Source organism: Balaenoptera musculus, chromosome 7 (genome assembly GCF_009873245.2).
Source record: "Balaenoptera musculus isolate JJ_BM4_2016_0621 chromosome 7, mBalMus1.pri.v3, whole genome shotgun sequence".
NCBI classification, from domain to species: domain Eukaryota; kingdom Metazoa; phylum Chordata; class Mammalia; order Artiodactyla; family Balaenopteridae; genus Balaenoptera; species Balaenoptera musculus.
In genome coordinates this window covers 102,326,212-102,395,204 of record NC_045791.1, presented here as the reverse complement: position 1 = coordinate 102,395,204, position 68,993 = coordinate 102,326,212, and the positions used below count along the sequence as shown (strand labels likewise).

General features: G+C 40.3%; 1 protein-coding gene across 1 annotated transcript; it reads right to left on the bottom strand.

Annotated features, from left to right (window-relative positions):
- Positions 1 to 13,403: 13,403 nt before the first annotated feature.
- On the bottom strand, positions 13,404 to 53,530 carry DAW1 (dynein assembly factor with WD repeats 1). Its single transcript, XM_036858134.1, has 13 exons — positions 53,448 to 53,530; positions 42,544 to 42,616; positions 40,625 to 40,769; positions 39,185 to 39,243; positions 36,741 to 36,863; positions 35,383 to 35,482; positions 31,217 to 31,324; positions 29,588 to 29,694; positions 28,576 to 28,678; positions 27,356 to 27,470; positions 18,011 to 18,087; positions 15,982 to 16,144; positions 13,404 to 13,796 (listed from the first exon to the last, which is right to left on the bottom strand). The coding sequence occupies exons 1-13, from the start codon at positions 53,527 to 53,529 to the stop codon at positions 13,762 to 13,764; spliced, it is 1,290 nt and encodes a 429-aa protein (XP_036714029.1). The 5' UTR covers position 53,530; the 3' UTR covers positions 13,404 to 13,761.
- Between the last annotated feature and the right edge of the window lie 15,463 nt (positions 53,531 to 68,993).

The window sequence follows — 68,993 nt, the reverse complement described above, 5'->3', positions numbered from 1 at the left end:
TCGACTAGATCTTATTAATGAGCCATCCAAAGGGAACAGCTGCCCTGGAGAGTCACTTAGACCCATAGCAGACTTTGCATAAGTGAGAAATAAATCTCTGTTTTATTAACTTCCTGAGAAGTGAGGGTTTTTATTTCACTGTAGCACACTGGTATCAATTCTAATTAATGATTAACGCATAATACTTGCCCTCAGTAGGCTTGCAGTCCAGGAAGGTGATGTCAAGTATTTCAGTGGCTTTAATAAGAACCCATTTTTTAACTAAAATAATTATTTCTTTCTAATTTATTATTTTTATTCCCAAAGGTGATGAAAAGATCACTTCAATATCAAAACACATATAAAACAGGACAGCTAAAAAATTCAAATCTATTTAGAGCAGTTTTTCTCAACTCTGGCTACATAGTAGAACCGCCTGGCAGGACATTTTCAAAACATCAGTTCCAGGGCCCTAATCTCCAGAAATTCTGATTTAATTGGTCCATAGAAGGGCCAAGTCATTGGTATTTTTCAAAGATCCTGAGTGTGACACTCAAGAATTTGATAGTTGCATCAAGCTCCTGGGATAGGTTGTCTTTTAAGTTCAGCCTTAAAATTAAATATTAAATTGAACTCTAAGCTTCCAGCTAGACAAAGGAATATAGAAATATTTTTTCTCCTTCCTGAATCTTATCATGATGCTTTTCAGTGATTTGTTTCCTGTTCTTTCCTGGGATGGTCAGTCAGTTTTATGTGTCAGCTTGGCTTGGCAACAGTCCCCAGCTATTTAATCAAACACTATGTAGCAGTTGCTGTGAAGGTGCTTTGTAGAAGTGATTAAAGACATAATCCGCTGACTTTGAGTATGGACTATTATCCTAAATAATCTGAATGGGCCTGATTCAATCAGTTAGAAGACCCTAAGAGCAGAACCGATACTTCTCCAAAGAAGGAGAAATTCTGCCTGTGAACAGCAGCTTCAGTTTGCGCCTGAGAGTTTCACCCTGATCATCCTATGCCCTGCCCTGAGGACGTCAGCCTTACCACAATCATATAAGCCAATTCCTTGTAATAAGTCTCTTAATATATATCTCCTACTGGTTGAACTTTGACTAATACACTCCCCAAGTCCCATTAAATTGTATATCCTACAGACAGAGGTATCTGTGTTATTCGTTATGAATCCCAGTACCTAGCATCATGCTTGGTGCATAACAGGCACCAATGAACACTTGTTGAATGAATGAACAATACAGTTGGAGAAATAAAGCAGGCAACATAAAGAGTGGACCATGAAGGATAATCAAGACTGTGGAATTCTGCCCAAGGAGGAAGAACATCCCGCCATGGAGATCAGGGAAGATGTGCAATGAGCTGATTTTGAAGGTTGGAGATTGGGGCAGCAAAAGTATAAAGACTGCAAATGGCACACTGAGACACATTAGATGAGCTGGACTAGACAAAGAATTCATGTAAGCAACAGATGAACATGAGTTTTGAAGAATAGATCATGCCCAGATATCCATGATTAAATGCAGAACTTTTTATTCTTTCAGCTGATGATCTCTCTTAAAGATTAGAAAACCTTTCTCCAAATACACTTTACCTGTAGGCTAAAATCAGGAGGAAGAAAAGTGGTTTTTAAATTTATTTTCCATTATGGTTTATTACAGGATATTAAATATAGTTCCCTGGGCTGTACAGTAGGACCTCGTTGTTTAGCCATCCTATATATAATAGTTTGCATCTGCTAATCCCAAACTCCGTGTCCGTCCCTCCCCCACCCACCTCCCCCTTGGCAACCACAAGTCTATTCTCTATGTGAGTCTGTTTTTTAATGAAAAAACAGACTGGTTAAAGAAAGATGTGGAAGAGAGGGTTTTGTGTGCCCAGCTCCTTGCTCACTGGCATGGATGCCTTTAAGGAACCTCTAAAGAACAACTAATGTTCCAGAAACATCATTTGAAAATCAGTGTTAAAGTAATTGGCCATATCAGTCTTCATTCACTCTATTAATCAGTCAACAATCAGTCATTAACTGTTTAGAACACTCTACTGCACCACATTCTGGAGAAGCTCTGAGTTGAAAAGAGACCTGTCTTCTGGTGGTGGAACCAGCTTGAGATCTTTCCAGGCATTGCTAAGGTCCTAAGAGGCAGCCTTCCAAGGACTTTGAGGTTTATTCCAAAGACAATTTGTCTCTGATAGAGGAGACAGAGTTTTGTAAAAACTGTGGCTCTGTGCTTACTAGATTTTTCTCCTCCTTGAACTTGTACCAGAGCCCTGGGGAGAGGAGGCAAAAATAAAGTGCTCCATCATAGAAATATCTGAAACACTGGGGCAACAGCAAAGCTGCTTCATAGCCCACGCTGCAAACTGCAACACAGAGGCAGTGCCAAAAGGTATCATCTTCACGTGAAGTGGAACAGGTTCTAAAAATGGGATGTAAGAGAATGTCATCTATCAGATGAGAGAAAGGTGAGGGTCATGGTGGCAGGAGTACTTGTCACCTTGCCTGCATCCTGTCTTGAAAGAGGCAGAAAGTCTGACAAATCCAAAATGGCCCAGGGAGACTTTAAAATCTATTTGCTTGGTCTATTTTGAAGTGCAGGCATTCCGCTTTTTTTCTCAACCCCTTCATTTCCAACACCCTGGACTCTTTCCAGCCAAAGATCTTCTCACTACCCGGAAGGTCTTCTACTGAGAAAGTTCTCTAAAAGACTTTCAGTTTTCTCTTCTCTTGATGGTTAATTTCTTCATCGTCTGTCTTTATTCATTGCATTGCCCATACCTCACAGCAAACCAACAGAATTATTTTTGCCTGCACTCTTGAGTTTGAACTCCTGTTCTTGTGTCCTGGTCTCTCTGAAAACCCCAGGCCAGAACCAGTTTAGGATGTGCCTTCTGCATACCTGTGCTGTGTGACCAAGCACCAAGGGTGAGAATCACACAATCACAATGCAAATGGTTACAACAAATCCACGGTCTCCAACCTCGGCTTTCAGTTTTGCCCACCAGCCCTTTGTGAGTCTCTTCACTGATTATCAAAAAAAAAAAAAAAAAAAATTGTCAACATCCATTTCAGTCTCTAAGCACCTCATTTTCAGCGATGCCCTACAGGAACCAAGATCGTTAGGCATTAATCAGCTAGGTCTTTGTGTTGCTACTGCCTGACACTCACAGCCAGGCCTGGTTGTTCTCATTAACAACTTCACAGAACATCAACATCAGAAAAGGCTACTCTGTGTTCAGGGTGGATCATGAAAAAAAACAAAACTATTCTATTTTGTCTGAACACAGACAAAATATGAGCATTGTTCGAGCCACAAAAATGTGGTAAACCAAATGTCCCCTTCTCCTAGGTTATATGAATGACAGCTGCTCCTTTACCAATTACAACTTTTGCCTTGCATAAAATTTATGAAGCTATCCAATCATAGAATTACCCCACTTCCTGACAGCATCCACTCTAGAGAAAAGTCCCTTAACACTTCCCAAAAGAACCTAACACAGGCCAAATTTTATAATAAATCCTTTCTAGCATTCTTTTTCTGAAACACTCCATGTTTCCCCATGGGAGTGCTTTCTGTCTCCAAGGAACAATCATCCCAAACTGTTCAAATACAGGCATATCCCTGCTGGTCTTTGTCATTGACAACAGTAATAAGATTTATTGTTATTATCACTTTTGTTAGTTTCTGTGCTAACATGTGCTTTACATGTGTGATCCCTTTAATTCTTTGATGACAGTGATGATTTTACCCACTGTAGACATGAAAACACTAAGACTGAATGAAATTTAAAAGCCATCCAAGTCATAGATCCAGCATAATGGGTGAAGGAATTCAGGAGTCCAGCTCAGGAGCTCATACTCTCAAGGATTTTAGAAATGACAAACTACAAAGTTAGCAAGACCATTCTCTTTCCCACATCCTCTCCTCCAGTCTCAGAACAGGAGCTGGTTCTCCTTTCAGTGTCAACACTTCCCTCTGTCTGTTCTTTGACCACCTCTTCTGTCTCCTTTGATACCTGGTTCCAGCAAATTTTCTTCTAATTTTTCAACCTTTCTTTCTCCACTAGAATCATTTCCCCAGTCTAAAATCAGGCATAAGCCTCCTTCATCCTAAAAACAAGCCACAGTGGGCTTCCCTGGTGGCGCAGTGGTTGAGAGTCTGCCTGCCAATGCAGGGGACACGGGTTCGAGCCCTGGTCTGGGAGGATCCCACATGCCACGGGGCAACTGGGCCCGTGAGCCACAATTACTGAGCCTGCGCGTCTGGAGCCTGTGCTCCGCAACAAGAGAGGCCGCGATGGTGAGAGGCCCACGCACCGCGATGAAGAGTGGTCCCCACTTGCCGCAACTAGAGAAAGCCCTCACACAGAAACGAAGACTCAACACAGTCATAAATAAATAAATAAAAGAACGTGAATTTCTTTAAAAAAAAAAAAAAAAAAAAACAAGCCACAGTTACCTCCAATGATCCCATGGCCCCTTCATCTTTTTCATCTCCAGCACATGTTCTGGAAAATCTGGTCTTTATTTTCAAGAATAATATGATTTAAAATTATAAAATAAACATGCATGAATCAAATTGGGAGGAAGATCTTTTCTACCTTGGAGGAGTGAAGGTGGGTAGGAAGAATAATTCAAGAAAAAAATAATATCTGGGGTATATATGAAGCATTGGAGGGAGGATTTCCCAGCGAGAGATACAGGAAAAGGAAGTTTAGGGTAGGTAGGTTCTGTAGACTGAATGTTTGTGTCTCCCCAAAATTCATGTATTGAAAACTAACCCCCAATGTGATTGGTATTAGGAAGTAGGGCCTTCAAGAGGTAATTAGATCATGAAGGTAGAACCCTCATTAATGAGATTAGTGCCTCTATAAAAGCGAACCCAAAGAGCTCCCTTGCCCCTTCTGCCCTGTGAGGACACAGCAAGAAAACAGCCATCTGTGAACCAGGAAACAGGTTCTCACCAGATACCTTATCTGCTGAGCCTTGAACTTGGACTTCCCAGACTCTAAAACTGTTAAAAAAATAAATTTATGTTGTTTATAAGCCATCAAGTCTATGGCATTCTCTTACAGCAGAACGAATGGGCTAAGACAGCAGGTAAAAGTAAAATCACAGAGAAAGGAAAGTCTGGCACGTCTATGAGACCTGATGAGTAGTCTAGTTATTCGCTGTATCAGTCTGCTCAGGCTACCACAACAAAACATCACAGACTGGGTGTTTTAAACAACAGAGAATTATTTCTCACAGTTCTGGAGGCTGGAAGTCCAAGATTAGCATGCAGATAACCATACTCTTGCTGTGTCCTCACATGATCTTTTCTCTGTGCACGAGCAGCGCTGGTGTCTCTTTGTGTGTCCAAATTTCCTCTTTGGACACCAGTCAGATTGGATTAGGGACAATCCTAAAAACCTCAAATTCATCACCTCTTTAAAGGCTTTATCTCTAAATACAATTACATTCTGATTACATTCTGAAGTGGATTAGGACTTCAACCTACAAATTTTGGGAGGACACAATTCAGCCCATAACACCTGGGGTATAGGGGAGCAGGGAAGATTAAGGCCAGAAATGTAGGTTAAGGCCAACTCATAGATGCCTTGGAACATAAGAACAAGAAATTGGAACTTCCAATTTTTACTCAATGAACTATATGAATGCCTGACCGATATCCTTACCTCATTGGACTGTTTAAAATTGAACGCGAAACCTGCTAATATGACTCATTTACTAATAATTATTTCTATATATTATAATATATATTTTGTAGCAACTGACTTCCCTATAAAGAGGCTTGCTTTCAGATATATAGATTCATATACTTCTATTTATATCCTCCTCCTTCAAACCAAATGTAAAAAGACCCTAGAGATATTTAAAAGATTGTTTGAAACAAAATGTGGACGTATAGCCAATGCTTAAAAATGTTTTTGATTAATACTTGTAAGTAAGCATTAGCTCAAATGCTTAAGAAAGCAGCTGAGGCTATTCTAAATATAGGCCAACTGCTTTTCCCAAGGGAGTCAGTAAAACCTGAGTGAGTGGCTGAGAGAAGCACATTTAGAAGGGAAATCTCTGTCCTTCAATGTGGGCAAAGGGCCTTCAGAAAGGCAGAGAGGCTGCCCTTGCTCTCACCAAGGACAATTCATGCAAGATCGCTTTTTCCGTCACACAAGGCAGCGCTGATTCCGTTTCTCAAAGGAGAAATGGAAGGTCAAGGACACTTATTAGCTGCCAACTATACCACAAGCCCTGGGCTAGTTTTTCTCCATGTGCATTAACTCATTTCATTCTATTATTTTCTTTCCATTTTATAGCTGAGGAGACAACCTCAGAAAGGTAAAATGACTTGCTCATAAGAATAGAATAACAAGTTGAACACTGTCTTATTCCAAAGTCCACTCTCTTTGCCACACACCATGTTAAGTGGGTTTTCTCTACCACGATCATGTAGGTTAAGGTATCATCAGCCTTTGTTTGAATCCCACCATCTGCCCTCTGCAGGAGGACCCCAGGATGCAATAATGGTTGGGGGCCACTATCAAGGATCTGTTTGAGGACACACCTGGACAAAAAATATCTCAACCTGCACATATACAGCAATTTATTAGGTTGAACCATATGAAATTACTTTTTGTAAATCAAAATTTGTCAAAATTTCATATGGTTCAACCTAATTGTTTATTCATGGTAATAACCCAAGAGGTAATAACTATCACCGCTACTCTACTTAATGTTGGAGATGTTCTAGCCTAGAGAAGAATTGTACATGTTCTTTTGCTCCAGGCACACCTAGAAAACAAGTCTCCTCTTGCCTGGGGGAAAACACCCAGTGTCATTCTCCACTCCAGGAATACACAGTCCTCTGGGAAAACAGGGAAGAAACCACATCTTCACTGAACAGAAATTCAGACATTCCCCCTTGAATTGCTATTTCCATAATTAAGGATGAGAGTGGGTCCTAGAAATAGTTGCAAATAACAAGGTGTATAAGATGAAGAAAAGTACTAGAGCAGGAACCACACCACAAAAGATTCCAAGGGAATCATGACACATGCAGCATAAACCCACACCCAAAATATTACAGGTCAGCACACTGGAGGTGCCAGTGGGAAGTGTGTCTGTGATCCCCCTTAATGAAGGGGCGCTGGCTTCTTTGATCGATACTATGAGTAATTAAAATTCAAATTTAGGGGCATTTGTCAACTCCTCCAATATGTATGAATCACTGAAATTTTAATAAGCACATCAGAACACCCTGGGGGAATATTTCCACGTTTAAGATATTTTTAAGAAAGAAGTATTTAATAAATTTCCTATAATTTTTCTAACACAGATATCTTATCTTCCCAAATACTGAGAGGAGACTTTCAAGAAGAACTTAGAAATTCCACTTAATTAATGGCATTTGCATCTTCTTCCTCCTCAACAGTGATTCCTATGGCTGTGAAAGCTGGATGAAACTTCACTCAGAAGTTTACAGCTTTGCAAAGAGGGAAAAATACTGAAAAACTGGGCTAATTCAGAGCCATGACCAATACACGTTTATCAAGCTGAACTAAAACTTTATTCTCATTCCTGAATCCATAAGAATTTATGAGAGATGAACACTCCAAATATTTGCTGCATTTATTTTATTCCCCATCAGTTTCCTAGGAGAAGGTAAATTGGAAGACTTTTTATATCTATTGCAGAGATGCCCCAAACCATAATAAATTCATGAGAAAATTTGCCTTGAATATGCAAATTCTTTCTCAACTCTTAAGTCCTTTTAATCCAAGTCACTGAAGCAGTGTCTACAAATAATATTAGCTACCCATTAATTAAATGTTCATGATGTATCAGGTTCTTTATGTGTCTATTAACTTTTTTAATCCTCACAAACTCCCCACACAATATTATTAGTCCCATTTTCTAGATGAGAAAACTGAGTCAAGGAGTGTTTGAATTCTCAAGGTCCCACATCCAAGAAGTGGTTGAGCAGGATATTAAAATAGGCATTTTGATTGCAGAGTCTATGTTTTTAATCACCAAAATACTGTCACTCATGAGAAACTAGCTCTCATGGCAGTCACTCACCCCACCAAATAAGAACCTTTATGACAGTGCAATGGCAACAAAGCACCTGCTCCCCCAACATCCTCCAGGAAGTGGTCACCACAGAAAACCCTCTACCCACAACACTGAGTAATCCTTCTTTCTTTGGACATGTCCCCAGACCGCTTTCTTGTCACCTTTGCAGCTAACCAAGGGCTGCCAGATAGACCTGAAGACCAATTAGACTGTCACCCCATTTCCAAAGCTGCCACCTTAATAGAGCACTTGTCAACCAGAGACTATCTCAGTATTTCATCTTTCTACTCTGTGAAACTGACTCTCCTTTGAAACTTGGAACTCCTTCTGAAATGAAAGTGACAGCAGATGGTTTCCTGTCATTAATAATTAGCCTCTGTTAATTTAGTCTCAGACTTTTTTGTCTTTGATAACCAAATACCAAACCAGTTTGACCCTTTTGATTTACAGTTACATTAAAATAATAAAATTCAAAGTATTCACAATCCTTAGCCTCTTAACCCACTAAAATTACAATCAACTTTATTAAAACCTATAACAATAGATCAAGTATTACTATCAAAAGGCATAATTGAATGTTGGACTCCTTGATAGATTGTGTCATTATAAAATAAATAATTATAACTTGGTTTCCAATACAGGGATCTATAGAGAAAAAATAGAACTATCTTTTATTTATAATTACTGGTTGGTGTTCTCATAAACATATGGAAAAATGTCCCTACACTGCATCAGGATCAATGAGCTATGTCATTTGCCTCAGATATATCAACATGGTCCTAAGCTTTAAGCCACACCACACTCTGAGCATTGTTATATAGCCCCACGTAACCTGATCTGTAAAGAACAAAGAATAAAAAGTTTACTTTTTACACTCTTCATTTGCAGCTAAAAGAACTTATTTGCCAAAAGATAAACACTGCCACCTGCTGAGATAAGAGAATAAAAGTGTGTAAGCTTATACGCTTTTAAAACTCAGCGTTTCCTACTTTTCACTAGTGAGAGCAGTAGAAAGCGGGTTCTTCATTTCTCAGTAAAATACAAGGTCATCTGACTTGTGGTGATTACTTGATTAGATCTCACAGTCCCAAGAAAATAGTAGCAAAGGCAACTTTTGTTCATAGAGGTTCATCCAACATTTCCCAAAAGGCAGAGTAGATAAGTCTTTGTCCTCATTGTATTTACAGCTTCCATATAACTTTTCTAGGATTTCCATCTCTTGCATACTGCAGATAAACTCATTTTTCAGTTCTAGGTAATACAGCCTAAAACTCCAAACTCAAGAGGAAATTTAGGAATAGAGAGAAACTGATGGTTTTGCCTTGACTTGCAGAATTTAAGGAGCCCCCGACATGCATATGCACACACAAACACACACAACTTTATCAATTCCCCTCCACATTCTAAGCCAATATCCATCCTGGGGATTTCTTATAAATATCAGGGTGTTTAAGAGGGAAGGAGAAGAAGGTGTGGGAGGGGAATAAAAAGGGGTAAAAGACTCAAAGTTATACCAACTCCCTGGTGGAGTCTTCCAGATGTTATGATGACTTGACCTCAGAGGCCTGTGAAATTCCACTGGATTTACCCTAAAAGAGCAGAGAAATCCTAAAAGTGGCAGTCCCAATCATAGACTACCCTCGTATAACCAAACCAAAATCATAAAACATCAAGCCATAAATTTTTATGAGAAAATTGAGAGCTTTTCTAATTTCAAGAGCATCAAATACAACTCCCTTACTAGTTCAGATTTTATGTTACAGTAAGAGAGTGTTTTCCTATCATCATTCAATTATTATCATATGATCTTGGGGCAAGCCACCTTTTCCCTCTCCTAAACATGTGTTATCAGCTCTAAATTTAGGTTCTAATTATTCCTACTTTGTTCCTCATCAAGAAATGAACTGATTTTTGCAAAAGTCTTGTAAACTGTAAAACATATAAACATTTGGAATTTTTTCTGTTTATTTTAGAAAGAAATAATCTGATAGAGCAAAAGGAAGCCAATATAATTAAGTAGAAGATTGTTTCAGTTTCTAGTGCAGGGGTAATGAGATTATAGATTACAGATTAAAATGGCAGTAAGACTGGAGAGCTAGGATTTGTTTTTTAATTGAGGAAAGTGTTTACGATTGGGTGGGTGGGTAGAGAAAATAAAGGAGAAAAAGTGAGAGATGATTCCATCGTTAGCAGAAATAGAACTGCTAAGACAGTATATAGCATGTGGAAATAACAGGGAGAGAAGTAAGAAATTCTCTTCTGGATTTGATGAAATTAAAAGAGATAGCAAGATACTTAAATTAAGAAAAAAGGGCTTCCCTGGTGGTGCAGTGGTTGAGAATCCACCTGCCAATGCAGGGGACACGGGTTCGAGCCCTGGTCTGGGAAGATCCCACATGCCGCGGAGCGACTGGGCCCATGAGCCACAATTACTGAGCCTGCACGTCTGGAGCCTGTGCTCTGCAACAAGAGAGGCCGTGACAGTGAGAGGCCCGCGCACCGCGATGAGGAGTGGCCCCCACTTGCCACAACTGGAGAAAGCCCTCGCACAGAAGCGAAGACCCAACACAGCCAAAAGTAAATTAATTAATTAATTAATTAATTAAAAAAAAGAAAATAGTGTCAGCCATCTGGCAACTAGGAAGAATACGTAGGACAGAAGCCAACAAGGATGGCAGAGGGGAAAGCCCCCACATGCCGGGTCCTTGTGTCATCATGTCACTGCATAGCCAACTATGGGACTAACTAACCTTGTTTTAACCATGTGTTTTGTTACTTACAGACCAAACCGAGATAACAGTGAAGTTAAACAAAACATAAAATAATCTTGGTAAGATAACTAAAATTATTGTAGGAATTCTGAGTCAGTTTACAAACCTTTTTTTGAAAAGGAATATGTCTTTTAACATCGTAATAGCTTTTTTTTTTACTTCAAATCTCATCCCTTTAGAGACCCAAAAAAGGTAAATTAAGAGTAACAGAGCAGTGGAAAAACATAGGATAATAAATTCACTTGTAATTTAAAGATTATACATGTGTTTTTAAGTGGCAATGTAAGACTTTCATGTATAAAGAGCATTGCTTGGTTCTAAAAGCATTTATTTTGCCTTTAAATAAGACATTATGCTAAATCATGAGCTATTGGAGTTTTAGATATGAGTTGTTAGAAAAGATATTCCATTTTTATGAGCACAATTCACTCATAAAATTCTATATGAAATCTAAATATATGAGGATAAAGCCATAATCATCTATATTAATGATCTCCTCACATCTCAGCTCCTCTGTTTGAAAGAAAACCTTTAAAAGTGTTAGCGCAACTTTGTGTGCCCAAGGCACAGTGAGGCCAAACAAACCAAAACGTCGGAGTTTGGAGCAGAGAAAAGTTTATTGCAGGGCCACACAAGGAGACGGGTGGCTCATGCCCTAAGAAGCCCTGAGCTCCCCAAAGGGTTTCAGCAAAGCACTTTTAAAAGCCAGGTTGGGGCAGGGGTGGGTGTCGAAGGGTATGTGACCAGCTCGTGCACAGTCCTCTGATTGGCTGATGGTGAGGTAACAGGGTGGTGTTATAGGGGTTCACATTTTCGGTCCTTAGGCTCCAGGAGGCCTGGGGCTCTGTGCTCAAGTTCATCAAGTAGTTAATGTCTTCCATTTGGTGGAGGCAGGGAGAGGGAGGTGGGTCACATCTGTAAAACAACTCAGGAAATGTGCATCAAATACTGCTGTCTAGGTACTTCAGACAGGAGCTAAAGCAGAGGATGCGGGGGAAGGCCTGTCCTGGGAAGGCCCCATAGGGTCCTGCTTGGTTACAAAAGGACAATTATTCCAAGACTCTTAAGTGTTAATTGATAAAAATTTGATTTACAATCCTAAGATGCCTTTAATACATTAAACAAGTTATATTTCAACTATGATTTCTGAGTAAACAACACTGTTCTTTCCTAAAAAATGTGTTTACATATGAAGCACAGTTTTTTTAAAGATGACTGCTAAGTTATTGATCATAATGACAGCAAAAATTATCCTCATGCTTGCTATGTGCCAGATATTCCTAATCCTCAAAACAACAATTATTATTGTTACCACTTTCCAGATGAGAAACCTCAGAGTGGTAAGGTAACTTGTCCAAGAATGAAGAGTTGGAATGAGAATATATACATAGACGATCTGACTCCAGACCCTACACACACTTCACTGTACCTTACAATACCCCGATGAAAATAAAGCGGGTATATGTAGTGAAAGTGCCAGAAAATAAGCTTTTGATTGCCAAGGCCTCCATTTCAAAGACATCCATCTCAGATAAATGTATTGCCAGCTGTGTGACACATATACTAGCTAAGAAAACCAGGTCAGGAGCCAGGCCACCTCACCCATGCACTTCCTTTTAGAAAGCCCTGGGTGACCTAGATAACGAAACACCTGAGTGACCCCGATTCTTCCCTTCCCGTGTCCTAATTCCCACCCTTATGCTTTAAATTCACCAATGAAGTGTGAACCCATGAACCCCCATGCTTCCCTCCCTCCACCTGACCTCCTGTGTGGCCCTTGGGTGTGACTTGTACCCTACAGGACTTGTGTGTAATAAACCTTGTTTTTTTCAAAGTTCCCTAATTATTGTTGCTGAGGTGCTCTTACAATCATGTTACCAAGTGCAAGCTCGTTCAACAGCCCAGTAAATCGGGGGAGGAGGTGTTGGGGCAAGGAGTAATGACTTAATTCAGAAAGCTGGGAATCCAAGAAGATGGCTGCAGGAAAGAAGAAATTAACATATCACCTCCCCCAGTCTGGCAAAACCAGGAGATATTTGCAAAACTTATGGCCCTTTTTACTTTACCTCCTCACCTCCCCCTCTCCCTGTTCTGTAAAAGAAACTAGCATCCAGACCCCGGGATGATGCTTCTCTAGGACTCTAGTCCGCCACACACCAAACGGAATACTACTCAGCCATAAAAAAGAAAAAATCTTGTCATTTGCCACCACATGGATGAGCCTTGAGGGCATTAGACTAAAATTAAATGTCAGACAGAGAAAGATAAATGCCATGTGATCTCACTTATATATGGAATCTAAAACAAACTAACAAACGAAAAACACTGAACTCATACGGAGAGCAGAGGCACGATAGGTGAAGGGGGTCAAAAGGTGCAAAATTCCAGTTATAAAATAATTAAGTTGTTGGAATGTAATGCACAGCATGGTGATTATAGTTAATAAAACTGTACTGCATATTTGAAAGCTGCTGAAAGAGTAGATGTTACAAGTTCTCATCACAAGGAAGAAAACATACATTGTAAACACAGTCATGCACAAAAATATTTTCACAAAAATTCACAAAAAATTTTCTCCAAAAACTTTATTCAACAGAAATTATAATAATAGGCTTCAAAGCAGAATCTAGGAGACACGTTGTTACATTACTCTTGTTTCATTTATCAGTATCGTGATGCTACCAAGAAAGAAAATTGAAATAACCAGTGACATTTGCCAAACAGTATGTGTGTTCCTGTCATCTCTACCAAATAATATCAAGGAGTGATATAAGTCCATCAGCTTTAATGGTCATATCTGTGAAGCTAACGACAGTGTATAAAAGGTTGACTTGTGGACAAAGAGAAAACATGAAATGTCACAATAGCTTGCTGGCTGGCTGTGATGCCAAGTGGCAAGTTTCCTCATGGACTGGCTTTCTTCAATCAGCGCCATATCCTACAGGTATTATCCTTGCTACCTAATAAAGCAAATTTCACAAAATTAGTTTTCTTTATTTTATTCACTTAACTCTCTCTGTTTTTACAGGTTGACATTTTCTGGGTCACTGTCGATGATCAGTATGTTTAATGTGCTAGAGCCTCAGTGCCCAGCTGCAGAGCCCCTCCACAGCTCAGGCGTTTGGGGGTTGGGAATCTTTTTTTTTTTTTTGCATTTTTCCATGTCAGTCATAAATTGGGCAAGTTCACATTCTACTTACGCACCCCCGCGAGATTCATGGCATCTGAGAATTGGAGAGGACCGGAGAATGCAACTACGTCAGCCATCCCTCTGCTTATCCCCCCACCCCACCTTCACACAGCGCCACCAGGTGGAAATATGGTGACTTTGAACATCTCCAGGTTTGAGTGACTAACTTAGGAGGGGGCAGCCCATCCCACTTTGGAACGTCTCAAAATGTCAACAGATTTTTCTCATCGTCAGTCAGAATGTGAGATTTGCATCCTCCCGCCCTCCCCACGACTATGATCGACACTCTCCCAAAGCAGCCTTGATACAACTCCTCCCCCAGGGACGCCATCCACATTCTGTCTGTGGGAACGACGGCCCTGGTATGGAGCGGTGCTGGGCGCTGCTGCTTCTCTCAACCTCAGGGGCCGGGCAGGTACCACCGATAGGAGAAGTGGGAGGGCTGCGCGGATCGGGAAAGCCTGTGAAAACCGCACATTCCACCCAAGGGCACCTCGTATTTTTACAAGTGTCGTGACCACACCGGACAGTTTCCTTCCATTTAGTGACTCTAAACCCTCAGGCAGTCCACTAAAACATGCATGCAGTTAATCGCACCGGGGTCTGACAAGAAAATAGGGCAGATCAGTGCTCTGCTGATGGCCAGGCAGATGTGTCACCCCCATTCTCATCAGCGCTGGCATCTAGGGGGTCAGTATTTAGCATGTTGGTGCTTTGGGAAATACTAAATAAATCGATAATATCTTAAACGAGCTCAGGCATTTGAAGGCCACCACTAAAACAAGGCACAATCAACACATATTCCTTCCCTAACTCTCCAGGGTCTTCTGTGGTTGAGGGGAAGAGGTACTGCACAGCTGGCCCAGCTGGCCCGGCTTAACATGATCGGTGTGGACTAGGAAAGCCTGGCCCTCAGCTCCTGCACTTCCTATCACAATCTCCCACCTCCTTCCTCATCGTGAGAAAGGATCCAACATTCTTTATTACGGCATTGTCTTAGGAGAGCCTATGTTTTAGTAACACTCGCTAACCGTAAGCCCAAAGGAAGTAATCTGCAATTTTAGAAATTATCCATAATTAGGTGGAAAGGGGTGGTATTTCAGGGCAAAGGGGAGATTATTCTCAGCACCTCTAAAGTTATACGATTAGGAAGCTACCTAATCAGCCAATATATAGAGCCAACTTTGTATATGTGACATTTCACTTACTAGACTAGTTAAGCAATTTAAAAATCTTCTGGACACAATGAGAATCACTGAGAGTTAGGCAGATTCGCTCCTCTGTGCCCTCGTGGGCATCCCTACCCAACACCACTGAAGCAACCCACTCCCTGCCAAGGTTTCCTCCAGAGGCGGTGCACTAGCGTAGCGCCATATTCTTGTCATTTTCCCCCCTTTCCACAATCTAAATTAACCTGATCTCAATCCAGTTCTTATAAAAATATCGCTAATATAATTTATTCACAATAAATCATTAATCATTGAAAAATTGCTCAATATGTGTTCTTTTCCCCCAATATTAATGTGTTATGAGGGGACATCCAAGGAGAAAACAATTTCACTCAAAGAACAAATTTCTAATTGGCTATAAATCCCACTGTGAAGAACTCAGGTCCTGACTTGTTTTAGTTACTAACATTTACTGCCATCGACTGAATATTGACCATTTGATGGACTATGCCTGGGGAAATGTAGTAAACAGGAAGACAGGCTACTGAATTCTTCCTTTGCCTGGAGCAACTGAAATTGAGAATTCATAAAGCCTTACATTCAGTGGCAGAGCTCACTCCTGTGGTTCTGCAATGCAGCTAAAATTAAATAATGGACACAAAAGGCACCGAGATGAGCTAGGGACCCTGGTGGGGAAGGGGGTGTCTCCTTTTGGTATCCAGCTTTGTGACTCCAACAGCCAATTTGAAAGGAAAACTGAGTCGATGGTGTTTATTTCTCCCCTACCTGTAATGACTATGTCACCTTTATAGTTGAAAGCACATGAAAAGATTTCATCCGTGTGTCCCTCAAGAACCTGTAAGCACTGACCAGTCTGAACATCCCAGATTCTAGCTGTTTTGTCAGAGCTGCCAGTGAGAAGACGGTTCCCTTGGGGGTTGAAAGAAATCTACAAGCAAGAAAGAAGAAAAGTGATCACCGCTTTGTGTAATTTGATTCCCACTATATTTTTAATCAGCAGAAAGGGGACATTGCTAAGGGCCTGTCACCTTCTCAGCCTGGTATTTATTCTTACATAGAACAGTTCCTTCAGGATGGGAAAAATACTGCAGGGACTAATACATGAAAATTACAATCAAGACAGTAAAGTTTGATTGCCCACCCGTCACACACAGTTCCAAGGATAAAAACCAAAGCTCTGTTATACTTTGAGTGTTCCCTACCCAGCTTCTTTCCAAAGGCTCCTGATGCCAATCTCCCCACGCAAACCAAGAGGCAGAGCCCTGGTGTGGAGGAGATCACAGCCAGGCATCTTCGTACCCAAACCTCGATGTCACCTCTGCAAACCAACTTTCTGTCATCACAAGCAGAGGGATCGTCCTTCAATCTGTGGCACAGAATGTCAGGGCCACTAAGGGAGGACTTCCTGTCTGTTGCTATTTAAGTTGCACAGAACTTTCCATCAATGTATCCTGAGAGCCCCTACATGCCAGGCATTGTCACATGGTATCTGAGCAGCAGAGAAAAGTGTTAGTCCTCAGTTCCTCTGGACATCATGCTTATAACCTTTTCTAAAGCAACAGAAGATGACAATTTGGGCCACTTCCCCTGTAACTGAAGGTTTGATGAGGGCAAGTCCCAAGGCCATGGCTTTTTTCATCACAGTGTCACTAGGGCCTAGCATAATGCCTAGCACAGTGGGAGCTTTCAAAAAGTATTTGCTAAGTGAATGAACGAATGAATGAATGAATACCTTAGTTTGGCACCCCATAGAAATGCCATTACTGGATGGCAATTCAATAGGTAATATATACTTAACAAGCATAAAATGCAGTAATATAGTTTGAGAACTCTTTCTGTTCACACACACACACACACACAAAAACATGCGCTTATTGAGTGTGACACACCAGACTCTCAGAAACATGGCCTGGGCTCCGTCTGTGGCCTGTCTCCCACGGTCACACATCCCATCCCTCCTCCTGCCAGCCCCCAAGGCCTCCCAGCCTGTGAAGAGGATGGGCCCTGCACTGCCTCAGAGACCAACCCTGATGGGCAAGGGGGCAATGGCCACCAGCAGCAGGTGCAGAGGCAGGAGATGGGGAGACAGCGCAGCAGCGGGCCGTCCTGGGGTCCGGCAGGAGCCTGCAGACCTGAAACCATCAAGCTGATGTTTTACGAGGAACGAGAAATCTATCTCAGGTATGAGACCAAAGAACTGGGCCAAACTAGGGGGTGAGTCACCAGTCCCAGCCTTCAATACAATATTCTGAGGACACATCTAAACCTCAGATCCCTGATTGGATGGCCCTGCTCTGTGCATAAGCTTTTGGGAGGAGTTGATATAAAATCCTAAACTACAGCTTTCAAGTTTCAAAATAGGTCATTTTTAACTTTGTTAAGTGTTAAATATTTCCAGGAGATACTTCTTCAATTGCATCTAATCTACAGGACACTTGATATTTGCCGTGCAGCATGTCTTTTGCATAATATAAACTTGTGTGTTTACTAGAACCAGGAAAAATACTTTATTAGCTGCTTAATAGCTTTAATAAGTATTTTTAGCTAACAGAATCTTTTGCTCGTGGCTGAGGAGAATGCTGTTTTATACTTTGTAAAAGGTTTTAGAAATCATTTATTATGCTGAGTTTGAGGACACTTTTAAAAATAAAGTCTTTAGCTAACTGATTTCTAGAAAATATGAGATAACTGGCCAAACCTTGGTACCATTAGTGCCAATAGACCTATTTATACTAAGCCAGCTACCTATTTTTTTGAAAATAAATAAATTTCTCCAAATGAGAAAGCAACTCACCTTTGAAATTTCACCTTCATGGCCTTCCAATTTGGTAATGCATTTTCTTGTGGCTGCACTGAAAACTCTTGCTGTTCCTTTTTGAGAGGAGTTGAGATATATATAAATTCATCTGAAATACCGAACTTTGACCACATGCCTTGAATTATCTAAATGTCTATCCCTCTGACACACACACTTTGTGCTAAGTTTGTCTTCTTGCCTGCAGTGAGAACCAGCCACTTAATACTTAAAATGCAAGCTGGTTCCACTGCAGGAGAAGAGAGTGAAAAGGAGCATCTCTCTAGCCCCAAGCTTATTAGAAGAGATACTGGGTTCCAAGGTAGATGGGAGTGGGGAGACAGGAATCCAAAAAGAATAAAATTTTTAAGAGAAAAAAGGGGAATTAAAACAAGTTTTGAGAGGCTGAGGATGAAATAAACAGCAAGACTAACATCATACACCAAATATGAGTCTAAGGTTACAGAAGATCGAGAGGCCTTCCTGAGAAGGAACAGCATTCACTACTCAATGAACAAAGAACAGGCACTAAGAAACCCTTTTCAACAGAAAAGGCTAATAGAATGGTTTGTTCCCTATTGGATCCCCAGTGTCCAAAAGTGCCAAACTCATAGTAAACACAATAAATAGATGTAGGGTGGAGGGTAGATGGATGGGTGGATGGATGGATGGATAGATGAAGTACAATAGTATATACGTTTCCTTAGAATTAAGGAATAGAGGAGTTGGGGTTTCTCTGATGGCACAATGGTTGACAATCTGCCTGCCAGTGCAGGGGACACGGGTTCAATCCCGAGTCTGGGAAGATCCCACATGCCGCGGAGCAACTAAGCCCATGAGGCACAACTACTGAGCCTGTGCTCTAGAGCCCGTGAGCCACAACTACTGAGCCCGCGTGCTACAACTACTGAAGCCCGTGTGCCTACAGCCCGTGCTCCACAATAAGAGAAGCCACCACAATGAGAAGCCCGCGCACTGCAACGAAGAGTAGTCCCCACTCGCCGCAAATAGAGAAAGCCCGTGCGCAGCAACAAAGACCCAACACAGCCAAAAATAAATAAATAAATAAATTTATTTTAAAACAAAAAAAAGGAATAGAGGAGTTAAATAAGCATAGAAGGAGAAAGACAGAAGTAGTGAAATTGTTGTCAGAAAAAAAATTAAAATTTATCTGCCCAGGTGAAGGATGCTGTCTCACCACAAACTATAGCATTACATCAAGGTAAAATTAGCAAGGATAGGGAATTTTGGTTACTTAATTTTCATATGGAGAAAAGCAAAATATCTTAATAAATTTTCTTTTTACTTATCTTTCTGACAATGTCAACTTCAGGAATAAGTAGACAAAAATTGCTATGTTAGAATTAATATGATTAAAATATAAAACTTGCAACTTAGTTGGACATTTCAAAAGCCTTAAAGAAAAGTGATCCAACTGTTTTAAGAGTTTGTTAATAAGAGAGATTGGTTCAAGATAGTGGAGTAGAAGGACGTGTGCTCACTCCCTCTTGCAAGAGCACCGGAATCACAACGAACTGCTGAACTGTCATCGAGAGGAAGACACTGGAACTCACCGAAAAAGATACCCAACATCCAAAGACAAAGTAGAAGCTGCAATGAGATGGTAGGAGGGGTGCAATCACAATAAAATCAAATCCCATAACTGCTGGGTGGGTAACTCACAAACTGGAGAACAATTATACCACAGAAGTCCACACACTGGAGTGAAGATTCTGAGCCCCACATCAGGCTTCCCAACCTGAGGGTCCGATAACAGGAGGAGAAATTCCCAGAGAATCAGACTTTGAAGGCTAGCAGGATTTGATTATAGGACTTTGACAGGACTGGGGGAAACAGAGACTCCACTCTTGGAGGGCACACACAAAGTAGTGTGTGCATGAGGACCTGGGAGAAGGAGCAGTGACCCCATAGGAGACTGAACCAGACCTACCTGCTAGTGTTGGAGGGTCTCCTGCAGAGGCAGGGGGTGGCTGTGGCTCACCATGGGGACAAGGACACTGGCAGCAGAAGTTCTGGGAAGTACTCCTTGAGGTGAGCTCTCCCAGAGTCCGCCATTAGCCCCAACCAAGAGCCTGGTAGGCTCCAGTGCTGGGTTGCCTCAGGCCAAACAACCAACAGGGAGGGAACCCAGTCCCACCCATCAGCAGACAAGTGGATTAAAGTTTTACTGAGCTCTGCCGACCAGAGCAACACCCAGCTCTACCCACCACCAGTCCCTCCCATCAGGAAGTTTGCACAAGCCTCTTAGATTGCCTCATCCACCAGAGGGAAGACAGCAGAAGTAAGAAGAACTACAGTCCTGCAGCCTGTGGAATGAAAACCACATTCACAGAAAGATGGGCAAAATGAAAAGGCAGAGGACTATGTACCAGGTGAATGAACAAGATAAAACCCCAGAAAAACAACTAAATGAAGTGGAGATAGGCAACCTTCCAGAAAAAGAATTCAGAAGAATGATAGTGAAGATGATCCAAGACCTCAGAAAAAGAAAGGAGGCAAAGATTGAGAAGATGCAAGAAATGTTTAACAAAGACCTAGAAGAATTAAAGAACAAACAAGCAGAGATGAACAATACAATAACTGAAATGAAAAATACACTAGAAGGAATCAATAGCAGAATAACTGAGGCAGAAGAACGGATAAGTGACCTGGAAGACAGAATGGTGGAATTCATAGCCACGGAACAGAATAATAAAGAATGAAAAGAAATGAAGACAGCTTAAGAGACCTCTGGGACAACATTAAATGCAACAACATTCACATTATAGGGGTCCCAGAAGGAGAAGAGAGAGAGAAAGGACCCGAGAAAATATTTGAAGAGATTATAGTTGAAAACTTCCCTAACATGGGAAAGGAAATAGCCACCCAAGTCCAAGAAGCACAGAGAGTTCCAGGCAGGATAAACCCAAGGAGAAACACACCAAGACACATAGTAATCAACTGACAAAAACTAACGACAAAGAAAAATTATTAAAAGCAACAAGGGAAAAATGACAAATAACATACACAGGAACTCCCATAAGGTTAACAGCTGATTTCTCAGCAGAAACTCTACAACCCAGAAGGGAGTGGCATGATATATTTAAAGTGATGAAAGGGAAGAACCTACAACGAAGACTACTCTACCTGACAAGGATCTCAATCACATTTGACAGAGAAATAAAAAAGCTTAACAGACAAGCAAAAGCTAAGCAAATTCAGCACCATCAAACCAGCTTGACAACAAATGCTAAAGTGTGTTTCTCACTTCTCTAAGTGAGAAACACAAGAGATGAAGAGGACCTACAAAAACAACCCCAAAACAATTAATAACATGGTAATAGGAACATACATATCGATAATTACCTTCAATGTGAATGTATTAAATGCTCCAACCAAAAGACACAGGTGCGCTGAATGGATACAAAAAAGACTCATCTATGTGTTGTCTACAAGAGACCCACTTCAGACCTAGGGACACATACAGACTGAAAGTGAGGGGATGGAAAAAGATATTCCATGCAAATGGAAATCAAAAGAAAGCTGGAATAGCTATATTCATATCAGATAAAATCGACTTTAAAATAAAGAATGTTACAAGAGACAAGGAAAGACACTACATAATGATCAAGGGAATCAATCCAAGAAGAAGATATAACAATTATAAATATATATGCACCCAACATAGGAGCACCTCAATACATAAGGCAAATGCTAACAGCTATGAAAGAGAAAATCGACAGTAACACAATAATAGTGGGGGACTTTAACACCTCACTTACACCAACGGATAGATCATCCAGACAGAAAATTAATAAGGAAACACAAGATTTAAATGACACAATAGACCAGATAGATTTAATTGATATTTATAGGATGTTCCATCCAAAAACAGAAAATTACACTTTCTTCTCAAGTGCACATGGAACATTCTCCAGGATAGATCACATCTTGGGTCACAAATCAAGCCTCGGTAAATTTTAGAAAATTGAACTCATATCAAGCATCTTTTCCAACAACAACGCTATGAGATTAAAAATAAATTACAGGGAAAAAAACGTAAAAAGCACAAACACATGGAGCTTAAACAAGACTAAATAACCAAGACATCACTGAAGAAATCAAAGAGGAAATCAAAAAATACCTAGAGGCAAATGACAACAAAAACACGACAATCCAAAACCTATGGGATGCAGCAAAAGCAGTTCTAAGAGGGAAGTTTACAGCAATACAATCCTACCTCAAGAAACAAGAAAAATCTCAAATAAACAATCTAACCTTACACCTAAAGGAACTAGAGAAAGAAGAACAAACAAAACCCAAAGTTAATAGAAGGAAAGAAATCATAAAGATCAAAGCAGAAATAAATGAAATACAAACAAAGAAAACAATAGCAAATATCAATAAAACTAAAAGCTGGTTCTTTGAGAATATCAACAAAATTGATAAACCTTTAGTCAGACTCATCAGGAAAAAGAAGGAGAGGACTCAAATCAATAAAATTAGAAATGAAAAAGGAGAAGTTACAATGGACACCGAAGAAATACAAAGCATCATAGGAGACTACTACAAGCAACTCTATGCCAATAAAATGGACAACCTGGAAGAAATGGACAAATTCTTAGAAAGGTATAACCTCCTAAGACTGAACCCTGAAGAAATAGAAAATATGAACAGACCAATCACAAGTAATGAAATTGAAACTGTGATTAAAAATCTTCCAACAAACAAAAGTCCAGGACCAGATAGCTTCACAGATGAATTCTATCAAACATTTAGAGAAGAGCTAACACCCATCCTTCTCAAACGCTTCCAAAAAATTGCCAAGGAAGGAACACTCCCAAACTCATTATACTAGGCCACCATCACCCTGATAGCAAAACCAAACAAAGACACTGAAAAAAAAGAAAATTACAGACCATTATCACTGATGAATATAGTTGCAAAAATCCTCAACAAAATCCTAGCAAACAGAATCAGCAACACATTAAAAGGATCATACACCACAATCAAGTGGGATTTATCTCAGGGATGCAAGGATTCTTCAATATACGCAAATCAATCAATGTGATACACCATATTAACAAATTGAAGAATAAAAACCATATGATCATCTCAATAGATGCAGAAAAAGCTTTTGACAAAATTCAACACCCATTTCTGATAAAAACTCTCCAGAAAGTGGGCATAGAGGGAACCTACCTCAACATAATAAAGGCCATATATGACAAACCCACAGCAAACATCATTCTCAATGGTGAAAAACTGAAAGCATTTCCTCTAAGATCAGGAACGAGACAAGGATGTCCACTCTCACCACTATTATTCAACATAGTTCTGGAAGTCCTAGCCACGGCAATCAGAGAAGAAAAAGAAATAAAAGGAATACAAATTGGAAAAGAAGAAGTAAAACTGTCACTGTTTGCGGATGACATGATACTATACATAGAGAATCCTAAAACTGCCACCAGAAAACTGCTAGAGCTGATTAATGAATATGGTAAAGTTGCAGGATACAAAATTAATGCACAGAAATCTCTTGCATTCCTATACACTAATGATGAAAAATCTGAAAGAGATATTATGGAAACACTCCCATTTACCATTGCAACAAAAAGAATAAAATACCTAGGAATAAACCTACCTAGGGAGACGAAAGACCTGTATGCAGAAAACTATAAGACACTGATGAAAGAAATTAAAGATGATACCAACAGATGGAGAGATATACCATGTTCTTGGATTGGAAGAATCAACATTGTGAAAATGAGTATACTACCCAAAGCAATCTACAGATTCAATGCAATCCCTATCAAATTACCAATGGCATTTTTTACGGAGCTAGAACAAATCATCTTAAAATTTGTATGGAGACACAAAAGACCCCGAATAGCCAAAGCAGTCTTGAGGGAAAAAAATGGAGCTGGAGGAATCAGACTCCCAGACTTCAGACTATACTACAAAGCTACAGTAATCAAGACAGTATGGTACTGGCACAAAAACAGAAACATAGATCAATGGAACAAGATAGAAAGCCCAGAGATTAACCCACGCACCTATGGTCAACTAATCTATGACAAAGGAGGCAAAGATATACAATGGAGAAAAGACAGTCTCTTCAATAAGTGGTGCTGGGAAAACTGGACAGCTACATGTAAAAGAATGAAATTAGAATACTCCCTAACACCATACACAAAAATAAACTCAAAATGGATTAGAGACCTAAATATAAGATTGGACACTATAAAACTCTTAGAGGAAAACATAGGAAGAACACTCTTTGACATAAATCACAGCAAGATCTTTTTTGATCCACCTCCTAGAGTAATGGAAATAAAAACAAAAATAAACAAATGGGACCTAATGAAACTTCAAAGCTTTTGCACAGCAAAGGAAACCATAAACAAGACGAAAAGACAACCCTCAGAATGGGAGAAAATATTTGCAAATGAATCAACGGACAAAGGATTAATCTCCAAAATATATAAACAGCTCATTCAGCTCAATATCAAAGAAACAAACACCCCAATCCAAAAATGGGCAGAAGACCTAAATAGACATTTCTCCAAAGAAGACATACAGATGGCCACGAAGCACATGAAAAGATGCTCAACATCACTAATTATTAGAGAAATGCAAATCAAAACTACAATGAGGTATCACCTCACTCCTGTTAGAATGGGCATCATCAGAAAATCTACAAACAACAAATGCTGGAGAGGGTGTGGAGAAAAGGGAACCCTCTTGCACTGTTGGTGGGAATGTAAATTGATACAGCCACTATGGAGAACAGTATGGAGGTTCCTTAAAAAACTAAAAATAGAATTACCATATGACCCAGCAATCCCACTACTGGGCATATACCCAGAGAAAACCGTAATTCAAAAAGACACATGCACCCGAATGTTCATTGCAGCACTATTTACAATAGCCAGGTCATGGAAGCAACCTAAATGCCCATCAACAGACGAATGGATAAAGAAGTTGTGGTACATATATACAATGGAATATTACTCAGCCATAAAAAGGAACGAAATTGAGTCATTTGTTGAGACATGGATGGATCTAGAGACTGTCATACAGAGTGAAGTAAGTCAGAAAGAGAAAAACAAATATCGTATATTAATGCATGTATGCGGAACCTAGAAAAATGGTACAGATGAGCCAGTTTGCAGGGCAGAAGTTGAGACACAAATGTAGAGAATGGTCATATGGACACCAAGGGGGGAAAACTGCGGTGAGGTGGGGATGGTGGTGTGCTGAATTGGGCAATTGGGATTGACATGTATACACTGATGTGTATAAAACTGATGCCTAATAAGAACCTGCAGTATAAAAAAACAAACAAAACAACTAATACTAAACTTTCATTGGGTTATTTGTATGGAAATATGTTAATATAAATGTTTCAGACATTACATGAAATTTCTAAAAATCTTATATTTGTATTTGTATGGAAATATGTATGGAATATGTTAATATAAATGTTTCAGACATTACATGAAATTTCTAAAAATCTTATATGTTCTGGTATAATGTTATAAGTAATAATCCTAGTTATTACTTTAAAATGTATATCTCAGAAATAACTAATTTTCTTGTCAACTGCATTATTATGAACTTTCATCAAATCTTTAACCGTGGTCATTTTTAAGTCTTTTGTCATTTACAGACAGTTCTGGGTGTACTCTGATGATTTTGCAAATATGTTCCTATAAAAGGGTTTCATCTTCAAGAAATTCATGGAAAAGACTCTGACAAGTACAGGTTTCTGGTAACTGACTGTACTGCTGAACTGAATGAATAAGCATTTTCAGAACTCTAATGAAAAACTGATGAACTCATAAAAGTGCTAACAAAAGATCAAGATGAAAAAAAAATTAATTACATGGGACTGAGTGAACTGATGAGGATGAGTATAATTTTTGTGACTTTCTGTCTGAATTTAAAAAAAAAAAAAAATCCCACAAGGACTCAGAGGCAAGGAATATACAAATCAATTTTCACTGCAAAGTAAAGGAGCTGTTACAGTGGAGGATTACTGGACTGAATGTCAATATTATGACATAGTATGAGTGTGTTTCATGTTTGGTAATTGCAATCATTGTTGCTTTTGTTGTGGTCATCCATGTACAATGCTTGGTGTCAGTCTATTTATGTCTTGTAAAAATAAAATACAGTGTGTGTGTGAATAAAAAAAAATAAAAAATAAAAAAAAAATAAAAATTAAAAAAAAAAAAAAAAAAAAAAAAAACCACTGTAATGTTTGGCCTACCTCCCAAATAAATGAATAATTACAATCAACAGAGATATGTGTATATGGGGTGGGGGGAGGTGATTCAAGGTAGAATCAAAACAGTAACAAACAGACCTAGCTATATTATAAAGAAATAAAATAATCGCAGTGAAGTGTGTGAGGAAGAAAATAACTACTTATGCAACAGAAATCCTGCACTATTTTGGTTATATAATGTAAGGTTAGAGATGGGAAAGAAAAGTGTTCACAAATATACTTTGTTTTCCACAGAGGTATAGATGAAACTACTAAAACTACTTTATGTATAGACAATAATTGAAAAATAAGTGAATATATTAAGGAAAACAAAAGCCATGTTTCTCACTGTTAGAGATATTACAAATAAATAAAGAGAGAAAGATAAAATAAAAAAATAAAAAAATAAAAAAAAATAAAAATAAAATAAAATAAAATAAAATAAAAAGATATAGATACAGCATAACTTCATTTGTCATTGTCAAGAAAATGATGCAAAGTATACAACAATATAGTGCTGTCAAGTAGATGATTAGACACAGTGTAGCATCAGACCGTGGTTATCAATAAGATGAGACAGACATGGTGTAGAATCATAAGTGGAATTCAAGAAAATGATGTATAGCACAACATTATATATGTTCATCATGATGATTCACTAGACATGTTAGAGCAGCACACGTTATAAAGGAGACAATGCAGATTTATTATAGAACCATCAGTGGCAGTCAAGCTGATGAGAACAACATAGTGTAGCATAATGCATGATCATTAGGGGGAGATGACCCAAGATACACCAATACATATAGTTATCAAGGAGATGAAGATCTAGTCTAACATCATATGTGGTTGTCAAGGAGGTGATGCAGACATTCTATAGCATCACATGTGATTATCAAGAATATGATACAGACATAGTGTACTGACATACATGGACATCATAGAGATGAGGCACATGTAGTTTCTATCATAGCTGGTCACCAGGGAGATGACCTATAGTGTAAGAATCACACGTGTTTATCAAACAAAACATAAATCTCTCCATAAATTAAATGTACCAACAGATTACCTACCATCAGCCGAAGCAGTTGCAATAAGCTTTCCAGTGTAATCAAAACAGCTGTCTAGTATTTCATCATCATGGCCTGTTAATGTTGCCACACATTTTCCATTTGTAGCATCCCACAGCTGCAATTTTTTAAAAAAAGAAGATGACGAAGACTATGACTTCCTACCTAAAGTGCAAAGATGGCCAGAAGTAGTCTTTACGACATGTTTATGGCTGGCTAAATAACTGTGCCAAAATCATGTGTATAATTTTCACGTTTGTTCATTTTCCCTTGATTCATGACCAGAGACCACAGCCAACCATCTAACAAGGCACACTTTGGACACAGAGAAGTCCAAAGACAGACATTTAGAATGGGTAGCACAAATCTGCCACTACATTAGGAAAAAAAATCTCAAAGTGCATGCTTCTCTGATTGGAATGGAAGCATCCTCTTTTCATGCAAAGGGCATCAAATGGTAAAGAGCTTGATCTAAAACTACAATGCTAGAAAATGAAAAGCACAATAAGATTATAATACATTTGGTATATAACCTATATATCTAAAAATAATTCTAGAACATAAGCTCTTAGCAACAGAAACGTAAAGGCAGGGAGGCATTGTGTTGAGACTTCGTGAAGTTCACTCTAATCGAAGTTTAATAAAGGAATAGAGGCGCATTAAACAAAAATAACACGCCTTTTAAAAAAATAAGATCTTGGGTTTCCCTGGTGGTGCAGTGGTTGAGAATCTGCCTGCCAATGCAGGGGACACGGGTTCGAGCCCTGGTCTGGGAAGATCCCACATGCCGCGGAGCAACTGGGCCCGTGAGCCACAACTACTGAGCCTGCGCGTCTGGAGCCTGTGCTCCGCAACGAGAGAGGCCGCGATAGTGAGAGGCCCGCGCACCGCGATGAAGAGTGGCCCCCGCCTGCCACAGCTGGAGAAAGCCCCGGCACAGAAACGAAGACCCAACACAGCCATAAATAAAATAACTAAATAAATAAAATTTAAAAAAAAAATAAGATCTTTCAACACATTTAAATCAACTAAAACTATTTTACATCATAATTCCTTCAAACTTGGAGGATCAGAAACTTGAAATTTAAAAATTACCAATTGTTGATAAATTAATATCTTAATTTTATAGCACCTTTAAAATTTGTTAATGTTGCAATGAATACCTGACACAGTATAAAGTACAGACATAAGAATTATAAAGCAAAGATATTTCTTGAGCTCACCATGCAGGTTTTGTCCATAGAGCCAGTTAATATCAGAGAGCAATCCCAGCTGAATAAGGCACTGCTGATCTCAGCACAATGCCCAATTAAGGTATACACCTTCCTACAAAATGGAAATGGTTCAGACTGGTGAAAGATTCCTTAATCAAGAATGTGTACAAAGAATGATCTCAAGCCATTGGTGTAAGAGTCTGAATTTTATTTTTCACAAATAATATCTATGATGACCAATCAAAGATGGCTTAACTGTAGCTCCAAAAAGAGTCAACTAGGCTACTAATTTCATTTCAGCAAAAAATATACTTAAATTTTAAACAACCCAAGATAACAACATTACTTAAGACAACACTTCAGAAAGGCATGGGTAAAAAATAATAAAGGTAATCTGAAATTCTAGAACTATTTTTACACCAGATAGGTGGACCCCTTGGTTGTTCAGAAACTACCCATCAATCGTCTGAGAACCCTTCCTTCTCTCTCATTTCTTGTTGCAACTGTCTCGATCGGTACCCCTGATAATTGGTCCCTCTATCAAAACGCAGACAAGTCCAAGAGTGGAGTTTTCCAACAAAAATAGGCTAATTTAGTTAACTTCTTAGCAACTAGAACCAAAAATAATTAGGAAGGAAATTGAAGTTCTTGGACAAAATTAAATTTGGATCATTAGCCATGATTTTATTTATTCATGATATCCATGCCTACCATAATGACAAGCCATTGAAATTTGATTACATAGTACATGGAATAAATAATAGCTGTGTAACCAGGCTATTGTTAACATTCTCCTTTTATGTTACTGTTTGGCATTATTTCCTCAGAGTTCCGAGGAAGCATATATTTTTGGTGGATCAGAAATATCATTAAAGAATGAATTAATTTGCTTTCAATGTGTCCTATTCCTATGGAATCCAAGGTAAAGTTAATAGATTTAACATTAAGCTGATAAATAACAAAGGCTATCTTCTTAATCTTCTGATGCAGGTTAAAAACAATTCTTAAAAATCAAGAATACCTTCCAGTATCAGCACCCCACACTGTAACTGTATGATCGAAAGACCCCGTGATGATTCTGTTTCCTGAGGTGTTAAAGGACAAAGAGATGATTTCAGCTGAGTGTCCCTGGAAAAAGAGCAGATATCATCATGCATACCTGTAGATGAAACAATTTCTACAAATGTATAACATAATAGTCGAAAAGAAAATGCTAAAAAAGGCAAAGCTCTATAGGGAGAAGAGAGATCAGTGGCTGGCTGGATAGGGAGAGATTGCAAACAAGCTGAACTACATTTGTGTGCTCAGAATTTTAATGTTCAGCTCCATTTAATTTTCATAAAGACATGTGTAGAGCAGGACACGCACCTTCCAACGCTCTTAGGCATTTGTCTGAAAGAAGAGGCAGCGAAGAAGCGTGACCCACAGAAGTGATGAGTACGAAGAGCAGGAAAAGTAAACTTACGTGAATAAAACGAGGCTCTCTGATTTAAGAAAGAAAACCTCTTGGTGTTAGTTAAAAACACTGATTCTCCTCTCTTTTTCTAGTCCATTTTAACTTTTTCTAGAAGGAGAACTTCTAGAAAAAGTTCTCCTAGAAAATGGGTCCTATTTTTTAAATCCATTTATAATTTGAAAGAATAAGATAACGTGATTTCCCATCCAATTGTCCCCACTGATCGCCACAGAGCATCACGCTTTTTTGTTTGGTAGTTTTCGCTGAGGCGGGAAGAAGTGCAGGGTAGCAGTCATAGGACGGTTCTGGACGGCCGTGTGGTGGCGACAGACAGGGGCCCCTGCTGAGACACACCACCAGCATCCACTCTGCAGGCAGTGCTCTTTGGCCTTGTCACTTCCTGCCACTTGCCCCTTATACTTCAGACTTTGTAATACCAGAGGCTTCTAAGGCTGGAGGTTAGAAAAGAAGGGAGTTTCTTTAAGAAATCTTCTGGCAGGTTCCTCCACTTCTGCCTCTTCCAAAAGGTGCCAGTCTCCATCTCCTTTGCTTTTAGCCAGGTAGGTGACCATAGGTTTTAAGCAATAGTTGGTACGGCTTATAGACTGAAGTTAGTCAAAATAAAAAGCCCATCTGGCTTCCCCAGCATGTCCATTTAAGTCTCAGGGAATAGTCAGCAAACCAGCTGAAACGCTCTTTTATTACAGTCTGAAAACCAATTGCTCAAAAACATCTTCTTAGAGTTCATTTTGTAATAAAAATACAAATAAAAACAAACACAAGGGACTTCCCTGGTGGCGCAGTGGTTAAGAATCCACCTGCCAATGCAGGGGACATGGGTTTGATCCCTGGTCTGGGAAGATCCCACATGCCGCGGAGCAACTAAGCCCGTGCACCACAACTACTGAAGCCCGCATGCCACAACTACTGAAGCCCACGCGCCTAGAGCCCATGCTCTGCAACAAGAGAAGCCACCTCAATGAGAAGCCTGCGCACCGCAACGAGGAGTAGCACCCGCTCGTCGCAACTAGAGAAAAGCCTGCGCACAGCAACGAAGACCCAACGCAGCCAAAAATAAAAATTAATTAAGTAATTTATTTATTTAAAAAAAAACACACACAAGTAAAAGGCTTACCCAAAGGAATAGCTAATGAAAATGTAAAACTCTTGATGTTATTAACATTAGTAACATACTGTGAGAGTGAACGCTTCCTCTCCATTCTGAATGTCCCACAGTTTGGCCGTTGTGTCCATACTTCCAGTAGCCACCAATGTGCTTTGAGGATTAAACGATAAACACACCTGAATTACATGAAATGAGAGAGATTTTAGAAGGATAGAGTTTTGAATTGTTAATTCTAATATAGAAAAGCTTGGAGATGTAACTCTCTCAGCAGATTCAGCCTAGTTCTTTGTACAGATATGCAGCAAAATACCAGATATGAGTAGCCGTTTATCTGCAGGTTGATCCTGAAGCATTCTCCTCTCGAGAAGAGGCTGCTGTTCTCCCACATCACCCAGCTCAGGCTTGGAGAGGACTGGCTCCCCTTAGTCACTTCCAGACCATAGAAGAACAAGAACAAAAGCAAAGCCCATCTCCTTTGAGATTCATGCTATCTGGCTCCCATCTTTTTTTCTTTTCCGGCCACGCCGCGGGGCATGTGGGATCTTAGTTCCCCAACCAGGGATAGAACCTGTGCCCCCTGCAGTGAAAATGTGGAGTCTTAACTGCTGGACCACCAGGGAAGTCCCTCTGGCTCCCATCTTCCTTGTTGCTGTGTTCATCATCCTATCAACCACGCCCCCTTACTTGCCTAGGACGTTGGCTATTGGCTCACATTCTCAGTTCCGAGTCCCAGGTGGCCTTCGTGTGCGCCATCCATCCAATACCCCCAGACCCACGATCCTGGACTCCTTTTCATAATCACTCCCATGGCAACACCCTGACCTTGATGTCACCTTCTTTAGAAGATTCACTACCAATACACCAGTCTCTAGTGACAATTTCCCAATACTTCCACTTTCTCTCTTCCTTACCAAGCCTCCCCTCCATCCTCCCCATAGGATACCTTCCATTTCATGTAAACCCCTCTCTTTTCTCCTGGTCCATTATCCCCCATTCAAATGACACCTGGAAGCATCTCTCCTGCCAGCACCCCCAAAACTCCTAATCCCTGTCTTTTCACCTGCACCCTTCATATAACTCCTAACAACTTGTATCAATCTGGGATTTTATCCACTCATTTGCCTGCCTTACCCTCAACCAAGGCAGTTGAAGAAAACAGTAGAGCAGATACTAGTGATGCTCATTCATGCCTTCTGCCCTCAGCTGTGGCCTCAGTAGCTTTCCCTATTTTGTCTAACATGCCTCTGGTTCAATATATTCTCCCATTCCCCATTTTTGCCTCCGATTCCACCCTCATTCCTCCTCAGCAGATAACTTGGCCTCATAATACTTCCCTGAAAAAACTTACCTATCAGGTGAGAACTTCCTCCCCTGGCCCTCACTTTCCTTTCCTCCAGTCTCAGATTCAGAGAGATCACTTTGCCATTTTAAGACACTATGTTCCCTGCACACCTAGGAGAGATGAGCCCACCAACTTTTCCTTCCCTCTAGAAGGAGCTAGATCCTTTCCAGTGGCCTGTAAGTATGCTTGAGCTCTTCCCACATGAAAACAAATCCTCCCTTGACTCTACATATCCATTTTTTAACTACCTTTATTTCCCTTTACAACCAAATTCCTTGGAAAAATAGTCTACCATCACTCACTGCCCATCTTCCACTCTTCAACTCTACTGGAACCACTCTAGATAAACGTCCAGTTGAGAGGCTTGGTTGGTCTTGGTCATCTCACTGAACATTCCTGAGGTTCTCGATATTTTCTTCCTTCTTGATAGTGCTTTGATAGCGCTCTGCTTTTCTTCTCTAACTTCTTGTCTCTTTTATTGTATCTTTTAAAATTTTCTCTTCTCCATCTTCCCAAGATCCCACCAGTTTTCTCCCTATAGTCTACCTTTCCCTTTGGGAAATTTCAGTTGTTCAGTGGTTTCTACTGCCACCCAGATGCCGGTGACTCACACATCCATGTCTTTTACCCAGATCTCACTGCTCGGTTCAGCCCCAAAGAGCCAACTGCCAAATGGATGCCTCTGTTTGGCCATCATACAGGGAGACTTTAACCACTCTGTCTAAGACATGCAAATCACACGAAGAATCCTGCTTCTCTCTTATGTGCAGACTTGGTGAATGGCGCTGCCAGTTGCCTGAGTCTGAAATCAAGGAATCACCCTAAACACTTTGTTTCCTTCACGTCTCATGTCCACTTGGTAACCCAGTCCTGCTCCTTCCACCCCTAACCTCTCTCACATTCTCCTCACCAGCCTCACAACAGGGCTTTGTCATCTTTGCTTGGGTGGTTACAAGATCCCCACTGGCCCATACTTCTGATATTATCCGCCGCCCATTTCTCCTTCACAATGGAAAAAGAATGATCATCCCAAAATGCAAAGCTGACCATGCCCCTTCCCAGCTGAAAAGTCTCAACAGTATGGCAATATCTCCAGGATGAAGTCCCAATTCCTTAGCATAGCATTTAAGACCCTTTAGAAATCTACAATAAAGCCTCCCCTGCCTCCCTCACTTCAATCACACAAAGGCTGGGATGTGGCTTTGCAGGGTTACAGGTGTGCCAGGTACTGACACATTTAGCCCAGACGGCTGGGCAGCACCAGAGATCCCCGCCAGTCACCTCTAACTGTGAGAGCAGCTCTTCCCAGTGTTTGCATCTCCGTATGAGCACCTTCTGTGCGGGGAAGGCTGGGAAGCGCCGCTCTGGACACTCAGAGCCACTTGAGTTCTAAGCACAAACCACGATTACACACCTCCTCTGGGCATTTGCTGCTGCAGCTCCCTCTGCCTGGAACGCACCTGCCACCTCTCTGCAGAGTCTTTCCCGAATATCAGTCCTGGCCACGGAGGCTTGGGCACTCCCTCTGTGCCCTCGCTGAACTCCCCGCCAACTTCTAGCCCACCTACAACACATCTTTACACTTATCCATGGACACCTCTACTCCCTCTACAAAACTGCAGAATCCCTGGGGGACCAAGAACTACATCTGATTCTATTTGGTACCCCACACACATAGGCCAGGGCTTCACACAGTCAATACTTAGTAAATATTCATTAGATTGATGTTGTTGACTACGAAAAATACGAATGTCTTCCTAGGAACTATAAAGAAAACCTTTCAAAATTCCACGGGAGTATGAAAACATGGCCACACTATGAGAATGAAGATTCTGTCTTTCTTATGACCCTGGGCAAGTTACTTAACCTCTCTATTCCTCAGTATCCTTAACTGTAAAATGGGGAAATATCTACCCCTTACGGTTGTTATGAGGGACGACTAAGCTAATATATGTAAAGGGCTTAGGACAGTGCTTCAGGCATGTTGAGTGCCACTAAAGGGTCAGTTACAATTCCTAACTGCAGTATCCCCAGTGTTTAGCAAAGTACCTTGAACATAGCGTGAGCTCTTGTTGGATGAACATACAATGAATTTGAAGGATGAATATAAACAAATTTTTATTCCTAAAATAAGTAGACTGTTTATTTTTAAAAGCTATCACTTGTTCCATAGGGTGCCAATTATCTCACTAATTGTTACAAGATATAACACAGAATTGGCCAAGGACAAGGGCTTCCCAATAGTGAAAGCTATTTAGAGTATCAAACTATTTATGCAAATTTGAGTTCTAATTATATCCAGAAAACAATCAGCTTAGATATCTTACATGATATAAAAAAGTTATTTTAAAAGCTATTTTAAGAACTTCGTCAACCCTCTTCAAGTCAGTCCTCTAAAGACAAGTCAGTGAAAAAGAAAAAGTCAGGTTGGATATTGTATTCATATACTTATCCCATTCTTTGTCTACTTAGTCAAAGCAGGATATGGGTCTTTGACAGTATCGGCAAGATATTAAGACTAGAGTAGTTTATAAATTATATCAATACCACCATACATGATATATAGAAACTGAAAATATCAGATAGACTTTAAAATTAATTATAAAGGTATAGCCACTACTTTTACAATGGAATTCTAAAAAGAAATAACAATGATGTGATGTGCCAGTGTAAGTTCATCAATTGTAATATACATACCACCCTGGTAGGGATACTGATAATGGAGCACGCTGTGGAGGGGAAAGGTGAGAAATCTTTGTACTTTTTACTCAATTTTCCTGTCAACCTAAAACTGCTCTAAAAAATAAGTTCTACTGAAAAAAGAGGAAAGTAAAACAAAACCAAAACAAAAAGAATGACAACATAAAAATATAATAAAATAAATATACTCACTATTTCTGCTGTATGACCCCTAAAGGTATGGTAACAGTTTCCGGTTTCTACACTCCATAGTTTACAAGTCTTATCAAAGGACCCAGTGGCAATTTTGTCACTAAGATTTAAAAAGAATATATATGGAATTTGAAAACAAATTCAACCACGGTATTTGATATACTGAATTAAGAGAAGAGATATTAATATATGGATCTCTATCTACTCAGAAGTTTATTTCACTTTTAAAATAATAACATATCCAGTAAATCAACTATACTCCAATATAGAATAAAAATTTTTTAAAAATAAGATAACAAGCAATCTTATATCTATTTCAGTGAACTCTATAACAAAATAGAGTTCTAATTTTTGAATAGTATCAGTTTATACGTTCAGCCCAGTGCTATAAACATCAGCAGGAACTTCCTGTCAGAGAACTCCCAAGGGCAGAGAGTCAGCCCTGCAAAAGCTTGAACTCTTTTTTTTTTTTTTTTAACATCTTTATTGGAGTATAATTGCTTTACAATGGTGTGTTAGTTTCTGCTTTATAACAAAGTGAATCAGTTATACATATACATATGTCCCCACATCTCTTCCCTCTTGCATCTCCCTCCCTCCCACCCTCCCTATCTCACCCCTCTAGGTGGTCACAAAGCACAGAGCTGATCTCCCTGTGCTATGCGGTTGCTTCCCACTAGCTATCTATTTTACGTTTGGTAGTGTATATATGTCCATGCCACTCTCTCTCACTTTGTCACATCTTACCCTTCCCCCTCCCCATATCCTCAAGTCCATTCTCTAGTAGGTCTGTGTCTTTATTCCCGTCTTGCCACTAGGTTCTCCATGACCTTTTTTTTTTTTTTCCCTTAGATTCCATATATATGTGTTAGCATACTGTATTTGTTTTTCTCTTTCTGACTTACTTCACTCTGTATGACAGACTCTAACTCCACCCACCTCACTACAAATAACTCTATTTCGTTTCTTTTTATGGCTGAGTAATATTCCATTGTATATATGTGCCACATCTTCTTTATCCCTGCATCCGATGATGGATTAATCTCCAAAATTTACGAGCAGCTCATGCAGCTCAATAACAAAAAAAGCTTGAACTCTTGCTCTTCTCTTTACTACTGTGTGAACCTGGGAAGGGTATTTGAACTTTATATATGTTATATGAAACCAGTAATACCTATCCCAAAGCTCCTTTAAGCACTGAAGAAGGTATTTAAAAGGTTTTCAAAGCACATGTCAGGCACTCAATAACTTTTAGTTCTTTGTCTTCCTCTTTTCCTTCCCCAATAGATAGAGGGAGACATGAATAAAAGAATGAATGGATTAATAAGGAATAAGTGAACAAGTGAATGTCTTTTTACCCATAAGGATTGTTGAATGCTATGGCATAAACCACATTCCTGTGACCCTCCAGGGTGTGAAGTTCCTCTCCAGAGGCAGTGTCCCAGAGTTTGCATGTCCGATCATAGCTTCCTGTGATAAAGCTAACACAAGCAATATAAATACCTCACAAGGTGTAACTAGCAATGTGTTAATAAAGACCTCATTGTTTTTGCCTGCAGAATTGTAACCCCATTTACCTTGCTTTTTACAATGGAAGTTGTGAAGGCAGAACAAACAAATTGGGAACAATATCTAACCTTTGACCTGGAAACTTTCCAATTTTATCCCAAACCCAAAAAGGAGTTACTAAATAAAATAAAGAGTAATCCTTCCAATAATCATTCTTACAATATAAATAGTTATATCATTAAATAATGTTAATCATCAGTAACATTTTCTGAAACTCTAATGTATCTCAACAAATAACATCATTCGTCCCGTTGGTCAGACCATAAAGTCTTAGCATCACCTCTGATTCCTCTCTTTCCCTCACATCCCACACACAATCTATCAGTAAATTCTATTAGCCCAGTCTCAGAATACATCCCTAGTATGGTCACTTCTCACTAGCTCCATTGTCTCCATCTCTTGCCCACACAAATAAAACCACCTTCTAATAGGGCTTGACTCACACATGTCCCTTACAAATCTATTTCCCTCACCAAAATTGGATTTATTTTGTTTAACCTTCCTCAGATGGCTTCCCAGTGACCTAGAGGAAAATTCAAACTTTGCTCGTGGTCCGCAAGGCCAGCAGTCCTGGCTACCCCTGGGACCTCAGCTTCTCCCAAAAGCACACCCTGATCAGCCACATTCCCCTTCCCACTAGTCTCTGAAGAACTGTATTGTTTCTTTCATATATGCTAGTCCTTCTAGCCGTCTGGTTTACCACCATCATCCCTAGGCCCTGGAACATGACTGACATACTTAAGTGTTCAATAAATATTTGTTTAATATTTAACAATCCTTTAACGTGACTATTCTACTATAGGAATCGTTAGTATCAATATATTGACCTCCAATAGCTTAAATTAAGACTATCTTAGTTATTCCTTAAATACTCCATTAGGAAAAATATTTCCCAAGTACAGAAAAAAATGCACAAAATTGAAAAGCCAGTCTTAATGTCAAGTGGTTATGATAAAAGGTGAAAGATTCTGATCTACACCCAACTAAACAGGAAGGCTGACAAGGCAGTATATCTGTGGTTCTCTTCTAGGCATTTTCCTCCTAGCTTCTTGGGGAATGTAAATTGGTATGGTCATTATGGAACACAGTATGATGGTTACCAAAAAAAATTAAAAATAGAACTACCATATGATCCAGCAATCTCATTTCTGGGTATATATCCAAAGGAAACGAAATCTGGATCTCGTCGCAATACCTGCACTCCTATGTTCACTGCAGCATTGTTCACTATAGCCGAGATACAGAAATAACCTGAATATCTGTCAAAGGATGAAAAGGTGAAGAAAATGTGGTGCATATATATGTTTACAATGAAATATTATTCGGCCATGAGAAAGAAGGACATCCTGCCATTTGCTACTGCATGGATGAACCTGAAGGACATGATGCTAAGTGAAATATGCCAGACACAGAAGGACAAATACCATATGATCTCACTTATATGTGCAATCTAAACAACAACAACAACAAAGTTGAACTCACAGAAGCAGAGAGTAGAACAGTAGTTACCAGGGACTAGGGAGGAGAAATGGGAAGACATTGGTCAAAGGGTACAAAGTTGCAGTTACGTAGAATGAATAAGCCTAGAGATCTAACGTACAGGCATGATGACTACAGTTAATAATACTGTATTGAATGCCGGAAATATGCTGAGAGAATAGATTTCAGGTGCTCGCATCACACACACAAAAGATGGTAACTATGGAGATGAGATGTTAATTAACTTGATTGCAGTTATCATTTCACTATGTATATGTATATCAAATCATCATGTTGTCTTCCTTACATGGATACTTTTATTTTAAACCTTTTACCCCTTGATTATTAAAAATTAGAAATAAAGAATAGAAATAGACACAGACTTACACATAGAAATAAAGAACCAGAGCACAGAGGATTTTAGGGCAGTGAAACTGCTCTGTGTAATCCCACAACAGTGGATATATGTCATTATACATTTGCCAACCTGTAGAATGTACAAAACCAAGAGTCAACCCTAATGTAAACTATGAACTATTCGTGATAATGATGTGTCGCTATCAATATCGGCTACAACTGTAACAGATGCAGGTCTCGGTGGGGGACGCTGATGGCGAGGGAAGCTGTGCGCAGGGGCACAAGGCAGACGCTTTATAGGAAACCTCTGTACCGTCTGCTCAGTTGTGCTGTGAACCTAAAACTGCTCTAAAAAATAAAGCCTAATAAATTGTTTTAAATAAACAGAGAACCTTACCATGAGCCTGATTTATTAAGTGCAACGTTGGTCAATGGCAGTATATGTGCTCTGAGAACCTTCAATGAAAGAAAACACCACTTATTTTAAACTCAAACAAAATTCTTCAGTTCATTCATTTTAACTGCAAACCAATGAAGACACTCAAATGTGTCTTAATTATACATAATAAATGGACAATATCAAATATCTGAACAAATGAGAAAAATACATTGGACCTTCTATTATTAAGACCAATGACACGTTTGGTGGCTACAACTAATTACAGAAACATAATAGGATCTGTGTTTTCCATCGATTTACCTTTAGATAGATTATGGCTATAAAATACCAAATAGCACTAATTTATATTTTCTTTCACATATTGCACATGGTTTTGTATATATGCATAAACAGTGTATATAGGAAATAAACTAAATATGTTTCAAATACAGATTTACAATGTATCATTACTTTTTGAATCTTAAAGCTCCTTCAGAGTCAGGATATGTCGTGTTATTTATCTCTCCATCCCTACACTGTCTAGCACATAGTGGACGCTTAATATTTATTGAATGAATAGACTTAAATTGGATCGTCTGCTTATAGACAGAGTGATTGGCTAGGCTGGGACGGTTCCAGTTATGTCTACTGCCAGAGGGTAACTATTAATAGTGTCCTCTTTCACTATCAAAAATGTTCCCTTTGGAGGATAAATTACAAGGTCATGCGTTATAGAGCTCATATTTGAAGTTAAATAGTGCCACCTGCTGGACAAAGAACTATTACAAGAATAACCATCCTCTCGTAAATGGAACGGATGAATACAGAAGATTGCCTGAATATTTTGCATCAGACAAAATAAGCTGAGTATTTAATAACAAGTCTACTTAAGTCATAAAAAATAAAATCAGTGTAATATAAATCAATTCTAGAATAAATCATTAAATTTTGTTAAATAATAAAGAAAAAAAATAAAAGCTGTTATTGAATAAATGACTACATTTGTTTTAATTTAGTCACCAAAATAATAGAGGAAAATAAGCATATTTTCATTGAATTAAAATTATTATGCAATCCATATCAATAAATAATTTGCTAAAATATAGTTTAGTTCACATGGAAGCAGAAAATTTGAAATATTGATACACCATGAAACATGTCTTAATATTACTCTAACCGGAAAAAAATTTTAATTATTCAATAACTTAGATTATTCTTTAGATTTATCATTATAAAGAAAAGTTAAAGTTACTAGTACAAATCTTTATTGAACCTGTTAAGAAGTAAGTTTCTGAATTTCATTCATTCATTCAACGAACATTTATTAAGACTTAGTCTTAGCAAAAATGTGTGAGGAACTGAGTGAAAGAGAAAACATGATTTGTACTTTACCTCAGATTAATAGAACATCAATTAATTCACTGAAGTTCTACTTAGTATCTTTAAAACAGACATTACCTTAAAAAGATAGAATTTGTGGTTGCTGTACTGTCCGAGTTTATTTTGTAACCTCTGTATTAAAAGTTTGACCTGGTCTGCTCGTGAAGCTGTGATTAGAGGTTCTGCTTTCTGTATCTCTTCTACTAAGGCATTGACATCTGTACTGAAATTCACCAAGAACAAAAAAGTTATTTTTCTCTATGTCAAAAATTGCATATACATTTATTACATAAAGGATTATATAGCTTTATGAAGCATAAGATTTATAAAATGTCAACAACACCATCATTTTTACTAAGAGATTTCTGGGGGAAAAAAAATCACAGAAATCACTGAAGAGCGTTGTGTCACAGATGAAAGCTGCTTGGGTTCTCTCCAATGCCTTTCCATTAACTGAGACTTCTCCTGAGGAAGGTGTACAAAGATTCTCATTTGCTTACCTAAGAAGGCCAAGTGCATACTGCTTCTGAACAAGAGCTCTTTTTATTTATTTTTTTCCTGTGTCTTTTTTCTTTTAAATGAACATATATTAAATGTGCCCACTCCTACTATTCTTTGCACCTTACATATGTTCTGTCATTTAATCCTATAACAACCCTCTAATTTAACACGTTTTCACAACTATTTTAGTGATGAAGAAACTGAGGCTTAGAAAGGTTAGATTTGCAATATTTTTAGGGAAAGAGAAAGTACCTAACCAAAAAACATTCAAAGAATTATTATTATTATTATTATTATTATTAGATTTCTTATGGGCTATAACATTATTTCCCTGAAAGAGAACTGGTGTGAAAAGATTCAAGTTTTCCCCAGTATTCAAATAATCTACAGCAATTATGGTAAATTTTGCTAGTCCAGAATAATATTAATTCAAGACAAATATTAATGTCTGTATACCACAAAACAGCCAGAATAGGGTCATTTTGCAAAACATGTCACAAATGCGTATCGAGAAAGGATTCAGGGCCCAGCTGCTGTGAAGGAGGTGAAGTTGGCTGACGGCCTCCAGCTGCAGCTTCTTCAGGATCAATGTTAGTGTCTGAGCCCACGGCTTGCTCTTATCCACAGCCCTCGGCCGCTGGCTAGGCAAGGGGGCCGCGCAAAAGCCTGGCCGTTTCTGCCCCGTGGGGGGGTCTTCAAACCCACAAGCTTTGTTCCGAGTTCCCCCATGGGCTGGAGAGACTCTTGTCAAATCTGCATCATCATCAAGGTTGATGTCTCCTCCTGCCCAAACGTTCCTCATCCTCTGATCTGTCCCAGGTGTCACTTCCCAGTAACCTTGTACCCACCTACTTCTGTTTCAGCATCTGCTTCCCAGAAATGTGAAATCTGATAAGCATCCTCTTCCTGTTCATAAATAAACATATGCTGAGCTCCAGTTTTGTGCAAGGCACTGAGCTAGGAGACCATTCATTCAACTAACATTTATTACCTACCATAGGTTGAGTCCTGGGAGTATCAGAGATATGGTCCCAGGTCTCAAGAAACACAGTCTTTCGGAATAAGAGTGAATATTTGGAATGGAAATGAATCAGAGATGTTTCACAATGATGACTTTGAAAAACTCAGTTGTCAAAATAGTTATACTTTCATAAGAATTAAAAAGATAATAATGCCTCTTGGAAAGGTTTCCAACAAATGTTATGAATCAAAACAGATTTCCAAACTAAAAGGTTTATTTTTTTTCTTTTTAAATAAGGTTGGTTTGGGAAGAAGAAGAAGAAAGATTGATGATCCTTTTTCCACTTCCTCCTCATTCAGCAAGACATTCAAATAAAATTCAACAAAACAAACAGGAAATAATATACCCTGGAGCAATTTTATTAGTAATGCATTGTCTGTAGCTTATGCAGCTCACCCACACACCATCCTATGTCAGGGTCTCCCAATCACAATTTTGGATATGACATACATATTGCATTATATAGCTAGCTTACCTGGTATGGAGATCGAGCAGATCTATGGATTTGGTCTTTAATTGTCCACTTTTCTCATATTCCAGCATAATTCCTAAGAAATAAACAAATATTAAGTTATAAAACACTTATGATCACAGCCTATGCCAAAAGTTAACCTACTTTGACATAATTTTTTCATTTTTGTTTCTCCATTTTTGAAATTTTTCTACATAAAACATATGCAGTGATGTCTGATTTCAAAACAAGATGGTGTAGACCCACTTTTCCTTGGTCTGTCCTCTAAACACACTTGAAATCATTCAGCAGACAATGCTAAAATAATTGAAAGTTGGATAGAAGAAGGTGGATGGATAGGGGCCTCAGGATTTGGGAATGACAACATGGTGAGTCCCCTGGGTTTTCTTTTCATTTCACATGTATCCCAACAGTGGCGACCAGAAGGACTTGCAGCCTGGAACCACCGAAGAGCACAGACAATGAAAAATCAAAAAACCACAAAAAATCTTGCTTTCTGTGGCCAACGGACAAGGAAAAGAGAAGTCAAACGAAGTACTAATGAGGAGCCCTAAACTGCTCCACCACGGGGGCCCCTGCAGGCAGGCCCACCCACCAGTGGAAGCCCTGGGCTGTTCCAGCCCCCACTGCAAAGCTGGGCCCCAGTGCAGTCTCATCTGCCTGCAACAGCTGGAGCAGCAAAGCCGCAGACCTTCACGATCCCTGCTCCTTAGCTGGTGTCTGAGGGGGTCATCGGATCTGCCTAAAGCAGCATCAGCGAAGTCCCAGGACCTCCCAGACCCCGTTCCACAGCAAGGTACCAAAGCAGCGTCTCCCTGCCTTTCAACCAGTGGCACAACCAGGCCCAGGGGCTTGTCCCCCACCCCCAGAAGGTCACACCGTGAGAACAGGCGCACTGGGGACATACCTTCTGCCCCTGCAGGTGGCACCAGAGAAGACTGAGCAGGAGTCTTGCTAAGACAAAGCAAAGCAGGAGTCTTACACCAGAAAAACAAATTAGACCAGAATAACATGGCAAAGGCTCAGAAAACTAAAGTATCACTGTAATTAAAGCCCACAAAAGCGGACCAGAACCTATGTGCTAAACCTAAACATGGTGACGGCATGCCAAAATCGATGTAGGTGGGATCAAGAGTCTCCAGGATACAATAAAAAGTCACTCATCACAATAAGAACCAGAGAAAGACAATCAATAAATGCCAATATGGAGATGAATCAGATACTGGAACTAATGACGAGGATTTTAAAGGAGGTATCATAAAAATGCTTCAGGGACTTCCCTGGCTTTCCAGTGGTTAAGACTCCACACTTCCAACGCAACGGGCGCGGGTTCAATCCCTGGTCAGGGAACTAAGATCCCACACGCCTTGCGGTGCGGCCAGAAAAAAAAAAAAAAAAAAGTTTCAGCAGTCGTTTACAGATTCACTTGAAACAAGTAAATGAAAAATCTCAGAAAATAAATAGAAGTTATTGAAGTAAATCAAATGGGAATTATGGTGTCATGAAAAATACAATAACCAAAATGAAAAATGTGCTGAATAGGCTCAATAGTAGAGCAGAAATGACAAAGCAGAGAATCAGTGAACTTGAAGACTAATCAACAGAATATATTCAAGCTGAACAACAGAGAGATAACAGACTGAAAAAAATTTTAACAGAGCCTCTATCATACCACCTCTATGGATATGGACCAGTGGAACTGAAAAGTTTTGGCCTCAGGACCAATTTACACGTTTTTAATTATTGGGAATTTTGGGTTTTCTAATACTTTCCACATTAAACTTGAAAATTTAAAAAAATATTTATTAAATTGTTGTAGGGCTTCCCTGGTGGCGCAGTGGTTGAGAATCCGCCTGCCAATGCAGGGGACACGGGTTCGAGCCCTGGTCTGGGAAGATCCCACATGCCGCGGAGCAACTGGGCCCGTGAGCCACAACTACTGAGCCTGCGCGACTGGAGCCTGTGCTCCGCAACAAGAGAGGCCGCGATAGTGAGAGGCCCGTGCACCGCGATGAAGAGTGGCCCCCGCTTGCCGCAACTGGAGAAAGCCCTCGCACAGAAACGAAGACCCAACACAGCCATAAATAAATAAATTAATTTAAAAAAAATTGTTGTAAAATAGCAATAATAAATTCATAGGATGTTAATATAAATAGCATATTTTATAGAAATAACTATATTTATTCCCCTCACCCAAAAAATGTAAGAAAAGTAGCATTGTTTTACACTTTTGCAGATCTCTTTAATATCTAGCTTAACTAAAGACGGCTGGATTCTCATCTCTGCTTCTGCATTTAAGCTGTTGTTTTAGATATAATATGAGAAAGGTTGTTTTAGATATAATATATAAGGTTGTTTTAGATATAATATAAGAAAAAATCTGGGTCATACACAGATATGTAGTTGGAAAATGGAGGAATATTTTAATCAGTTTTTTGTGTAATTTTGGATATTCTTCTTTGATACTACTTTAAGACTCAACAAATGGTAGTTTTATAAAGATTGGTTGCAATCCCGAGTCTGAAACCACATCAATGAACTCTTCAGACCCGGTTACATTAAAACCCATTGGTCTATCTCACACTTTCAATTTCTTTTACCACGTGTGATTTACAACATCATGCACCAGATAATTGAGAAATGTTAGTTTACTGAGTTCTAAATGTGGGCATATTTCATCATACAATATCCAAAAAAATCACAATTGTTAATACCACTACCAATATCTATCATCAGAAAACTCATTTACTGTTGGTAAGCTGTTAAGCTTACGATGTTAGATACAAATTTCCTGAAGTTCTAATTCTCGCTCTGAAAGCTCAGATTTTATCACTGGCAAGAAATATTGACAGTTTTGCTTGAAAATTTCAGACTCATTTTGTTCGTTTTCAAGAAAACGTATGCCATATATCCAAGTCTGAAAACCATGTTTATTTCTGTCTTTCACGTAAAAACGGCGTTCCATGAAAAAAATGGCTAGTTCATCTTTCAGCTCAAACACATGCACAAACACATTCCTCAAGATAAGGATCGTACATCACTTTGCAGCAGAAGCACCTTAGGAGAACTTTCTACTTCATCACCCAGAAAACACGTACCCACGTGTCAGTATTTCACTACGTTAATAAGTGTTATTGCTTCACCAAGGACATTCTTAAGTAAAATGAAGGGCTTTTTGGTGTTTGTTTGTTTGTTTGTTTGTCTGTTTTTCCTATTGCAAGTGTGTCAGTGAGGAATACAATGGCCACTGTTAGAGTTTGGTGCCACTGCTTGATCTGTAGTCAGGCACCAGCAGTTTCACCTTCCATTGCTTTTGCACCACTAGGGCAACTATCTACACCGTGAAAAAAAAGAAAATGATATCTTAGTGTTATTGCAAAAAGAGATTTGACATTGAGGCCCCCAATGAAAGGATTTGAGGGCCCCAAGAGTCCCCTTACACTTTGAGAATCACTGCAACAGACTATAATTTGATATAACAGATATGATTCCAGCAGCATTTCGGATCAGGAGAGAACAGGAAACTCTGTCAAAACACTGTATTTACTTTTCAAAAGCATTGAAACATTGAGACAGAATATGCAGAGTTGAAAAGGCAGGTATTATAGTTGGCATCAAACAGATCCAAGTTGGAGTTCCAGCCCAATCCCTCACTCATTTCATGATACTAGTAATCTCTTTATATCTCAGTTTTCTCATCTGTAGATAATACCTTCAAGTTTGTTGGTTAAGATTAAATAACTTGTATATAAAGCACCTGGCATACATAAAGTCTTACTGAACAGTGCTCATTATGTAGCTATTAATCAAATGCTACCTTTTGACCTATTCTTGTATGTCCCGGTCACCTTGTATTGCTTAAATTGCATTATGCCTTCTCTCTCCAGTGAGATTGTAACATATTTGAGAGAAGAAAACATGTTTCTTTATACTCCCAGGAGGATCTTCCTCAGAACCAGGCGTTGTGTAATCAAGTGTAACATTTTAAGACAGAAAAAGCATTCTAAATTCTTTTAATGACTCAAAAAACTGCTAGAATGCCATGGCACAGCAAGCAAACAACTGTAGTTGAGAGGCTAGTATGGCATAGTTTTGTTTTTTCCCCAAAAAGTCATTCATTTACGTCAAAGACTTGAAACCAAGCTCTAGTCTGAGAAGCAAACTTCCAAAAAAGGGGGGGGCGGGGAAGGCTTGATGGAGAGCCAACCACTGCAAATACTGGTCTTATTTCCTAAGAGTGAAAATCGGCTTCTTGTGCCACATTAAGCTTTTTAGCAAAATATGGATATTATAACATTGTTAAAATATTTTTTTATTTTATATGCCATACGTTCTAGAAAGGATTTAAGGGGGCTGAAAAGATAAATAGAATACAAAAAGCTAAGACTGGAAGTAGATAAGAAATAGATACATTAACAAGGGAAGATGCAAGTAAAGGAAAGATCACATTTATAATTACATTGAGCACTTAAATATAAAATTAGCAAGAAATGTGTAAGACCTAGACGCACTATTGGATGTAGGAGAAAATTATGGTAAGTGGAAAGACACATTTCTGGATGAGAAAACTCAATATTGTGAAGACATCAAATTAATCTATGGAGTTAAAGTAATTATAATAATTTTCTTCTTGGGAATTTGAAAATTTACCAAATATTATAACAAACTAAAAACAATAAAGTGTGGCTCTGACACAAAATTAAATCAACATAATAGAATCACCTATCTATGGAAATTTTAAATAAAGTGAAGGTAATATTTCCAATTAGAGGGGAAAGAATGGATTATTATTTAATAAATAACGATGTAATAAGTTGGATTTGGGGAATATTCATAAAATTGGAATTAATCCACACAGTGTACAAAAATATATTCTAGGTTGATTACACATTTTAATATTTAAAATAAAATATAAATATTTTATATTATATTTTCTGAATAATAGAAAATATATCTTAGTGTCTGTGATCCACATTTTAAGCATGATATGAAACTCCACAGCTAAAAAAAGGAAAAATTTGATAAATTTGTCTGAAATAAATTTTTTCTACACAGTGAAAGATACCACAAATTTAAAGGCAAATGATAATCAGCAAAAAAGAATCAACTATAAATACAAAGCTTAAAGAACTTAATATTTAAAAACTCTAAAAATTATTTTAAAGACTGAAAACTGAACAAAAGGCATGAATAGTCAACTTTCAAAGACAAGGATCAATAAACAGACGAAAATAAAATGTTCCGAATGTCATTAATAAGAACTACAAAATAAAATAACAGGTATGATTTTTACCCATCAGATTAGCAAAAATTACAAAGACTGATAGTACTCAGTATTAGCAAGGTTGAGCAAACATGCATTCTCAAATACTATCGGTGGATATGTGGCGGGTCATCCTTTCAAGGGGCAATCACACCTTCAGTGGGTTGAGGGTGATCTTAGGATCCTTTGATGTATTTTTCAAACTTTGGTTACAAGTAAATGTTACTTTTATAATAAAAAAAGTATGAGAAAAAAAGAACATGGAGAAAAAGGAAGAAAAATGATAGGAATCAACATTATCAGAATATAAACTCTTGAAAATCAAGACCCCCATAAGGTTATTTGAAAACTCAAGTACTTTCAAGTATTTTTTCAGTACTTTGAAACATACAAAGTGTCTATCAATTCGAGGTATTGTTATTATCAAGCACTGTTTCTTTCCTGTTCTGGAATTTTAAGTTTTTTGAATTTTATATAAGGGTGCTCATGCACTATGTATTACTGAGGAAAGTATACATTCAATAAAGAGTTGAGTAAATAAATAATACAAATAGGAAGTAATATAATCATAATCTATAACTCAGAGAAAGGTTGGAAAGAACTAGCACTTGACAGCCCTCACAGCATAATCTAATTCCTAAATAGATGCATTTTAAAAGTCTAGCAAACAACTGTTCACAACAGCTAAAACACGGACACAACCTAAATGTCCATCGACAGATGAATGGATAAAGAAGATGTGGTACATATACACGATGGAATACTACTCTACCATAAAGAAAGTATGAAATAATGCCATTTGCAGCAACGTGGATGCACCTAGAGATTATCATACTAAGTGAAGTTAAGTCAGAAAGAGAAAGACAAGTACATCACTTATATGTGGAATCTAAAATATGGCACAAATGAACTTATCTACAAAACAGAAACAGACTCACAGACATAGAGAAGAGACTTGTGGTTGCCAAGGGGGGGGGGGGGGGGGGAGAGGGATGGACTGGGAGTTTGGGGTTGGTAGATGCAAACTATTACATTTAGAATGGATAAACAACAAGGTCCTAATGTATAGCACAGGGAACTATATTCAATATCCTGTGATAAACCATAGCGGAAAAGAATATTAAAAAGAATGTACATACGTGTATAACTGAGTCACTTTGCTGTACAGCAGAGATTAGCACAACATTATAAATCAACTCTACTGCAATAAAAAAATGTCTAGCAAACAAAATAACAAAATTCTGCTTTTCTTATTCACAACTACCTTATTTTTAATAAGATGAAAAATGTTAAAAAAAAAAAGATGAAAAATGTTAAAAGTCCCTACATCAACTATTAAAAATTAGGTGGGTTGCTGTACAAATGGATCTAGAAAATAAAGTGCAAAATCTAAAACATGTACATTTATTTGACTGCTTCACTGTGACAAGACATCAAGGCAATAGGCTCACTGAACTCCAATATAAGCAAGAGGCTATGACTTGTGCAGTGAAGAATACAAGCAGAAAATAGACAAAGATGCTCGCAGGAATACATGTTGTTCTCCAGAGATTGTTTTCCACAGTATCTTAATATTCTTGATCTTCCCCTGGCTGTGAACTATTATGCAATAGGTATGACTCCCAGGACACTTAGGTAAGAAGGCACTACACCCCAAATTCTACAATGTACTAAAAGGCTAAGCTTCAAAAGGTAATAGTATTCCTCACCCAGCTCATAATCAATAGAAACCTTTAAAGTGTTCAAAATATCAACCAGTTCAATTAACGCTTATTTAGATCCTTCTTCTGCAAAGAACAAGGGGCCCACATTCAATAAATAAAAGACAAAGACTGTCATAACTGAGTCAACTGAAAAGCACAAATTCAACTCCTACTCTTCACAAAGCGAAGAGCTTCTGAATTAATGAATGTGACCAAGATAAAAAAGGAATGCCCCGTGTTTGATTAGACATATTACTGGTACTTTTCCTTAGTCTTCAGGAATCCAGGTAGGGGGAGGAATAATTCAGTGGATGCCAACAAAAGAATGCTCCTGACATATATGTTACTCAAAAGAAAGTGGGAGGACTGAAATTAAAGGGTTAGGAGGCGAAACATAATTGCTTTATAGGCAGAAGGGATAAAGGTGGCATGAGAATGATTCAGTGGTGAGTGATTTTTTTTCCTATTTGATAATGTTATTGTAACAGCCACCTGCTATTCAGTAGTACCTTGGAAATTTGTATATCATATGGCTTACCAAAGATTAGAATTCCGAAATTAAGTATCTAACATGCTAAGTGAGATGACCTTATTATAAGATAATCATTAAGGCAATAGTCACAACCATGAGTTTAAAGCTTTACTTGAGTTTAAGATTGCTATTAGAGGGACTTCCCTGGTGGTCTGGTGGTTAAGACTCCACGCTTCTACTGCAGGGGGCGAGGGTTCTATCCTGGTTGGGGGACTGAGATCCCTCATGCTGTGCAGCGTGGCCAAAAAAAAAAAAACTATATGGGAAAAGAATCTGAAAAAAAATGGATATATATATATATATATATATAATACATGTAAGGCTGAATCACTTTGCTGGAATTTTAAGAGGGAGAATATTAGTGTCCTTACTACAAATGTTCACTTCACGTCAGAGAAAGTTGCACTCTTGCAGGCAGGCAGAAGCAAGATCCCTTGGGAGTTCAAACATTTATTTACAACAGTTTCCATGTCTGGATCAACCTCTTTCATCATACACATTCATCTACTCATGCACTCACTCAGCAAACATTGAGTGCCTCCTATATCCCAGAGTCTCTTCTAGAACTGAGAATACAGCAATGAAGGAGAGACAAGGTCTCAGTTCTCATGGAGCTTACATTTTATGGGAAAGAGGCAGACATTTAAAACGTAAACAATAAATACACTTTAAGATGATGATAAATAGAGCTTCCCTGGTGGTGCAGTAGTTAAGAATCTGCCTGCCAATGCAGGGGACACGGGTTCGAGCCCTGGTCTGGGAAGATCCCACATGCTGCGGAGCAACTAAGTCCGTGCACCCCAACTACTGAGCCTGCACTCTAGAGCCCGCGAGCCACAACTACTGAGCCTACGTGCTACAACTACTGAAGCCCACATGCCTAGAGCCTGTGCTCCACAAGAGAAACCCCCATAATGAGAAGCCCGCGCACCGCAACAAAGAATAGCCCCTGCTCGCCGCAACTAGAGAAAGCCCGTGCGCAGCAACGAAGATCCAATGCAGCCAAAAATAAATTAATTAATTAATTTTTTTTTAAAAGTTTAAAAAAAGATGATAAATATCATAAAGACAATAAAACAAAATGGCAGAGAGTAAAATCAATGAGGGGAAGTGCTTCTCTGAAGGATGATAAAAAAGGTCTCTGAATAGGTGACATTGAGACCAAATGAAATAAAGGAGCCAAACTCTAGGGACAGCTGAGTTCAGAAAGAGAGAATGATGAATGAAATGCCCTCCATTAAGTCTTGGAAGAACATCCTAAAGAAGTCTGAAGTGTAGTGAGGGTAAATACGTAGGATTCTACAAGTCGGCAGAGTAGGCTAAGCTAAATCCTGCAGAGGGTGGATTTTATTCTGAACGTGATGGGAAACTACTGGAGATGTTTAGTCCAGATTCTGCTGGCTGTTAGTGACATACAGACTTTAGAGGATGAAGTTAAACCAGGAATCCAATTGACAAGCCCAGGGATGGTTGAAGTAGAGACAATGGTGGGTGAGATGGAGATAAGGGAAGGGTACAGGTGATAGCTGGAAGGAGGACTGGGTCAAGAAACGTGTGCCAAAAAAATATACAAATCAATTTTCCCTGCAAAGTAAAGGAGCTGTTACAGTGGAGGATTACTGGACTGAATGTCAATATTATGACATAGTATGAGTGTGTTTCGTGTTTGGTAATTGCAATCATTGTTGCTTTTGTTGTGGTCATCCACTTACAATGCTTGGTGTCAGTTTATTTATCTCTTGTAAAAATAAAATACAGTGTGTGTGTGTGAAAAAAATAAAAAATAAAAAATAAAAATGGGGAAACTGAGAAAAATTAATTAATTAATTAATTTAAAAAAAAAAGAAACGTGTGCCAAGGAAATGGAAAGAATGTGATGGAGGCACAGAAGGGTTTGGAAGTAGAGCTGACAGAATTTGTTTACGGACTGGATAAGGGCGTGCAGAGAGCGGCAGTGAATGATCACAAGAGAGAAATAAAGGATGACCGAGGTTTCTGCCAGAAAAAGTGGATGGGTGGTGATACCATCCATGGACTGGGCACAGCCTGAAGCAGCTACACGATTAGGATGGGATTGGAGAAGAGGGATCGTGAGGTCTGTGCCTATTAGACATCTCGATGGAGATGCTGACTAAGCAGATGGATGCATTGCTGTGAACAGTGAGACATTCAGTGTGAAGATTTTTCAAGTCCCACTCCTCACAAAGTTATCCAAAATCAAACCAGTCCAAAGTGATCTCACACTCCTTTGACATCTTAATGACAGTTCTTATCCAAACTTTTCATTGGGTAAGTGTATTTTGTCATCTACTGCCTTGTGGCAAGCTTTGCAGACTTTTTACTTTATATTCTTATTTTTAATGTGAGTACTGAATTAGAAGCCAAGAATTCTGCTCCTATTTCTGTCCCTGATAACCTGTGTGACCCATGGACTTCACTTATTCTCTAAAGGTCACCACGTCCTCACCTATAAAACAAGAGGATTAGGCAATGCTGTCCTACTCTAAAACTAGAGCATTCTAGAATCCTCTGGGTTTATTTCACAATTCCTTAAGTCATTGGAACTTTTTAAAAGTCCCACGACAAGGAGCACGAAGTGTGTACAGAGTAGGCCTTCAGTAAATGTGCTGATTGATTGATATGTACAGTCTGGGATTCAGTCACTAAGGTAATATGCTTATTAAGTATGCATTTTTCTTTTCATACTCAACACACCTTGACTTAGTCATTCTGGTGCGTTTAAAATAAAAATCAATGTGGGGGCTTCCCTGGTGGTGCAGTGGTTGGGAGTCTGCCTGCCAATGCAGGGGACACGGGTTCGAGCCCTGGTCTGGGAGGATCCCACGTGCCGCGGAGCGGCTGGGCCCGTGAGCCACAACTGCTGAGCCTGCGCGTCTGGAGCCTGTGCTCCGCAACAAGAGAGGCCGCGGTGGTGGGAGGCCCGCGCACCGCCATGAGGAGTGGCCCCCGCTTGCCACGGCTGGGGAAGGCCCTCGCACGGAAGCGGGGACCCAGCACAGCCATGGATGAATAAATAAACAAATACTTTAAGGAAAGAAACATCAACGTGGCCCTTGTCGGTGTCTTCCCTTCCAGAAACCAATATTCCACGACATCACTAATCACCTCCTCTCCCTCCCCGTCCACTTCATTCCTAAGTAACCAGAAAGCATTATGACTCAGCAATTTAAAAGTTTAAAGACTTCCTGAAAGAGTCTTTTTAAAACTTCTGAGGAACAAAGTCCAGCATCCGAAGCAGTGAGGGGCCCAAGTTAGGAAGCACCAGGCTTCCCGTCCCACAGGGGTCACTCGCTCTGGACCCCACCTCTCGGGTCCCCGCACCCTCCTCTGCCCCAGACCCTCCTGGTGCAGGTCCTCACATGAGGGCAAAGCGGGGCCCGGCCTGTACCTGGCGGGTAATACCGGAGCAGGAGGCTCTTGAGCTTCATTCTCTCGCCGGGGGACCACCAGCCGACCGACGTGGTCGTCATGGAAACGGCCAAACAGCGGAAGGAGCCGGCGCGCATGCGCGCGCGCCACAAGCAGCTCCCGGGATCGGGGCCTAGAGCCTGAGCTCTTGGGGTGCATCCTGCAGCTCAGGCGTCCCGGGGCTGGCGGGGGGGCGTGGGGGGCGGTCCGGGATATGCTCGGGCGCAGAGCGCGCCCTGCCCTCCCCGCCACCCGCATCTGCCTCGGGGTTCCCGAGGGCGGGCGCGGGGTTCCGGGAGCCGCCGAGGGAGCGCGCTCCTGCCCGCGCCGCGGCCACCGGAATCTACACCCTTTGGTGTCTGGGGTGGGTGGGACGAGGGCCACTCGTGTCTTCAGTAAGGGAGACCTCACAAGGGGCGAGGCGCGGCCGAGGACCAAGGGCCTCAGCTACAGTCTGGGCCACACGCACTTTAACCCATTGGGTTTCCAATACGGAGGGGTGGGCGAAATACCCCGCGCTCGGTTACTGTTCTCGGCCCCTCGTGCCCTGTCCCTGTCCCCACAAAAGAAAAATGGCCTCGACGTAATCGCCTACGTTTCCAGTGCCATGCACTGCGCCAAGCGCTCTATCCACTATACTCACAGTCCGAACAAAGGTGTGAGTTATGCACCATTTATTTGCACCCCATCTCGAGGATGAGACAACTGAGCAGTAGAGGAAGTGCAGAACCACCCAAGGTCACAGAGAAGCAGGTGGGAAGGCAGACGTGTCAGAAGCCTATACCTGGAAGCCTCCATCTATGCTCCTAACCCTGGGTTTAAGGCTTTGGAGGCCTTCTTTTGACTTGTTCTGTTTCTTGCCAGCACGGGTTCTTTGCCTGCCAAGTTGAGTTTCCATCAGGAAAACTGTGGACCGGAAGAGTCAGCTAGCCAGATTGTCAATTTCCTTTAAGGAATTTGGCCTAAATCCCGAAATTAGAATTCCCCAAACTTAAGCAATTCCTGAGTTATCTTCATAGCCTTGGGCCACAGCTCCTTATCAGCTGCATACCTAAGGGTTTTCTTTAAATTCTTACAATTTCTCTGAACTGGCTCACTTGTTTTACTTCACATTTTTAAATGTAATTTAAAAGAAAATTGTTGTCAATACTGTGAATTAAAACTTTGTATAATTCTCAATGAGGAGCAGCAGGTAACTATAAAAATAAATGCAATTTTTAAAAATACTATTGAAATACTCTATACTATTGCCTGCCAGACTGCAAAACAAAGGCCTTTCCTTTCTTTCTTTTTTTTTTTAAAGGGAAAAATTAGCAACTATTTGAAATGTTCAAGACAAGCTAGCACACAACTGAACCTTTTTACTTCATATACTCGGAATGTTGGAGAGATCATTGAAATAGGAAAGCCTCTGCTGCTAAGTGATACAATTAAACCTAATACAAATGGACAGCACATAAAAATCACCTCATCCCACCAACAGTAAGCATCCCACACTTGGGAAGCGGGGAAACAGATGAAATCTAAGATACCTTCTAGCTCAAACTTTCCCCTCATGATTAAGACTCTGGAAAGGGTTTAAGTAGGGAGAGGCAAAGAGCTCATCTGTAGAAATGAGGGATTCTCCAGTAGATTTCGTTCACCCATGTTATTGCTTATGCTTGTGCCATTTAAAATGAGGCCTTTGGAAAAATAATAACTTTACTGTGGAGAAATCTGGTAGACACCATTTAACCACTTGATCAAAGCTAACGTCACCAATATTGGGGCAAACTGACATCTGTATCTCCATTACAATGCACTGAAAAGGACAGAGCAATTCTCTGGAATTTCTGCCCACGATGCATTACCTGCCTCTAATCATGAGGAAACATCAGAACAACCAAAACCTGAAGAAACTGTACAAAATAACTGTCAAGGTCAAGAAAGAAAAAGGTAGACTGAAAAACTACTCCAGATTAATGCACACTAAAGAAGTTGAACAACTAAATGCACTGAGTGATCCTGGATCCTAGACCAGAAAAAAAATAGTTATAGAGGACATGATTGGGACAACTGGATGAAATTTGAATAGGGATTGAGGTTTAGAGTATATTTTATTAATATTATATCAATATTCTTTCCTAATTTGATCATTGTACTGTGGTTATGTGAGAGAATGTCCTTGTTCTTAGGAAAAACCCACTGACTTATTTAGGGATAAAGGGGTATGATACCTGCAATCAACTCTCAAATGGTTTTGAAACTTTATGTGTAAGTATAGATGTGTGTTGATAAAGCCAATGAGCAAAATGTTGAATCTAGGCGAAGGGTTCCTTTTGGGGTATTCCTTGAGTACTCTTGTAACTTCTCCATAAATTTGAAATTCTTGCAAAATAAAAAGAGGCCTTTGTTTCCCACAGGCCAAGCCAGCTTCAGAATATTCTGGGATATCAGTGGCAATCGCAGAACTATTTGGCTCCACTTTTGTTCTGTTAAGAGAGTCCAAGTTCAAGTACGCTCCCTGTTTCACCCCTAATTCCACCTCCATCTTCCTCTAGTTATAGGACCCAAAGCCTCCATCATTGTTGCCTACCCTTCACCACTCCCTCCATTTCCACGAGTTCCTGTCCTCCCTAAGTGGCTCTTTACTTCCTGTTCCAGGTGAAGGATTTTCCCTACTTCCTCGAACCAAACTTTTAAGTGTTGTCCTTTGCTTTTTTTAAAAAAAATGCCAGCTCTGCAGCTTTTGACATCTCTCCCTTTGCTCAAGGAGCATAAGCCAAGTTCTCCCACGTAAGAGGTTAGAGAACCTCCTAATCATCCCCCGTCCCATCATATCCAGAGCTCAGAGCACAGTTCTTTGGAAATGAGGTCCATTCTTCCCATAGCCCATGCCCACCAGGGGTCCGCAGCCCTCACCTCCATCTTTGCTTGAGTGTCATTTATCTGGATGTCCAAGCACCCTGACTGTCCATTCAGTTTCCAAAGTTCTTCTCACAATTTCTCCCAAGGACCTCTCTGCTAATAAGACTCCTAGTATTCTGACTTAACAGCCCAGAATCCTGGTACCGAATATGTCCCCATCCCCCTTTCTAGGAAGGCAGTAGGGTTATATGCAAATGAGGTGGTGATCCAAAGAGAAGTCATCAAAGTTCATGAGTGCAGGCAGAGTTCTCTTTTGGCCTTGGCAGAAGATGGGATTAGAGCTGTGCTTAATTGACTCACCATCTACTCATTTCTGGAAGCTCCTGCATGAATCTCTCAGCCTGAGGAAATAACTGTTGCACTTTAAATCACCCCCAGGGGAGGGCCATTAGTTGCAAATGATGTACAAAAATTTGCAAAAACAAAACTCCTACATTGGGCTTCCCTGGTGGCGCAGTGGTTAGGAGTCCACCTGCCAATGCAGGGGACACGGGTTCGAGCCCTGGTCTGGGAGGATCCCACATGCCGCGGAGCAGCTGGGCCCGTGAGCCACACTACTGAGCCTGCGCGTCTGGAGCCTGTGCTCCGCAACAAGAGAGGCCCGTGACAGTGAGAGGACCGCGCATCGCGATGAAGAGTGGCCCCCGCTTGCCACAACTAGAGAAACCCCTCACACAGAAACGAAGACCCAACACAGCCATAAATCAATCAATCAATCAATCAATCAATCTCCTACATTATCCTGGTGATGAGAGCACATCCCGGTGTGTAGAGCACTTGGTAGGACTTTCTCACAGGGCTTTTAGAGGCCTCCCTAAAAGTTGTAAAATACTTTTAATCAATTCATGGCATCCTGTGTTGATCTGAACGTTGACTCGCTAGATCAACAATTGCAATTCATATGGATTTACACGTATAAATGTAATATTGACCCTGGGTTTCTTCCCACTGACACCTGCCTTGACCAATCAGAAACTGAAAAGTTAGCATTAATGTTATTCACCCAAATCACTCCAGTCCAGTGCATGGAAGCCACGCTGAACTTCAGTTCTCACAGTGTGTCCCGGGGCCAGCAGCAGCAGCATTACCTGGGAACTCGCTAGAAATGCAAATTCTTGCCCTACCTCACACCACCTACAGAGTCAGAAGTGCTGGTCGTGAGGCTCAGCAATTCGTGTTTGGGTAAGTTTTCCTGGTGATGCTGATGAATGATGAAGTTTGAAAGCCACTGCACTAGTGTAATGGGTTCCATTGGCTTGGCCAGGCCTGATTGAAATTGGATACCCTCGCCCTGCAATTAGGCCCTCTGTGTATTCTGAACAGTCTTCCCTGATTGTCAGGGACAGTAAACCGGTTGCTCAGATGATGTGAATAAGACCCAGAAACAACATGGGAAGAGACTGGAATTCTTTGCATACTTGTGTTTCAGATGCTCCAGTGCACTGAGAGAGACCAGTGGACGTCAGACTAGGGTGGGAGAAGAAGCCTCTTGGGAAGGAAGATGGGGAGAGAAGCAGGGGGAGAAGGATGAAGGGAGGGAGGCGGGAGGCGGTCTGGGGGATCCAGATTCAGCACTGACAAAGGACAGGTGGTACAGGAGGGGGTTCCAACTACAGCAGAGCTTGATCGTTCCCATTTGACCCAGTTTCTCTTGGAGAGAGTCATGGCATCAATGAAAAGCTGTATCACTAGTCCTTTGGGCCCTCATTGAGAGCAGCAGATAAAAAAGAGAAGTACAGTTCCTTCCTGGAGACAAAGACAGAAAAAGGATCAGAGCCTGGCAGTAGAGGTCAGCTGTGCAGCCCGGTTAACGGTGGCCCTGCCCCAGCAAGCCCCCGAGCAAGGAGCTGCATCAGGGCAGAGACACACTGATGACACATCCCTTTTTATTTTCTTCCCATCCTGCCTCCATCCCATTGAAGGGCTCACAAAGCCTCTGACCTTACCTGGGACCAGAAAACCGGTGGGCCAAGGTCCACTGCCTGAATCATTCAATCAGTATGTGTTGAGGACCTATGAGTCCCAGGCATGTTCCAAGTACAAGGGATCTAGTTCTGAACAAATATTTCAGGGGACTCGTTCATAGAAAGAATCAGACTTCAGGTGGGTTTGAAACTATTGCGTTTCTGGAGAGGGGGCACGTCTCTAGGTGAGACCACATTTACATTCACAGAAAGGCTGCTAATGAGACATGCAGATCACACCAGCAGGGCTGATTGACATAGATTTGCCACTTGTAATTCCTTAGAGCCGACTGCCTGACCGGAAGCCTGCCTCTACCATCTACCAGCTGTGTGCTCTTGGGCAAGGTCTGTAAACTCTACGGCTTCAGTTTCATCATTGGAAAGATAGGAATGATCGCAGCATCGAATAATAGAGTTGTTCTCGCTGAGTCTGGCTCAATCAAAAACGCTCTGTAGGTATCAAGGATGGTAATGTTAACAATAAGCATTTATTATCCTACGATGTTTCAAACTGGGGAAAGGGTGTGTCCCCAGTGTTCCTATTGAACCTGATCATTTGGATCAACAATTACTCTGATAATCACTTACATTCAACTTGGAGTCCTTTGTATGATAGTTAACAACAGGTGTACCCTACTACTTATGTTAATTAGTATTAGTATAGTTGGTATAAATATTAAAACTAGCTTACATTTCTTAAGACATAACTACTTTCTCTGTAGATCCAAATTGATTTGTCTTCTTAAAGAAATGGCTGGTGGGGATTCAATAGAAGCATGGAGAGAGTTCTATACCTTAACAAGTCTGGAGATAGTCCAGACTTGGACTGAACAGAACAATGAACAACAGATGTTAAAGGACCTGAGAATGTCCGGAACAAGAACAAGGAGACCTGGTGTGGGCATGATGCTACCTTCCATGTCTGGCACATAGTAGGTCCTCCATTAATGCTCGATGCTCAAGAATCTGGAGGATGCATTTGGAAGAGGAAGGATCTGATTAAGTGCACGTAGAGGGCAGGGCCAAAAGAGCCGGATGCGCAAAGGCAGATTTCAGCTCAATATAAAGAATTTTGTGCCTGTGTGTCCAGTAATGTGTCAAAAAGTACTGAGAATTTCCCAGCACGGGAAGTGTTCTAGGTGAGGCAGTTTGCCCAGCTGCCAGAATTATCGTAGAACACAGTGCTAAATTAGCTGAGGGACAGGGCTAGATAAGAGAGGTTTGATTTCCCTTTGGATGCTACGATTCCATGATTTTGTGCTGTCTGTGTTTTTAGAAGAGACTAAATGTGGAAAGGTGAACAACAGTGGATTGCTAGTTGGAAGATAGAAGTTCCAACCCTGGCCTTCACATCAGTGACCTTTAAGAAAGTCATTTGTCCTTCCAACCCTTGGTTACTCATTTGTAAATCACTCTCTTTCATTCCATGCAGCTTCAGCATACCACGACTAGCTTATTCATGCTCTGAGCTTTTATTCTTGTCATTCTTTCTACCTGATAAGCCTCCCACTTCATCCGTTATGAAATCTTACCAGGCTAGAATCACCTCCTCTACAGGCTCAATTCAATTCAATACAACAGTGTGTGGTAAGGAAAGGTTTCACAGCACAGACTCTGAATTATTCCGACCAGGCAATTCCTGCCTTAAGCCCCCATTCAGAAGACTGCATCTGGACACTCTCAGGTGAATTCATGTGACCCCAGTGATTCCTCAATCATTTCATGTTTAAAACAATGTTACCTTCGGAGCTGTTGTTTTTTCTTCCTCCAATGGAGTTTATTCTAAACTAGTGAGGGGTCTTACACAATAGCCACTTTTTATGGATTGATGGAGAAAAGGCCTGAAATTCTCAGTCTTGGTTATCCCCTGGTCCTGGGCTCCTAGTTGCATTTACAACCCTCCCCCTGCTTGTCAGTGTGCCCCCTGCCACCTTGATGAAGCCAATTGCCGAGATGTAACTATGTCCTGCTTTGGGCCCCAGCTGGACCGTCCACTGCATATCACCTTTGTATTTCCTCCTCTACGCCAGGGGACCTAGAAGTCCCTCTAGCTCTTTGTTAACTTCCACGCATCACTAAGGGGTCCTGCAAACTTTCATTTATCTAAAATCACCAGATTGACCAGGAGAAGCTAGGGCGCTCTCTCCAGTCTGCATCGAGAGGCCATTTCTATCCAATTTCCACCCATTTCTGTGATTCGTGAAAGCTCCTTGCTTGTAGGATTCCAGTATCATTTCAGGGAAGCTTGGTATCATTCTTCTTGGCTCCCGAAACTCCAAAGACACTCTCTCTCACCCTCCCACCTCTCACCATAAGGAACTCTCTCCATTCTTCCTCTCTTTACCCAGATGAAAGGGTCGTTTTCTAAATATGCTGGTGATAGTGGTGCTGGGGGTTAGGGGGTGGGACTGGTTTACAGTCAGTTTGCTGATACCCTCTACCTGCTTGAGAAAAAGGCCCCTGTTAGTCTTGTGAATTATCAGCAAGCAGGTAAACACATCCAGCAGAGCTTTATTTAGTGCCAACACCAGCAAAAGCCATGCCTTTGGACAAATTATAAAAAGGTGTCACCTCTGGGTTGGAGGTTTATAAAGGTATCTCTTCACCGGTCCTGGGCCTCTAGGGCCAGGCTTAAAGGGGCACTCCCACAGCTGGCAGACCCAGGATGAGCATGGGCCAGGTTTCCCCCAACTCATGGTCCCTGGCAGGGCTTAGTGGGCTGTCCAGACCACCTGCAGTCCTCCACTCATGCCCAGGGGATTGTTGATCCTCACAGCCAAGCTCACACAAAAGCCTTGACCCCTCTAAACCTCCCTATGTGGCGCGTTCTCTACTGTACTGCATTTGCTTGCAAGCTCCTTTTCAATGCAAAAGAAAGTGAGGGAAAATAGCATGCCACATGATTCGGTTAGACTTGCCAAGGGTCACACTTTCGTTGAACATAGTTGGTGACAATGTTCTCTGCAGGGAGACTTCATGGCCTAGAAAGGATGCAAATAGGAGTCAGAGGATTTTGAAGACTGAATGGCAGTTCTGCCACTTATTAGCTGAGTAACTTTTCAAACCCCAGTTTTTTCACTTACAGTGGGAGTAGTAATAGTATCCGCCTCATGGGATTCTTGCAGAGATTCAATGATGTAAATATATGAAGTGCACTGTGTACCCCTTTAAATTTGTAGGCACCTAAATTTTTTTAAACCTTATGCTGCAGCTATCTGCCTCTATAACTGAATTATCTAACTCTGGAATACTTACATGCGCGATATATCTAACCATCTGTTCAAAATAAAATATCACTTTGAGGGATTTTTTACAGTCCTGTTATGGTTATTTAGCGGCTAAGCAACCCATTGGCAGCAGGGGGCAGCAGTGTACATATGTTATACATGAGTAGTTTCGCTTGTTTCCTTTCAAAGTTCAGAGTCAGGGTCCAACCAGAGTGTAAGGTGTGTGCCGAGAACCTGCCTTTCTTCTGTCTTCCCGAAACCTGTCTTGAGAGTCATTCCCTGGATATACTGAAACAGTCCAGAAGACAGATTCTTATTTCTTTTATCTTTTTACAATTTTGTATTTATTTGTTGAGGTTTTGTAATCTGAAAGTGTTCTTTTTGTTTTGAGAGCATATTCAAGATTGGTGAGGTAGATTTTTTTGTTGTTGTTTTCTATTGCATTTAACTTTCCTTGTGTGTTACTGCGGTATTCTTAATCATAATTTATTTGAGAGTGACGAAAAACCGTAATTTTTGAATGTATAATAAAATAATGATAATTTTAGGCAGCATAGCTATAAGAAATCAAGACGTGTGATTTGAATAGCCATGCTAATGACATGCAAATATGTTAGCAATGGCAACAATAATAGTTAACATTTACTGGGTGCCTTTTTTATGCCAGGCACTGGGTTAAGTGCATCACGCAAATTATTACCTGATTTAATCTTCACAAAACCTCTATGAAGTAAGGACGATGCCCATTTTACAGATGAGAAACTGAGCTTCTGAGAGGATACGATAGTTTGAGATTCCTTCTCCCTGTTTATGGCCTATTTAAGTAGTTCTTTTATTTAACCAACTCTTTTGCTTGCCTTTTAGTCTAAAATTTTTATTTTAAAAAAAACTAAAATTATATTTTCTCCTGCCTCTCTTTTTGAAGAATGTAGCACTTTTATCGTGAATGAAGAACTGCTTATAATACTACTTTCCTGAGGTGAGTCTGTGCCAACTCAAGAGCCGCAGTCCCTGCAGGACTCATGGTTTAGTGTCTAACAAACTCCATGACCACGAGAGCTCGGCTTCCTCTCAACCAAGAGTTTGACTTCACGTGCGCCTATTGAATTGAATACACGGTGGCTAAAAAGTAATATTTTAAAACAGAAAGAGAATCAAACTGCTCTGATTTTGTTTTGCTTTCCATGGGAATATATATAAAAACACTTTTGAAAATAAAAACTTTTGAGACCTATGGTGCTATTATTATTGCTGTCATTGCTGTTGTTATCTTTTTTTCCCAGGACTTCCCCTTCCCAGCATCTCAGAGTAGCAATAATTGTGGGTAATTCTGGGAAGGTATAGCTGAATATCTCTGCTGATCTGCCATAGGTGGGGCTCCACATCTTTTCTCTCTCACTTCTCTTTCTCTGACCCCGTTGACGCTTCCTTCTCGAAGCTTCTTTTGCTTCCTCCTGCCTTTCTGATCTATTTCTCTCTTTCTCATGTTTTAGTCCCACGTTGCCACCTCCGACACAACCTACGTAACAGCATCTTTTTCCCAAACCAGCTCCTTTTCAGAGATTTCCTGTTCTCTTTTTTCTCATATTTAATCAGCTGATAAGTCCTTTTGTTTCCAAAACTCTTACTTGGCCACTTTGGCAGAGCTGACAGCTTGGCTCACTCAGTCCTGTTTTTTCTTACTGGTAGGATGGAGGGGACAGAAAATTGCCCTCAGTGGAAAAGACCCTGATGCTGGATAAGAATTTTCCCTTTCTGCCTACCATGCTCCCTCCTGCCACACGGTCTGCCTCATGCATTGCTGTAGGTTGAATATGTGTGTCCTCCCAAAATGCATATGTTGAAATCCTAATGCCAAGTGTGATGGTATTAGGAGGTGGGAACTTTGGGACGTGATAAGGTCATGAGAGTGAGCCCTTATGAATGAGATTAATGTCCTTTAAAAGGAAGTCAGAGAGAGAGCACCCTAGCCCCTCCTCCCACATGAGGACACAGCAAAAACTGGAAGGGGGCCCTCACTCAACCATGTAGGCACCCTAGTCTCAGACTTCCACCCTCCAGCTCTGTAAGGAATACATTTCTGTTGTTTATAAGCTGCCCAGTCTGTGGTATTTTGTTATAGTAGCACAAACAGACTAAGACATGCATCATCACGATATCCAAACAATGTTGCTACTGAGCACAGCACCATGTACATGCTCAAGGATTAAGGCGGTCAGAATTCCCTGGCAGTCCAGTGGTTAGGACTCCGCAATTTCACTGCCGTGGGCCTGGGGTTCAATCTCTGGTCGGGGAACTAAGATTCTGCAAGCTGCGTGGTGCAGCCAGAAAACATTAAAAATAAATATAAATAAATAAACAAACAAATAAATAAGTTGACTATTATTTCCCTTAAAAAAAAAAAAAAAGAATTAAGGTGGTCAAAGGGTTCTCAGCTCTTCTTACCATAACCTCACCACCTGGAAGCCACTGGCCTACAGAGCACTTAGTTCCAGGGCCAGGTGGAAAGCAATACTTGGTGTGGCGTTCCTGATGTGGTTATTTGCCCTGAACCAGCAAACGTACTGGGTACTGATTTTCCCATAGTTAGAATCCATTGTTCTGGGATCCAAAGGATGGAAATTAGAGTGGCATCTCTTAATATTCCACCTAATAATTCACTCACAGAAGTTTGATTATCATCTTTTCAAGTGTGGTTTTGCCAATTTAGATGTCTGAATTCCTGGGACAAAATTGCTCCATTAGACACAAAAATGTTCCCATAGCTAAGAGCTGCCCTTTGACCATTTCAGATTCCTGTGTCCCTGGATAAACAGGTAAGAAAGGAGGGTGACCACATTTACTGGGGAGATTAGATCGGTTATCAAGGGGAAATGGAACTCCTGCTAAATTGGGCAGACAATGGGAAAATATTCCTCAAACCAAGAAATTCTATGGGGACCCCACTTCATGCCATGTCAAGTGGTAAAAATCCATGGAAGACCATGAGAACCAATATAACAAGGACCTCCATGATTCATACCCTTCAGGAGTGAAGATTTGGGTTACCCCCCAAATAAAGAACCCTAACCTGATGAGGGGCTGGCTGAAGACAAAGGCAACATAGAACGGGCAGTGGAGTAAGAAAGATACAAGTAACAAATACTCATGATCAGTTGCAAAAAATGTACATTGTTGTAGCTAACATATTCCTTCTCTCCATTGTATGTCATATTTTTATCTTTTCTCTCCTTTTTTTCTACTGTTCTACACAGGGCTTAATTTTCTCCACATGTTATAGTATAGCAATCAAAACTGTGGTTAAACTAAAGGGGGAAAGAACAACACCCAGAGGTGAATGCTGAATGTGATAACATTTGGAGTCTCTGCTTTGGGGGGAAGTTGAATGTATTCTCATTTGCATGAGGGATGGTTTCATTACAATAATGGGCACATTTTTTGCTGCAGTTGTTGTGATTTGAAAGTTTGTGAGGGAAGAAGGGTATAGCCAAAGATGTCATCTATGGCAAGAATTAGATATTGACTCCAGCAAGTGCATCAAGGGGAAATGGAACTCCTGCTAAATTAGGCAGACAATGGGAAAATATTCCTCAAACCAAGAAGTTCCAATCCCCTTGTATTGGTGGTATGAGGCCTTACTGCAAGCTGGAGGCTGAGAAACCCAAGACTACATTTCCCAGGCATCTTTCTACCTCAGGTTTCCCAGATGACCTTGCCACCCTAGCGGTCTGTAAAAACAAATGGAGGAAGAAGTGCTTAAACCCAGTCTTGGGCTATGTTCTCAGTTACGATAGAAAGTTTGGAGACAGAGTCAGAAAGATGGGAGTTTGAAGCCCTACTCGGCTACCGCATCCTATGGGATGTGGGCAGTTTCCTGACCTTCTCAGCATCCCGTGGGTATAATGGTAACCCCTCCCTGGGAAAATTACCATGAGACATAAGGGAGATCATGAGTGTAAAGCACCTAGTACAGTACCTGGCACACACCACCAAAGGTTGGTTCCTCATCCCCTAACAATTGACAGATCTGTTTGGCAGTTTGGCAACTGGTCATATCTTTTGCCCCAGATACAATGAGTAAAAAATGTGCAACATTGCAGGAAGGAAAAGAAAAGCATCTATGATAGTATCTAGCTGGGCATAAAGCCAGGGAAAATATCACTCCAACAAGGATCTGATTTCTGTTTTTTTTAAATTTCTTTTTAAAAGTAGAAAGTTATCTGGACAAAAGACGCCATTAGAAACTAGAGCCAATAACAGGTTAAGACGCTGGACCACATTGCTCTCTAACCAGATGTGCTAGTTAGGTGTTTTATAAGGGGTAGGGCTGTGCCTTGCTGCAGACCGAACCCCCCCGCTGCCCCGATTCCTCTAACACCTTGACTTACTCCTCTCTTGGAGCAGGAAGGTGCTATTTAATACCTAGCAATCGCCTAGAGTGATTTATTTTTTTAGTACTTTCCAAGTCAAAGTTCCTAAAATATGTTGTTACATGCTCTTCACTTTCATGCTAAAGCAGAACTGTTTGCATTGCTTGTTCTCAGAATTCACCCATGACTTAAACCTACAGAGGTGAAAAGAATAAAAATTCAAACTGTGTTTCTTCACAATGGAAACCACCACTTTTGAAACAATAAAGTGAAGTTAGCTTTCAGGGCTGGCTGTCTTGCTGAGGCTATTGTTCTGTAAATGTTTGGTATCTGATAACCTAGAGCAGAACAAGAAAGCTATTCACTATCAGGTAACAAAATATACAATGCGTGATAAATTTTCTGTTATAAACTGCTCCGTACTTCCCATGCCCAAGGTGAAGGGAGGAAGTTCACCTTTGAGAACTGGTTTGGAGGAGAGAAGGAACTTATTTTCTCTTTTATTAAAATACTTCATGAACCTAATCAAAGTTGTGTGTCATACTTAAATATTTGCAGACTACATTCATTTGATTCTTCTAATATAACCAGGAATATTGAAACAATGAACTGATATTTAGGTATATACCTATATAAGTATAGTACTTAGATATTGTTTAATAAATGTATTAATTCCACCTATTTATTAATGGGGGATATGAAGGAGGTAAAGGGAAGAATGGTGGACAAAAGAGAGAAAAAAATAACTAAGACAGATGGTTAAAGAGGAGGAAAAGAGGCATTAAAAGCAGACAAAGAAAATTGATACAGCCACTGTGGAGAACAGTATGGAGGTTCCTTAAAAAATTAAAAATAGAACTATCATATGACCCAGCAATCCCACTATTGGACATATACCCTGAGAAAACCATAATTCAAAAAGAGTCATGTACCACAATGTTCATTGCAGCTCTATTCACAATAGCCAGGACATGGAAGCAACCTAAGTGTCCATCGACAGATGAATGGATAAAGAAGATGTGGCACATATATACAATAGAATATTACTCAGCCATAAAAAGAAACGAATTTGAGTTATTTGTAGTGAGGTGGATGGACCTAGAGTCTGTCACACAGAGTGAAGTAAGTCAGAAAGAGAAAAGCAAATACCGTATGCTAACACATATATATGGAATCTAAAAAAAAAAAAAAAAAGGTTCTGAAGAACCTAGGGGCAGGACAGGAATAAAGATGCAGATGTAGAGAATGGACTTGAGGACATGAGGAGGGGGAAGGGTAAACTGGGACGAAGTGAGAGAGCAGCATGGACATATACACACTACCAAATGTCAAATAGATAGCTAGTGGGAAGCAGCCGCATAGCACAGGGAGATCAGCTCGGTGCTTCGTGACCACCTAGAGGGGTGGGATAGGGAGGGTGGGAGGGAGACACAAGAAGGAAGAGATATGGGGATATATGTATACCTATAACTGATTCACTTTGTTATACAGCAGAAACTAACACACCATTGTAAAGCAATTATACTCCAATAAAGATGTTTAAAAAAAGTAAAGAAAGAAAATAAAGAAAAAGAGAAAAAAAAAGCAGACAAAGAGGAAGAGAAAAATATAGGGCATATGAACAAAGCCAGGGAGAGAGAGAGATGGTAAGTCTAAAATATAATAGGAAACACAGTGCTAAATAATCTGAATTCTGATTCTAGGTTTTGGGAGCAAGTGATCATAAGTGTAGGAGTGAAGCTGTTTATTTCTCTTCCCCACCCTGCTTTCCTAGTGTGTGTGTTCACCATTGTATCCCTCATGCCTAGCCCAAGGACAATAAACCCTGTTCAATCATTGAATGAGGATGGGGAACCATCCCAGAACAACAGAAGGTCAGTTGCAAAGACACTGATAGGTACACCCCCCTCCCTAGTCCTTGTACAGCCTATCTTGGTTCCCTCTGGTAATAAAGAATACATTTCTCGGGGCAGTTAGGGAGAACTTTCTTCTAATAGGATAAATTCTCAGCCGGTGTCCACCACCAGTTCAGCCCTTGAAACTGGACCCAGCAAATCGAAGTTGCCTTCTATAGGACAGCCCAGCGGAAGCTGGCCATACGTGACCACGTGCAACCCCACTGCCTCCTCACACCGCTGTCCAGTCCCCTCTTCATGGTGACCCTGCCCTCTGAAAACATTTTTCTCTTCTTCTTCTTCTTCTTTTCAAAGTATGGCTCATCCTCTTGGTGTGGTCTGAGTAGCGCAAAGGAAAGGGACTGTTATGTCCCTCGTTCTAGAGACCACAAACCTCATGCCGTACCTTCAATTCAAATGACTTTTCTTTGGGCGGCCACGTGGGAATAGGAAGAGCTCACCACTGAGAAGCAGTTTTCAGTTTACACGCCTCACACGAAACGCAGTTTCCCTCCCCTTCTCTGGATACAAAGCTCTGGGAAGTGGTTGAAACAGGACAGGGACGTTTGTTTTTGGCTCAGTCTCAGCTCCCTTCACTCGCCAATACTCCTTCCCACCAGGGATGTTCTCAGTGTTGTTTTCCTTCAGCGTCTGCCATTTGCAAGGGTCTTTCTGTACTCACTCCAGCTGCCAGCCTGTCGCAAGCCTCTACATTAGCTGCCCTCCTTAATAATCTGCCTCCAAACACTTTCCCAGCCAAACTGCTTCCTCCTGCACAGCCTTCTGGCAAAGCGGACGAATGCTGAGCTAGGCTGATCAAGACCCAACTGCATGAATCCAGGCAACCGGGTTCACTTCCATTCCTCCTCCTGTAAAGTAAGGAGAGTAATAGTGGCAACTTCCTGGTATCCTCGTGAGACACAGCAATACATGTAAACCCCTAGAGCAAGGCCAGGCACTCGGGAGGCATTAGCTACTATTCTAAAGCTTACCCTGCCTCTGCCTCCCAAGAAAGCCCATGAGATTTACAAAGTCACGCCCAGGAGTGTCTGACTCTTGGCTCCAAAGCGTCAATGGCAGGATTCCTTAATAGCGGACTCCTGCAATGGCATGCAAAATCATATGGATACAAACAATTTTTTTCCTGAAATTCTCAACCTTGG

Bases quoted from the DNA above. Each gene is read 5' to 3' on its own strand.
- DAW1 (XM_036858134.1), bottom strand. From the start codon at position 53,529: ATGACGACCACGTCGGTCGGCTGGTGGTCCCCCGGCGAGAGAATGAAG. The intron at 27,471-28,575 runs GTGAGCTCAAGA...AAAAAATTGCAG, and splicing joins CTATGGACAAAACCTGCATG to CTGTGGGATGCTACAAATGG. The intron at 16,145-18,010 runs GTGAGTTGCTTT...TCTTGCTTGTAG, and splicing joins ATGAAGGTGAAATTTCAAAG to ATTTCTTTCAACCCCCAAGG.